Genomic DNA, 72,089 nt, shown 5'->3' on the forward strand with positions numbered 1-72,089 from the left:
ATGCTGTAGTGGTGGTTCAGTGGACAAACTGACGAAGAGGTAACTTTTTGAATGGCGTCGGGACCGCTCTACACCAATATTTGCCTTTTTTGGTACCTAAGGACGATGTGGTTACGAACTAAGATAAGTTATTGCAAAGCGTTATCTGGTCATTGCCAGTAAATGAGGTTCTTTGTATCACCCGCACTTTTTTGTCATGAGTTGACAGCCCATGACAATGTAACCGTCGACTGTCTGGTTTCTCGTCAGCTGTTAGCCGCGCCTAGATTCGGTCCCTGTTGAGGGCTCGTTTGGAGGTTTGCTGTCTGTTCTTCCGGCTATGCAACGACCTGCAACTGGGTATATCGCGGACAGTGGACACTGTCACACGCTCCTGCGGCCGTGGCTCAGATCAAATCAGCGAACACCGGCCGGACGGTCCGACCTGTATCGACTAACACGATTGAGGTATTTATTGTCCGGTAAGGGGCGGTGCCCGCCGATGCCGCCGCCGGTGGTGCGCGCTGGTGGCCCGGCTGTGGCGCGTGTCTTCCCTCCAGAGCGCCGCCCAGCGCAGGACACGCGGCGATCCGGATACATTCCTGCGCTGTGGCCACCAGTAGCACTGCTGTGTTGTTCAACTAATCATTTTATATTACCGCCTCGCGACCTTTTCGTGTAGGGTGCGTGAAATTCAAATATACTTTTTTAGATCGATATTGTTTACGAGTACATCGAAAAGTACATCTACCAACGCTGAATAAGGTTCCATCGCTGGGTATTGACTAAGCAACTCGTTGCCACGAATCGCATGCGATGTGCGTGCCTTTCAAGGAGCGGACGGCGACCGAAGATCATGGCTCACGCCATTGGCGGTCTCTGCCAGACGCTTCGGTCCGTCTGCCGTCAGCCCCGCCCCCTGTCTCCACTGCCACTGTCGGCCGATACAGACGTTCCTATTGAACCGGGATATAGTCCTCTATGATAAACTCCTATCGTATCCCGGCGGGCAACGCTCCGAGGTGGGGCCGACCGGATACCGGGGAGGGGGCTATCAGCTGATAGCTCTCGTCAGCTCTTAGGCTCTCACTGATAAAGCTATCATCAGTAGAGCCTGGGACGCGACAGTAGGGTTAGCAGGTGCAAATTGGGTGAATGTTGAGCGAACCCAGAATAGAATAGTTTTCCAATGCAGGAAGACAACTGTCTGACATAAATTGTAGCGTTGGGACAGAATGTTTAAATGAAAATTCAGTTTGTTCTGCATAGAATATCTTATCAAAAGACTTGTTTGTCAGCGCAAACATCGCTACTTGCTCCTTAAAAAGAATATTCATCTCTTCTAACCGTTCTGTTCATTGCTTACACATCGCACACGGCTCTGCCCTTCTCCCGGCGTTCGACAAAGCCTCGCCCGTCCCGTGCCGTCGCTGCGGCTCCGTTCCCAGTTTTTCTCCGCTCCGCAGTCCGAGTTTCACCGGGCCGGCGGATGTCGCGGCCCGCGTGCCGACCCGGCCTGACCCGCTGACTCAGCCGCCGCTCACCGGCCGCCGCTCACATGACCATATACGGCCATCGGGCGGCGCGGGCCTGTCGATGGCGTCAGCGCCGTGCACCCGAGCTGCATGTGTACGACAACAGTGTGCACCGAAACGGCAGCCATCCGCGCGGTGCTGTTGATTTATGCTAATGACGACCATCCTGTGTTACTGCTCTAGCTTGTGCATTCTTATAGATTCTTATAGTGCAGTGTGTCTTCGGCCTGGCCCTACCTAAGTTTTTTTTGCAAATATTTGTATTTCAATTTTTAGTTCAATTTATGGTCATATTTTCCTCATATTGTGTTAAAGGTAGTGTGCCACCTTTGAAAGATTTCCCATTTTATTTTTCCTAGGATAAGAAGCTTCTGTTTTTACCTAATATCGCAAAAGAAATCAAAAATGGGCCTGGAATAGTGCCTTTTTCGCCTAAAAGTTTATCGGTTTTTCAATATGTATAACAACTGTAGTGGGCTGACCTGCAAACAGGCGTCGGCAAAAATCGCGAATGCGGCGCACATGTGACAATAAGCAAAGGTCAATATAGAGTTACGACGTACAGGAATGAGTTATCAGCTGTCTAATCGTAGACAACACAATGTCGAGCCTTAAACTGTAAGCCTGTATTGGTATTGTTTCTTTTATTTGGCTGTCGAACATTATTTATGGTTTGAAATATGATTTTATGTAAAATAATTGATATGAAAAAGCCGTCTCTTAAGTTATGACCCCATTTCACCACACGCAAGTGGCAGAAATGACAATGGGGGCATTCCACGTCAACTCGAACAAAAATCGGCTGTTTTGCACCTTACCATCAGCGATTTCATTATAAATTTGTGAGCGAGTTCCTGTGTCGCTCCGAACATTACATTGATGTTTTCTGCACATTCTGACCACAGGTCTTCTAAATATAGGGCATCGAATTTTTACAAAATGTTGCATCTTTATATTTTTGAACGACCATAACTTTGGTTGTACTTGTTTGATTTGAATGAAATAAACCTTACTGTTTAGGTAATTTCTTAAGCATTTGTTTAGAATTGCACCTACTTAAATATATGACCTTGAAATTTGCTTAACTCTGTTCTTAAGCACAAAAATTGAAATAGCAAAAAACACGTCACCTTCGATTTGGCTAATTTTCATATATTTTATTGCCTACCATATTCTTAACACCCTGTGAAAAAATTGGAGTGGGCCATTCATAAGTTTTGAAGAAAATGCCACATATGCAAACGTATGTTAGCACGCGCAGTGGAGGGGGAAGAGTGAATTTCGCCCCACCCCTCCTGTTTTTCGCCAATATCTCATAGTATTAATGCGAAATTAATTAAAGCTACCTGTCCAAAATGGAATTGCACATCTCATCGTGCAAGCAAGAAGAAAATCGGTTCACAACTGGTCTAGTAATAGCGGTGTAAAGTGAACATCCTGTCGCCGCGGCGACGCGGCGACTCGGCAGCCGGCGTCGACCGCTAGCCGCCGCCTGAATTGTAGACTGTGCCGGAACGGCCGGGACGGAACGGAACGGTTCCGTCTTAACATCGCGCTCCTTACCGCTGATTACGTTCGATTCGCGTCAAATTTTGTGAGAAGACTAAGAAATGTACAGGCAATCTTATGGTGCAAGAATTTTGAAAATCGGTTGGTAAACAATTGAAATATGAACGTGTAAACACAAAATTGTGATTGTTGCGTTTCCCGCGTCGGCCGATCCCGCCTCAGCCTGCGACATGTTACTCTTAGCAGGTCTCTAACTGTCATATTTATTATTGGATTAACTAGAAATTCCCCATACATACTCAAAAATGTATATTCTTTCGTTTAGTGTAGATTAAAAGACGTGAAGATATCGTTGCGTAATAATGTTTTCGTTGAATTTTTGGCTTCATGATGCATTTCCACACGGCTCAAAATTCACCGCAAAATACCGTTTGCCTGAGACACTTTTACTATGGAACTTGAATGCTTGACTACGATGACTATGTATTTCCATTCTCGCAGAGTTTGGGATATCACTAATCAGCAATCATTCATTTCAGAAAGTGTACATAAGCAAGCATGTCTTGACTCTGTCTTTCAAGGTCACGCGCGGAATTGCGTGATGTTGATGCATGAAAACGGCGTTTGCCGCGAGAGTTATGAATGGCCCACTCCAATTTTTTCACAGATGGTTAGGAACATTGTGACGGACATAATATGTAAAAATTACCCGAATCGAAGGTGACGTGTTTTTTGCTATTTAAATTTTTCTGTTTTAATTCAAGGTCAAATGCATTTCAAGGTCACTTCAATTTAATTTTATAATTAAAAATCAAAGCCTTATCAATTGCCTACAAGACCCTGTTAATATCATTTTGATACCAGAAAAGGAACCAGAGTTATAGACATTTAAAAAATTGATGTGTGGCATTTTTGGCTATATTCGATGACCTATATCTCAGCGATACTTTATCAAATTTCGAAAATATTATACGTAACTCAGTTTTGAACCATGCCCAGTCTGCCTACAAATTTTCAGAAAAATCGAAGGGGATGACGGATTTTGGTGTTTGATTTGACGTGGAATGCCCCAATGATCAGCTGACGCATTTTTCTTGGCCGAAGTCAGAGCGCGCGGCCCGACGCACCACCACCGCACCACAAAGTATGAGCAGAAGCCGCGCCCAAAGCCAGGGCCCCGGTAACGTGAGGTAGCCGAGTCGGGGCAGCGTGCGCTGACCCAAGCCGGGGCCGCAACTTTGGGCGCGGTCTACCGCATCCCCGCGGGCAGCCCCGGGCTATCACATGACACCGGGAGGACGCGCGGCCCCGGCTTGGGTCAGCGCACGCTGCCCCGACTCGGCTACCTCACGTTACCGGGGCCCTGGCTTTGGGCGCGGTCTACCGCACCACCTAACAGGCGTGTTCGAAACCGCAGGAGATGATGATGAACGGGTTTATCGAAACTTGATTGGATGAGCATATCGGTAATAGCGATTTCAGTGTGTGCATTCATTGTTCATAGTAGTGTGAAATGTGGCTGGCGTACGACCGACAACCCGTCGGGGCGAATTTCGCACTGGGGTACTCAAAATTTGAAGAATTTAAGACGTTTCCATGAGTTTTGAAGGTATGGATAAGTTCTAAAAATCCGGTTCTCCTTATCTGGGCCATTAACTCCATACGGTCCAGGAAAGCTGGCACACTACCTTTAAAAGTTCAAACCTAAACCACTCAGGGCGTCATTATGAATAACATATTTGCATGATTATTGCTTACGCAGAATCACCCCAATAAGTTTGTAAGCGTCCAAAGTTGAAGACGTGGCAAAGTCACCCCTGTTTACGGTACCTTTTTTGCGGAAACCAACAAGTATCTCAAAAGCCAAATGACTGAGGTCAGAGGCGCGGGTGTCCACTGGCGCGGGTTTCTTTTCACTAGTAGGGGAGAGCAGGCGCGTAACCACGAGTCTGAAGTTACTGGGGACCACATGGAGGGCCGCGAAGACCAAATATGATATTTCAGGATCAGCCTTCGCCGGAGTGTGTGTATGGGGGGGGGGGGAGAGGGTGGGGTGGGGGGCGTTTTTGGCCACACCTGCCAGCTTTTTTTTGCGCGTGTAGGGAAAACTGCGGCGCGCACCGCCGTGAAACTTGGTATAGCTTATGATGCCTCAATTTCGCATCGTGTGTGAAAATTTTGACCCCAGGTTTTCTAAGGTCAGGTCACCAGGAAAAGTAAAGTAACCATGCCTCTAAAAACTTTGTGACTGTCATTCCTTAACCCGCGCCCCGTAGGTCCGCGGGATCCGCGGGCTGTCCTTTTCCGTCTATATCTCCTAAACGGCTGGAGATATCACCGCCAAACTTTCAGGACCCCTCCGGGCATCAATTTAACACATTGTGACTAAAAAAAAATCCAAAGGCTATGACAGGTTGGCCACAAATGACGTCAGAATGACGTCATGTTCTGACATTTTCGACCGAAAAAAGACCTTCGCGAGAAGAGCTGTCAGGCCTACAGCTTTGAAGATATAGAAAAATGATCGAGACATAAAAGGTGTAGAATTGACAGGGCTACAAACCTGCTATCTCAGAATTTTTTAATTTTTGAGTTTTGACCCCAAAAAATAAAAAAGCAATTTTTTGGATATATTAGCCAAAAAATCCCAATTTACTCGATTTCACAGCACATTTCTTGTAATGCCTGTGAATGGTGAAAATCCGACTTTTGACCTGACCTGTGACGTCATCGGTTTGACCTAGGTCAATGAAATTTTGTCACAAGGTAATTCCCTGGTGGGGCTATCGAACACCGTTTGAATTTTGAAAATCGGCCGGTAAATTTCCGAGATCTTAGGGGGGGCCGAAACGCCCCCCCCCCTACGGGTGGTAGGGTCCGCCGGTAGCCCTACGGGGCGCGGGTTAAGTTTAAATCCCAAAAGTTTGGAACTCGAGCTTTTACTTGAGGAAATCAGTATGAAAATTTCGTATACCTATCTCAAAGTTTCCACATCGGTGGCCTAATGTCAGGTCAATTTTACGACCTCCCCATTAAAGGTTATTGGGAGAAAATTGAAATGCTCTTCTTTTGGCCGAAAACACATTCAAACACCGTGACACAGGTAAACATGACACACTGAACCGGAAAATTGCACCTGTGACCCCTCTATGCCCCTCAGCTCATCTCAGGTCATGGAACATCTCCAACAGTTTTTTTTTACCACAACTTTAGGTAGAAACATGCTAGAGCGCTGAAAACACCATGAATGTGTTCAGCTCAACAACATCAATCAAATGACATGCAACATGACCTTTTCCGTGACCTGGACCAGGTGTAAAATTTTGAAGTTGACCTTTTCAGGTCAATTTATAGTTCATTCGACGCGTCTCGACGAGACAAACGCGATGCCGGTAAAATAAGCGTCATACAAGTTTTAAGTCCAAAGCTATGATGCAAAAACCTTTTCCGCAAAAACGCCAGCCTGCGAAGCTAAAATGTTGACCTTAGGTCAAATCTGAGAGCATTACCCAGAAAGGCCTTTGAAAGGGCTATCGAATGCGCTTTCCCGCAGCATTGCAGCTCTATTGGTTCCTGACTTATGCGCTGATTTGTGAAAAGTTGTCAAAATTGGGAACAAATTTTCGTGAAAATTTTACATTTGGTGACCTGCAGTGACCTCAGCGATGACCTGATCAAAAAATGATGTAGGTAATTTTGAAAGATGCTGTAGCGAGCTATCTGTTACTTTTACCTCGTCTTTTTAGCTTGCTTTCTTTCCAAGATAACCTGGTGTGGCCAAAAAAGCCCCCCCCCCCCCACCATGGCGAAGTTGACTGAGAGGCCCACCCGGGCGCATCCATAGTTTTTTCTTACGTTAACTACATATCACTATTCACGTCGATTTAGAGACAATATTCCGCTATTTAACCCGGCAGGCGGTGGGCCTACCAGCCACCTTCCGCGCGGTGGGGGGGGGGGGCATTTTTTGCCCCCCCCGTATCTCCGAAACTACTGGACGGATCCGGAAAATTCAAACGGCGTTCGATAGCCCTGTCAAATTTGTGGAGGGAAACCAAATTTCATTGACCTCGGGGTCACCGATGACGTCACAGGTCAGGTCAAAGATAAAATGTTTCACCGTTCACGGGGCTTCTAGGGAAAGCGCTATAACACCGAGTAAAACGCATTTTGTCGAAGATCAGCGATAAGGCGTCAGTTGTCTGGTACATATGTTGCTATTAGAGGTCACTGGTCATACCAGGTCAGGTCACAGGTCAGGTCACCAAAGGTCATCAAGGGTCACCACATGAGCCCAACTTTACTAAGGTTATGCGATGCATGTTTTATGGCCAGTTTTTCATTTCCAACTCAATGGTGTTGGTTATAAGACCATCAGGTACGGTTTAGGTCACTTTCTGGTGGAGGTCAGGTCAAGGTCAGGTCAAAAAAGGTCAAATTTTAAAGTTGATATTTTTGCATAAAATGGGTATCGATTCGATGCAGCTCGTCACGGGGAGTCCAATGGTGGTCTTTGTTTTGCGCTACGAGGTCTAGAATTGCTAAAAATTGAGATTGAAAATTTGACGTCATCAATTTTGAACAGTTTTTTCGCTATAACTTGGCCAAAAAAAAAAGAGGTATCGATCTCAAATTTGGTATGTAGATAGAAGGCGGTAGGGACTTTCACATATATTCCGGTTTTTTTTTTCGAAATTCAAAAAACTTAATGGATTTTTTGGCTATTATATTCAAAAAATCTATTTTTTGATTTTTGTGGGTCCAAATTCAAAAAATTCGAAAAACCGAAATAGCAGTTTTGTAGCCCTTTTGATTCCACACCTTTTATGTCTGAAACATTTTTCTGTATTTCTAAAGCTGTAGGCCTGACAGTTCTTCCCGCGAAACCTTTTTTTGGGTCGAAAATGGCAAAAATGACGTCACTCTGACGTCATTAGCGGCCAACCTATCATAGCCTTTGGAAAAAAAAATGGTCACCATGTGCGCTAGCTGCTCCCGGGAGGGTACTGAAAGTTTGGTGACGATCGGCGTAGCGGTTCTCGAGATATATTGAAAAAACTAAAGGGGGGGCAAAAAAATGCCCCCCCACCGCCTGGAAGGTTAAGCAAATTGAGGTCGTCAGTTTTACTGGGGACAGTCCCCAGTAACCCAAAAGTTACTGGGGACCGGTCCCCAGTGTCCCCAGTGGTGGTTACGCGCCTGGGGGAGAGTGGGGCTATCTGTTACAGGGGTAAGTTGTTACAAAGCAAATATACTCTTGATATGGCGCCAATATTTACTCTAGCAGAAAGTTTACGCACATTTTACATGTCACTGCAGGCTCAGACCTGGTGGAACGCCATGTCGCCCTGTAGGCGCACTGGGGTAAGTTGTGACAGCAAAAGTATTTTTTGCTGGTCAACACTTCGGGTCGATTTTTGTCAAGGTTATTTGTGTAAGAATGTTGAATGCATGTTCACAAAATTAAGCGATGATTTCTTTTGTAAGATTACCAAGTGAAAAGCACTAGCCTCTTCATGTAAACAAACAATTTAGTTCAGTCTTGTGAAAGTCGGCCGCCGTAGGGCCGGGGCATGTTTAAAGATGACTGCTTATGACGTGCTCCATTTCACCTGAGCGTAAATTTTGTGCGGAAAATCAAACTCCGGTCAGTATGGCAATGCATGGTGCCCTTGGCGTCGCGGTAAAGGCAAATAAGAGATTGAGCCATGTTTGATGAGCCTATTCATGCGTGTGGAGTACAGGAATGGTTTATGGTTTATTGTTCTTGCCTTTCAATAAGAAAGTAAAGCATGTTTAGTATTATCCATAAGGGAGGCTTACGATCGGTTCCGATAGGACGGCCAATGACAGTTATAATGATGAAGAAACTACAAAAAAAGAAGTGTAACATGCTACCCTATATGGTGTATCAAGTTGCCCCACAATTTTTCAACTTACCCCAAAAATCTTGCTTTGGTTTTCTGAACTTCACATAAAAGTGAATAGTCGTAAGGAAGTGAAAGTTGGCATGTGCTTTCCAAATTGATTCAGCTAGCATGTGACCAAATTTAGTACAATTTCATTGAATAGCTTGGCCACTAAGTGCAGAAGACCAAAAAGTGTAACGCATAGCCCCACTCTCCCCTAGGTGGGTGCGTAGGGGAGAGTGGGGCTATCTGTTACATGCGTAAGTTGTTACAAAGGAAATATCTTTAAAATACTCTTGATATGGCGCCAATATTTACGCTAGCAGAAAGGTTACGCACATTTTACATGTCACTGCGGGCTCAGACCTGGTGGAACGCCATGTCACCCTGTAGGCGCACTGGGGTAAGTTGTGACAGCAAAAGTATTTTTTGCTGGCCAACACTTCGGGTCGATTTTTGTCAAGGTTATTTGTGTAAGAATGTTGAATGTATGTTCACAAAATTAAGCGATGATTTATTTTTTAAGATCACCAAGTAAAAAGCACTAGCCTCTTCATGTAAACAAACATTTGAGTTCAGTCTTGTGAAAGCCGGCCGCCGCAGGGCCGGGGCATGTTTAAAGATGGCTACCCAAGACTGATTATAGCGAGCTCCATTTCACCTGGGCGTAAATTTCGTGCAGAAAATCAAACTCCGGTCAGTATGGCAATGCATGGTACCCTTGGCGTCGCAGTATAAAAGGCAAATAAGAGATTGAGCCATGTTTGATGAGCCTTTTCATGCGTATGGGGTACAGTAATGGTTTATGCTTTATTGTTCTTGCCTTTCAATAAGAAAGGGAACTGGGAAGCATGTTTAGTATTATCCATTAGGGAGGCTTACGATCGGTTCCGATAGGACGGCCAATGACAGTCCTATAATGATGAAGAAACTACGAAAAAAGAAGTGTAACATGTTACCCCATATCGTGTATCAAGCTGCCCCACAGTTTTTCAACTTACCCCAAAAATCTTGCTTTGGTTTTCTGAATTTCACATTAAAGTGAATAGTCGTAAAGAAGTGAAAGTTTGCATGTGCTTCCCAAATTGATTCAGCTAGCATGTGACCAAATTTGGTGCAATATCATTGATTAGCTTGGCCACTAAGTGCAGAAAACCAAAAAGTGTAACGCATAGCCCCACTCTCCCCTATAACTGCGTTGGTGCTTAGCGTTTCACAGTAAACAACATCACCAGTTTATTGACACATAATTGCTCATTCCACCCCGCACGTCCAATTCGTTCAATGAATCCCGATACAAAAAATCACCGCTATCAAATATCGACTCAATGCACCTATTATCACATCACAAATTTCTGGCCTTACTACATATACCTAACTACACATACAAAAGGCATGCATATTCCATAATGCATATTGAAAGTTCTTCGATAAACAACCAAGGCAGCCTCAATCTATCTACATCTCCAGCTCGTCGGTACTCGGTTGAACAATGTCAGAGCCTGCTTTGAAGGTTGCCGTTGGAGCGGGCTACCCCACGGGCCCGTGGGGGGGGGGGGGCGGGTGCATGTAACCCTTTGAGCGCGATATAGATGAATGCATGCACGCACAAGCTCGCGACCACCCATCGAGCTTAACACGACGCCGGGACGACCAGAAGAACCCGACCGCTCGGTCGCCGTTTTTAGATCTGTCTCGCTTTCAGCTCGCAGTCCAACCACCTCACATCCAAAACCCAGCCTAATTACAATGCATATGCCACCCTGTCTTATTATAACCTGCGCACAACATAACTGTCATCAAAAAGTGTTTGTCCGCTAGGATGACATGATATTGAAAATTATATAATGATCGCTGACTAACGGTGAAAACGACGCATGGCGACGTAATTATCGCAGCCTTATTGACAGCATTATTACAACACATTGCGTGACACCGATTCCCGTCTATGCCATGTCTGACATTTCTCTTTGCCTATATAGTAGCTACTAACTAGTTATATCATTGGCTGAGTTTCCGCACTCACAAATGAGGCCGCCTGGCCCCTACCTGCAGTTTTTTACGTGCGGCCGTTATCAATAATTATCACATCGTAGGCAGGAAAGGACGGATATACGAGCAGACGATATACGGTAGCACCTCGACTCTAATGCTGCGATAATGCAGCCGTAGTAGTGCTCACGGAGCCACTCAGTCCCCACTAGTGGTGGCAAAAGGTGAAAATTTTGGAACCAGACTCAAACCAGACCCGTCTGGACATTTCTAGAACCAGTCAGACCCGGTCTAAGTTGGAATCGGGACCAGTTGGGCCCGTTCTCCATAAGTCGATGAACACAAACTATTTGTAGGTATCATTAGTTGCATCAAGTAAAACAACCTTTTTTCCACTGAAAATTATTACGAGCTACAGTGTGCAAGGGAACGTAACATGATATTTTTTTTATTCATTTCATATTTTGCAACCAGGTTTAGTATGTAGGTAAGAAGCACCTAATGGCTTATGGTTGGGCCCGGTTGGACCCGTCAGGAAATTTCGGGGACCCGGTCTGGACCCATATGTGTCCAGACCGGTTCTATGGACCGCGTCCTCGGGTCCACATTTTGCCACCTCTAGTCCCTACGCTGCGACAGCACAGCTAAAACTTGGCTCCTGGAGGTACGCGGCCCCCTATGCTGCGGTACTGCAGGTAGAGTCGCTGCTCGGCGAACCTGTAGAGTTCGATATCAGCCCAAAGGCGACTCGCCAGCTCCTCTTCTACAGCCGCTGTGGCCGGTTCGTGCTGGTTCGTGTTCGATTTCACTGAAATAAAGTCCGGCATCAGGTTATTCTGCTTCGAAAACCTTTGAAGGACTAAATACATTTTGTTCGACAGTTCTCTTTCACAATAAATATTAGTCGTGAGTTTAATGATAAAAACATAATAGTATACACATTGCACACTGCACAGGTATACACTATGCGCGGTATATATGTAGAAGACTGCAATACCTATAATGTAGTGTCATAACCTGTAGAGGGCTATTCGAGAGGAAAGTCCAAGAAACTACTATGCTTACAGGGAGATTTGCCAAATAGTTTGACAGCATTTCGGAAGTACATAGGCACGAAGGCTTGAAAGACTTGCAGAGATCTGTCCAGTGTCTCTAAGATGCCCACGACCGCGTACTTCTTCTCCAGGTTCTCAAGTGCCCTCTGCAGGGCTACCCTGTTGTTGAACTCTCTGGAAACAAGGCGATTTGTTACTGGCAATGTGTTGAATCGGGCATTCTATAGAATGCCTAACAAATGCCATAGTGTAATAAATAACTATTTTATTTTACTGCACTATGGAAAACTGAGCTATACTGGAAATGCGCGCATCTTTCCATCTTAGGAGTGTATACGGTGTACTTGTATAGTGTATAAGATTAAAATACCCAAATCAAAGGAGGCACGGTGTCCCGGTGTCCCGGTGCCCACCCCCCCTCCCGTTCCGCCGCCTATGCGTATAATTTAGCTTTTTTGAAGAAATCGTGCTAAAACGGCCTAGAGTGTTCATCGATGTGTGTTGAATCACATATATTCCAGCTTTTTTTTGAAAAGTCAAAAACCTATATGAAAATATTGCAAACATACATTTTTTTATTTGTAAAATTAATTGTTTTCAATATTTTAAACATTTTGAAAATCCGAGATAATAGTTCGATAGCACTTTGTATTCTGAGTCCTCTAATGCAAATAAATAGAATTTAGCCCAAAAGCTAAGCTCTTGAGAGCCATTGTCGTAGTTTAATGTTTTGCATTGAAATCGGTCGAACATGACGTCACTTTGACGTCATTTCCGGCCGATCTGTGGTAAAAAATTTGTGTTTTAACACAAGATGTCGAAGTGATGCAGCTGAAGGTATGTGCTGAGAGTTTTGTGTTGATAAGTCCAGTGGTTTAGAAAATATCACAGAAAATGACGGGGGGGGGGCTGAAAATAGCCCCCACCCAGTGGGGCGTGGTTTAAGGAAAACTTTTAAACTTCCTTATGCGCTAGTTTTTTTTTCCTGATACTTCAATCGTTTTCTGCCTGCATTCATACTGATGTCAAATTATGTCGTCAATAATAGAATATAAGTCCTCAGCTAACGATAATTGATTTCAACATATTTCATCCGCATAATATGCATATACCCGAAGAGTCATCAAACCAATACCTTATTCGCACCGCCAGTAACCAATATACCTAGTTAGGTCGCAAAAAAGGAACAACCTCCCTAGTTGCGTTTTTGCAAGAGGTTGCAAGATCTCAAATTTTGACGTTATGGTGAAGGGTACGTACAAACTGAGAATGATAATGTGTAGAAAAATGTTAAGAATAATATAAGACTTTCGCAGTGTAAATCAACCGACAGGCTGTGATGCAGCGGGGTTCAAGCATAGGGGGGTCGTTACTCGTTAATCGGAGCATTTACGCTAAATGCCAACAGTTACCTATCTACCTACACTGACCGTTCACCTACAGGGCATAATTTCGTCGTCAATGTTCATTGCTCGCCTGCATACATACAGGGCATAATTATTTGCTCATCTCCCCTCCTGCACACCCACAGAACATAAATATGTGCTCATTTTGTCATCCGCATACAAACAGGACATTATTATTTGCGCATTGCTCTTACCTGCATACCGGCTCGTGGCCGCAAAAGAAGGACGTCATGGGGTGAAACACCTCATTACCCTTGGGGCCCTTATGAAGGTATGTGTCTGTCATTGCGCATTCAGGGTCGCCGCTTATAACGCACTCATTCAAGCTCTTGTTGAACCTGAAAACAGAAAATCTGTTATTGAATTGATGTGGTCGATTGTTCAAGACGGGACGTTAGCATGATATTAACATGTATTTGTGTTTGTTCTTTCTGTGTAGGATTACAACTATTAAGTTTTACCCTCGCCCCGCTGGGGGTCCTGGATTTCCAGTGCTGGGGGGGGGGGGTGTTTGAACAGCTCCTCTCTCTACTACTCGGCTCCTGGGCCACGTAGCGATACGCGGAAGGCGGTGTTTGAAAGAGCGTCGTAAAAAATAACGACGAAATTACTCCAGTCATGTTTTGGTCAGGTCAAAGGTGAGGTCACCAGAGGTCATTGAAGGCAAAAGCTCGACGAATTTCAGGTCAAAGATCGACAATTGTGAAGAAGCCATCGCATAACTCGGAAACCAATAGAGCATACAGCGCCACGCAAATGGGCATTATTATAATTTTCTTCACAGGTATCGTGAATAACTTTGATAGCGGTGTGGACAGTTAACCTAACAAATATGGCACTTGTTTAGTGTAACGAGAGTCGAACGTTCTTTCCGCATGGTCGGGCGGGCGGGCCGAGAGTGCCGGGTCTGCGAGCCGTTAAGGGTCATTACACGGCCGGACACGCTTCTGAGTGTGTCTGACTTTGGTCCATCGGAAGACTGAGCTGTGTGATTGCGCCTTTTCGTCGGTTGTGGGAGACGCATATTAATATTTGAGATTTTTTTTCGCTACATTCTGTTCTTTTGCGTTCAGCGACACGAAAAACATGCCTATCATTTCCAGAATACCTACCCGCTACAACCCGTTGAATAAAATATATTATAGGTAGCGTTTTTACAAAAACGCAAGTTTTGAAAAAGGCCATCGAACGATTTTTTTCCTGAAAAAAATACATTTTTGGAATCAGCTCACCGTCAGCTTCCGAATGGTACCTATATTTAGTTTCGTTTGAGCATGAAATACCTTCCGACGAACCGTGCTGTAGGTATACCGTGGCCGATAGCGAGCAGCGTCCGGCTATAGTGCTGCCTCGGGTGGCAGGTGAGGTAACCACTACTATTGAGCTGATCCCGCCAGGTGGCAGTTGTAGCGGGAACGCGTGCATTCGGGTTTGGTAGAATGTGCTATTTTCACTACTCAGTTCACAGTCGCAATAGTTCAGCCAGCTGAGGGCGTACCAAAACTGCTTGTGATTTCAAAACACGTCGAAAAGCTTTGAGTGAACATCCCACCTTAACCCTTGCCGGTGGAGGGGGGGGGGGGGGGGGGGGGGGTTCGCGATAGCTCCGAACACGCCGGCGATAGAGAGCTGAAACTTTGTATAGGTACCTGAGTCCTGACCCTTGATTCAAGCCGGATCTTTTGACACCAACCGCATTTGCGGGTCAGGTCACTGACCTATGACGTCATAAGTGAACCTCTGCATGGTCTTCAGATGTCGCAACTTCGCAATGCCCTCACTAGTCACTGCCAGAGGAGCTCTCGCAGGGAAATGAAACTTGCAGGACCTAGTATCCATTAGTAGTCTCACAACTTGTTTATCTCGGATTTTTCCTAAAGGTCATATGAGGCTAGGCTATTTTCATGGCCTCACATACGTATGCCTAGGTCAATGGGGAAAATGGAAACTGCTGTTCTGGCGTCGGGAACGATCTCCAACTATCTCAGGCACACAGAATGGTGATTTCATGCACTCCTTGCAAGGTTCAATGCATCACTTTTGCAATGTTGACCTTGTGTGACGTCATTGATGACGTCATTAGGGTCATATTAATTGTTCGTCAATAACTTCCGATCAAATTGAGTTAGCGAGTCGGGACTCCTCCTTCGACCAGCTTCGTGACCTAGGGGCGTTGACCTGACCGTGATCCGAGGTCAACACCCTAAGTTGACCTCACCCGAACAAAAAGTATATCATTCGACGCGCCTGAGGGAGACAAACAACACGATGCTGCCAAAATTGCGGCTCTGCGGCCGCTTTTTGCGAAGTTATTCACCAAAAACGGAACCGTACTTTGGGGCACTTGACCTGACCTCAGAGGTCACTGGTTGACCTACGACCTTAAAATCGGGTATCAATCTCTGCGTCTCGTAACGGCGCACACGTTCGTTGTTTCCGCGACGAGCTAGCTCCACCAGGGGCGAAACAGCGAGGGGGGATCGTACCCGCCCCCCCCCCCCTCGGCCGGCGCATATGTAGAAAACCAATAGGTTCGGCGAGGGTTAACCCTCGCCCGTATTGATGTTTTGCCAGCCGCGAGCGTACCTACCTATAGCGCTGGGATGGAGGTGGGGGTTCCGTTGGAAACTTCCTTGCCATTCGGTCTCTGATCGAGCTAGGGTTCCGCGAAAAAATGAGGTGATGTCTCCATGCATTTAGGCCAGGTCAGGTTAGGTCAGTTCATGTTAACCCGCGCATGACGGGGGGGGGGGGGCTCTACAGAGCCACCCCTCCCGTTTTTCGGCAATATCTTCTAAACTGCTCCTTGGATCTACACCAAACTTGCAGTACCCTCAGAAGCATCAATTGGACACCTTGTGTTAAAATGTCAACTTTCTAGCTACCATAGTTTGGCCGGAAATGACGTCAGAGTGACGTCATGTTGGCCGATTTTGATGCAAAATATTGAATTACGGCAAACACTCTCAAGAGCTTAGTTTTAAAGCTAGATCCAATTTCTTTGCATCAATGGATTACATATACACGTAGCTATCAAACAGCTATCTCGAATCTTCAAAATTTTGAAAATTTTGAAAAATACGTTTTTACAATTACAAAAAAAAATATTTTTTAATTTTTTTTTCAAAAAGTTTTTGATTTTTCGCAAAAACTGGAATATATGTGATAGAAAACAAACTGATGAACTACTCTAGCAAGTTTTAGCTCAATATCTTCAAAAATAGCCAAGTTATTTGCATTATTGTCAATAATTTTTAATTAGATATTTTTCAAAACCATTTTTCAGTACGTCTTTGATATCGTACAGTAATATAAATGGCACTATCGTGTTCCTGAGCTCAAACTGCATCTGATAGGCATCTTGTTTGTTGAAAAATTTTATTTTCCAAGTTTGACCTTTTCTGACCTGAAATTGACCTAAACTTTGGTAAATTCAGCTGAAATTGACCTCAAATGACACAGACATTATTTTTTAAATCTACGTGTAACATGGACCATAAATATGCGTCACGTGACCGATACATGATAAACAATTTTCGTGACCTAGGATGACCTGGCCTTGACCTGAAAAATTTGAAGTTTAAGTTCGGTACCCTCAGGGTATCTAGGGCATATATCAAGGAGTGCGTACACCACAAATGAGCCTGCTCAGACTTGTCAGCCGGCGGCCAGAGCCTAAATTGTAAACAAGGAAAAATGCCGATAATTTTTACTTTGCCCTGACCTGTGACGTCATCGGTGACGTCGAGGTCAATGACAATAGGTTTCGCTCGACAGATTTTCCAGGGCTATCAGAAGCCGTTTGAATTTTGACGATCGGCCCAGTAGTTTCGGAGATAGGGGGGGGGGCTCTGGAGAGCCCCCTCAGTCACTCGCGTTATGAAAAATACCCCAGTCATGCGCGGGTTAACTGTCAACCAGTATGCATCCTGTCTGGTATTCATAGTAGGTGTCAAACACAACTGACAACCTCGTTACATGTTACGAAGCCACCAAAACTACTTCGTAAATGTTCAAATGGGTGCTTAACCCGGCACCGCCTGGGCTATTTCCGTACCCACGACAGCCTGGGGGGGGGGGGGTCGGATCCGACCCCCCCTGTTATCTCGAGAACCAATTGTCGCATCGAGCCCCGCGAGGCGGCGTTCGAAAGGTCTCTACGAGACCTTCCCAAAGCACTATTAAGATTTTAAGATTGAGGTCAACTTTCGGGTCAAGGTCAGGTCAAAGGTCAAATTCTGGGGTTTTGCATGATTAGGCTTACGGACAGCGGAATCGATAGCTGCTGCTCGAAACTCACCAAAAATGACCTCAAAGGCCTAGTGAAGGTACCATGTGCGTATAGGGGTCATACTAAGTACGGGTCAAGGTCAGGTCAGGTCACGAAAGGTCACGGTTTTCACTTTCTGCTACATGGGCGTGCGACACATGTTTTATGGCTTATTTTTCACGCCGAATCCGATGGTAATGGTTATATGTGACCCCAAGTCACTGTGCTGGTGATAAGTGTGAATTGAAAGCATAAAAAATCGTTTATACCATACATAACTAAACGAGGGCTGAGAAAAAAGGTCAATTTTCAACTTTTTATTTTTGACATAAAAATGCAATTTTCTAGACGAGCTTTGTCCCAGGAATCTAGTGGTGCCATTTGTTTTTACATGCGATGTTCAGAAGTGCCTCTAGTTCACGAAAATGCTTATGACGTCACCATGCCCTATGCATGTTGGAGCTATTTTTTACAATTTGGGGGTCAAAAATCAAGATAGAAAGTTGAAATTAGGGACATGTAATGTTCTAATAGAGCTCTATAACATATATTGAGGTTTTTTGGAAATTCTCAAAATTTCGGATTTTATTAGCTGTTTTCCAAAAAATGTAGTTTTTTTAATTTTTAGGGGTGAAAACGCATTTAATGGAAAATCCGAGATAGCCATTTTGAAGAACTCTTTGAACTGCGTCTATTCATGTCCTTAATTTGCAATTTGCTTTAAACCCTGATTTTTGGCGATTTTTTAAACATTTACCACTTTTTGACTAAAAACGCCATGTAGTTACATCACTAAAATCGATATATCTAAAAAAATTTGAAATTTTTTTCTTTAAAATTACACAGAAGACGTCAAATTGATGGGAGGAAAGGTATGCCAAGTTTCAAGTTGATAGCGTAAGCGGTTTTTGAGTTATTCAAGAAAAACGGAGGGGGGGTTGGATCCGACCCTCCCCCCCCCCCCCAGGCGGTCGCGGGTTAATTCGAAATCGACTCCAAAATCTACCCCAGAAACATGTAACACTCGAAAAGCGAACCAATGCCATCAAAGGTCAATGACCTTGACCTGACCTTCATGCGACCTTGATGCCCACCATAATGCATGGGACCATCAGCATTTCACATGTTTGAGCGTTTATTACCACAAAAGACTGCACGCGCGGATAATGTTAGCCGACATACGCCGAATCGCGATTCCGGCCAAACATGGTCTCGAAAAATAGGCCACAGGTCAAAGGTCATTTTGGTTAGGGTCATGAAATTTTCAGGTGAAGTATATAATTGATTGACTCGATAGTCGATGGTACTGAATCTTTCATAGCGATTGACAGCTTTTTGCGCAAGTCAATCGCGAAAAATCGAGGGGGTCCGAGAGAGAGAGAGAGAGAGAGAGAGAGAGAGAGAGAGAGAGAGAGAGAGAGAGAGAGAGAGAGAGAGAGAGAGAGAAAGAAAGAGAGAGAGAGAGAAAGAGAGAGAGAGAAAGAGAGAGAGCGAGAGCGAGAGCGAGAGCGAGAGCGAGAGAGAGAGAGAGAGAGAGAGAGAGAGAGAGAGAGAGAGAGAGAGAGAGAGAGAGAGAGAGAGAGAGAGAGAGTTCAAATGCGTTTTTTCAACTTTTAGCCATTAATTTGATCAGTTGACCTGACCACCATTAACCACGCGAACAAACGCACACAAAAATTACACACAAAATTACAACATAATATGACACCACATAGCTTAACAACTTTACTAACAGACCCTTTTAGTAAAAAAAAGTTCAAATGCGTTAACCCTCGCCCTGGCAGGGCATTTTTCATAACACGGCCTGGCAGGGGGGGTCGCATCGACCCCCCTCGTGATTGGCTCCTATGGCACCTAGAAACACCAAATTTGGTAGGTAGGTGGGCTTCTTGGAGTTCTCGCCCCTGTGCAAATTTGGTTGCTCTAGGTCAATATTTAGGGGGGTTTTGGGTTGTGTAAATGTAAAAATTTCGCTAAAAACAGGTCAAAAGTTTTCCGCTTATAACTTTTGGTCTAATTAAGATAGAGCAAAAATAAAAGCACCAGTGAACTCAGCACGTCAAGGCGCGTCGAATGATCTACTTTTTAGCTTGCTTAAGTGTACTTAAAGTTTTTCTTAATTTTTAAGTAAACTTTAATTAATTAATTAAGTTCAAGTTAACCAAATTGCATCATATCGCATATCATTCGATTCGGCTGATCACCAGCAACACAATGACACCATTTTTAAGCTCTAGTAGCGTCATTATGTGCCAAGTTATTGGCAAAAACGTCATTTGACCTCAGTTGACCGCATTTGACCTGACCCATGGATAAGTACACCAAACAAAGAAGCACCAAGTGACCTGCTGTTAAGTTCTGTGGTTTCAAAGCACAGAAGTGATAGAACGAAGCGGATATCTCCAGTATTTTCCGAATTTAGTATTTTCCCATAGGCTTAACATTACGACGTAATGACCTCTAACTCACCTCGGGTCAGTGACCTCAAAAAACCCGAACTATATGTTATACAACTCGGTGAACTTAGCACATCCTGAAAGTTTGAAGGAAATCAGTCCAAAACTGTGAGTTGGACAGGTGCAAAAAGAAAATTGAAATTTAACCATGATCTTGTACCGGTTTTTTCTGACCTGATGACCTGACCCAAGGTCACCCGGACCTGAAATTTTTAGGTCATATGTAAAAAGGTTGCCCCATAGGCTGTGCCAAATTTGGCGGCGCTGCGCGCCGCCGTTTTTACGCTATTTTCGAAAAACCTTAGGGGGGTCGCATCGACCCCACCCCTGCCAGGGCGAGGGTTAAGTCACGTTGCATGCTAGTAGTACGAGTATACCTGTGACTCAGTAGTCCGTGATTTGACGCTAAACACCGGAGGCCAGCACATGCAGGACTGCCAGACGTCTTACCATTGACGTTTGGGTCTCTGGGTCGCCTTCTTGTAGCGTTTATCCAGCCTCAGGTAGTGGAAGAACGAGATGAACCGCTGGACAGGGTGTCGGATGAGATTTATGTAAATAGGCTCACTTCGGTTGAACCTGCAATCAAAGAATGGACTGTGAGGTCGATTTGGGCTAGAATGAAAAATCGAGATCGCAAATGTAAAATTATAGATTCACCCCAAGACTGTACCAGAAAACAACCATATGTGGATGCAGTCACAGTTCACACCTGTGCCTGAACTTAGCAGCTCGTTAGGCGGCACGGGCGGACATCGATAGCAGCGCCTCTATCGGTCACTAGGGAAAGCTGGACTGTAGGCGACGAAATACCGGCTGGGTTGTCACACGTTGAATAGGTTTAGAGACATCCGTCTTGTGAAAAAGTTGAACTTTTGCCTTCAATATTTCTACAGGCAATTTTAGAAGTGTCTTCAGATAGATTACAAAACCGTTTAGATTATTGTATTCACTTCAAGCCTTCCATATTGTTCTTGACGATGATGCGGGAACTGTTTCTAATTAGTGTTTCTAGCTTAGTAAGAGAATATATCGTGCAAACGATGAAAAAAAAAAAACAAATGGAAGATTTTAAATGCAATTTTCTCTGGCAATTAATGGTTAATTCTCTACAGATCAAGGAAAAGGTGCATGCTAACTGATAATTTTAAGTTCTTGGGGCCAGTTGTTTTCTTCTTTTCTTACGTCGCCCCGATGGCCGCGAATACACTCGTGATAACGCCTATCGTGTAGAGAAGAGATAGGATGGGGACGCAGCTGTATTCGGCTAGCGCAAACACACGTCAGTAGGAAAGTACAGCTCGCTCGCAACTGCCATCCAAGCGACCTGGCACCTGTCTGGCTATGCCACCGCCCGAGTCCAGTTTGCTCAGAGTCGTATAAGACCCCGACCATACCGATGATTTTTGCGTCTAGCGCCAATGCAAAAATTTCCTTCCAGACTACACAGCTGGCGAAAATTGTGTAAAGTTCGATGAGGATACAAATGAAAAATGGATTGGATTACAGAAATACCATTTCTGAGTCTCGAGTCAAAGTCTTAACCCTCGCCCGTATTGGTGTTTTGCCAGCCGCGAACGTATAGGAAGGGGGGGGGGGGGGGTCCGTCGGACCCCATTGCCGTTCGGCTCCTAATCCAGCTATAGCTTTACGATGAAAACGAGCGTGTTGCCCGTGACGAGAGGAAGCCGATGATACCCCATCTTAAGGTCCTGGGTTATTGGTTGACCTTCCATGGATCAGGTCAATGACCCAAAATTCGGGAAAATCAGGACCTGTCAGAATTTCGTAAAGTGAGTTTGATAGGGGTTTTTGGGGCGCTGGTCACACATTTCTATTTTTTATCACAGTTGATGTCTTCATGCATTTAGGCGAGGTCGGGTCAGGTCAGGTCAAGTCGATCAGTATGGCGTCCTGTCGGGTGTTCATAGTAGGTGTCAACGACCACTGACAGCTTCGAAACATGTTACGAAAGCACCAAAACTATTTCGTAAATGTTCAAATGGTTGCTAAATTCGAAATCAGCTCCAACAACTAGCCTAAGTACATCTAGAACTCAATACATACAGTACTTATATATGTTACAGACCGTATGAAAACCCAGCCCGTTTGCAAACGGCCTGGCCCAGTCAGGCCGTTTGAAAACGGCCTGAAAAAGCCGGCCGTTTGCAAACCGCCTGAAATATCAGGCCGTATGAAAACGGCCTAGGCCGTTTGAAACGGCCTAGACAGTTTGAAAACGGTCTAGTCAGTTTTCAAACGGTCTGGCGAAGTACAACAGCCTCTGAAGTTGACTTAACCCTCGCCCACACATGGGGGGGGGGGGGGTGTTGCCACCCCCCAGGTAGTCTTTCTGCTCTGCACTCAACATTTTTAGAGCTAGAAGGCTGATTTTTCGTATAGCTGCTCCTCTGTCCTTTCTTGATGTCCACTGAAAATTTCAAGTTTCTGTGGTTTTTGGTTTCGGAGATATGACCTTGTTTTCAGGTCATGTCATGACCCAAATGGCCAATTCTCAACATCTTGCGTTGGCTATGGGCCTTGTGAGCTTTTGTCACCTTGATTTCGGCCTTTTTTTGCCAGTCTTACCTCCCACCTATCATGGAACATGTTGTTCGACGATGTACAGATGTCAAGGTCAAGGTCAAGGTCAACCTAGGTCATCCAAGATAATTGCGTTTTAGGCAAGCGGAATTTACTTTTTGTGAAGTTTTTTTTTTACTGCATTTTTGGTAAAAGCTTCTCAGATCATGATTTCATGTAATATGGACACATAAACAATCGGTGCACACATCAGTATACACACAGACACACACAGACATACAAACACATATAATTGACCTTGACCTAACTTGACCTGAAATGACCTCAGCAGCAAAAATCTGGTCGGGTAGTGTGACAAAGAGGTTCTAGCTGGCTTGGCACCAGAAAACGGCATCGTCATCGGTATATGATAAGCAGCGCACTTGATATCCAACGGTGACCCAAAACAGCAACATTTTTTAGTTTGACCTGACCTGGAAGGTCAATGACTGACCTGAGAAGGTAAAACTGGGTATCATTGGATTTGTCTCTTCCTAAAGAATCTTTTTGGTCCTTACCGCTAAGCTCTATCTCCAACAGGAACGAAATGGCGCGGGGGGTGGCAACCCCCCCCCCCCCCATGTGCGTTCCAGGATGGGAAAATGGCATGTGCGGGCGAGGGTTAATGCATCCAGGTTGGTCGATGATCAGGTTGTATCCATGAATGCTGGCGCATTCTGCCCAATGACTCGTCTACGTCCAACATTTTCTTACTGTGCAGATGCTCGGCCCGGCCGTTTTCCCGACAATATTACTATAATACAATTTCTCGGTTCGCCTGTTTATCGGCCATCCAGTTGATGGAGCCTGGTGATGCCACCACAGGCAGTACGTAGGGCGACGTAAGCAAATTGTGTTGCTGATGCACTTCTGCTTTTTGTTTGAGGATGCCGTTTCGTATTTATTGGTGTGTGGGGAAGGGGAGGTGGAGGGAAAACTGCAGGCCCGTTTGGAGAGGGAAAAGGGCAGAACCCTGAATATAAACGATAGAGTGGTTTAGTCGGGGTAGAACCAAGACAAATGAAAGTAGGGGTTATGGTAGTGTTGTATGAAAACTGCATCATATTCCGGTCCTCACCGCGCCCGGTCGACCGCCGGCGGCTGGCCGGTGGCGTACGCCGGCAATACTTGACCATTGCGGTGGAAGGCGAAACTTTGAAGTCCGGGGGAAGCCCGGATCGACCGGGCGCTCTACGGGCCGGACCTCAGTTCTGCTAATCTCTTCCTGACCATGATTTCATGGTGCCATGTAATGTCATGAAATGGTCGTGCTTCAACAAACTCAACATTGTCCAGCTATCTTCATGCAGACCAGATTGTTTTCAAAGTGTCTCGACCGTTTGCAAACGGCCTGGTGTCTCGAAAGTTGTCATACGGCCTAGACGGTTTCCAAACAGCCTGAAATTTCAGGCGGTTTGCATACAGCCTGGAATTTCAGCCCGTATTCAAACGGCCTGACTTTTCAGTCCGTTTGCATACTGACTGGGCTGTCCAGGCCGTTTGCAAACGGCCTGAATCGGACCAGGCCGTTTGCAAACGGACTGAGTTTTCATACGGCCTGTAACATATACATATACTGAGTTTTATAATTAAAAATGTAAAATTAGAAAAAGTTAACTAAGGTCATCAAAGATCCAAAGCGTGACCTGACTTTCGACGTTCACGTGACCTTGACACCGAGCATAATGAATGACACCAACATCATTCCACATATGTTGCCGAAGCGTCATTATTCTTTTCCTCCGGTTAATAAATCTCTAAAAAGTTAATTGTTTTCAAAACGGGCTTCGCTGAGGAAAACTAAATATTATAACCAAATATTTCGGCTTTATTGATCAGCCTTGTTCACTGGTTTAAAATACATGTTTCTCAAAAACATGACCTAAAAATTCAAATATTCATATCGTGCCGTCAGTGATGACGATCTTCTACAGGGTTGGGCAGATAAATTGGGACAAATTTCAACTTCCTCTAAAACGACTTTTTTTGAGTGATAAAAATAATTTTTGAACATAAATATAGGCTAATGAATACGTTTCCATGTTATGCAGGTTGTGTTGTAATTTTGAGTCGGCTGGTCACAGAACGTGGGCTTAAGCAAGCCACTATCAACTTAGTCCGCGCGCACATGCGTGCCAATACTCCAATTATGCTCCATCAAATGGCTGAAAGTAGTGTGTATCGAACAGACGTAAACGTTGGAGGAAGAGATGATATTGACTCATCCTTACATACCTATTGCATTGACACCAGCCGCTCCCCCGGTTTTCCAGGGGGGCTAAAAGGCAAAATTCAGTTAAATCAGAGGATCCTCGCGAAAACAGTGGCGCGAGCTTACAACGAAGGTAGCCGCGCCATGAGAAAGCGATATACCAGCACCTCAAACATGCACTCTTATGCATTGATGCATATCAACCTGTCAACATAGATGTTGAAGCAGCTGTGACGTTAAAAAGATTGTTTCCTCTTGAAGGGCTTGGAGAAGCGAGCAAGCACGTGCAGGTCTTTTTCGACGATCGTATCCCCATAACCGAACATATGAACAACCGCAAACACCATGTAACATCGCAACCAGCCCAGAAGACGTGATCTTAGTTCCAAAAAGCATGCAGCAGACATCGGTGATGGCATTTCACTCGGTGACTTCTGACGGTCACGTGGGGCCCCCTTATTTTACGGAATCGGGAGGGGGTTCGCCATTACAGGGTACCTAACCATTATTCCGGCAGTTCGAATCAACAAGATGAAAGAAGGCAACATCCTGCATGGAGTGATGCTCTTCGAGGAGTCAGCTCCCCGGCATACAGTTAATTAAATACAAAATCTCCTGAAACGGAGGATCCCGCAAACTGTACCCAAGGGAAAATGCCCCCTTCCTCAGTAAACCTCAGCCCACACAAGTTCTGGTTGCTGGGGCGTTTTTGCGGGTGAGTCTAACGAACGTCCCCATGTGACTGTGGTGAGCAGTGGCGTAGCCAGAAATCAGCGAAAGGGGGGGGCCATGGTGCTCGAGGGGGCGACTTTTCCCTTGAGAGGGGCGCCATTGTGAGCTAGTGACAGGGGGTCAGTCTAAAATGTAACGTCATATATTCATGCATGATTTACTAGGTGTTGCAAAATACGAGTATAAGAACCAGGTTTCGCTGATTTTTCATAAAATCCAATTATTGCAATTTGCAGCCCGGTGTTTTTTTATCAAAAGCCTTGATCTTTATGCATATTTAGGACGATATAGGAAACGAGCTCAGGCTACGGACATGCTATCTCAAAACACACACCCATGCGAATTCGAAACGGTAAAATATACGTTGATCGATAGGCACAATCTTTATTCTTTGCAAAAAAAAAAAAAAACATACAAGTTCACTCACTGATCCAAAGTGACCTGTGGACTGCAGCCTCTGGTCGACCGGGATGGCCGTGCTTTCTCAGACACTCATGACTGCATGAGTGCCAGATGGGTGAGGCGTGAGACTGTCCCATATAGTGGCACGAAAGTTAAGAATGTCTTCGGCCGGCGTAGTATAGAAGACGACTTTTGATGATGTGAGTGTGCATGGTCGACTTTAAAGGGACCCTCCCACCTTAAAAAAAGTTAATGAATTGGCATAAAAGTGATGTACCGTGAATCAGAAAGAGCGAAAATGAACATCTACCAAATTTCACCGAAAAATATTCACCCGTTTTTGAAATATAAGACTTTTATTTTATAACGCGCGGTCAATGGGCTTGATGACGTCATCAGAGTCCGTTAGTGTTAAGAGATAGGGACTACGCTGGTCCCACCCTGCAAGTAAAGGGAAGAAATTTCTTGAACACTATAAAGCTGCGGGGGTTGCGACCAGGACAAATGGTGGTTTCTGAGCCTGGCCGCAAACTTGGCTATCTCAACTCAAAACTAATGTTAAGGTGGGAGGGTCCCTTTAATAAGCGCCATAGAAACCTGCTGATCCCACCGAACATTCGCCTTGCGTAATCCTCAGACCAAATATCTACATTGAGATGGCCAGGTCAATTTTGCGACCTCTCTATTATCTATTAGTTAACCCGCGCCGTGCTGGTGGCCTGTGCTTTCCGTGTCGTGCTGGGGGGGGGGGGGCGTTTTCAAGTCCCCCCTCTAACCCGGCTCCTGGGCCACGTAGCGACACGCAGTAAGGGGAAATCGAAAGAGCGTCAAAAATAATGACGGAAAGACTTCGTTTCAATTTTTAGGTCAGGTCAAAGGTCAGGTCACCAGAGGTCATCAAAGGTAAAATTTAGTCCATTTCAACAATTTTGGAAACTGCCAACGGCTAACTCGGGAACCAATAGAGCTACAGCGCCGCGGAACGTGTTCCTCTCGTCGAGACGCGTCGAATGAACTATACGTTGACCTTGAAAGGTCATTTTGAAAATTTGACCGCACGTCAAGGTCATGACCTGACCGGAATGGGCCATGCTGCATATCAGTCGATCCGTTTCGTCGAGCTGACCACATCTGACGTGTTTTCACCGCTCTAGCACGTCTCTATCAAAAGTTATAGCCAAAAAACTGCTGGTGACCGTTTATGACCTGAGATGACCTCAAGGGCACACAAAAGGTTAACAGGTGCATTTTTACGATTCAGTGTGTTATGTTTACCTATGAACCGATGTTTGGAGGGTTTTAAACGACATTCGTCCAAAAGAGGCGCATTTCACTTTTCTCCCACTGACTTGAGGTCCCAAAATTAACCTGACCTTAGGTCACAGAAATAAAAAGTCCGAGATGAGCATTTTATACATATTGTTAGTCTTATCAATCTCTGAAAGTTTCAAAAGTGATCGTTCAGTCGTTGTAGCTATAGCGGTCCTTTAAACTTTTTTTGAGGTAAGGCTACTTGACGTGCCCTGGTGACCTGACCTTGAACGACCCTGATCTGAAACTTTCACAAGCTGTGTAGAAAAGATGTATGAACAGGTGTACCAAAAACAGCGGCGCTGCGCGACGCCGTTTTTGAGATATTCGCGAAAAAAAACCTAAGGGGGCGGAACCCCCCCCCCCCCCCCTTCCAGCACGGCGCAGATTAATGGGAGACAATTGAAATGCTCTTCTTCTGAACGAAAACAACCTCAAACATCGGGATTCAGGTAAATATGACACAAGTTTAATCGGTAAATGTCACTCGTGATGTGACCACTTTTATGTTACTGAGGTCATCTCAGGTCATGAAAGGTCTCCAGTAGATTTTGGACAATAACTTTTGATAGAGATATGATAGACCAATGAAACACCCTATATAATTATTTTCCTTTTCGAAAATATGGATCGACTAATATGCAGTATGACCTTTCCCGGTTAGGTGATGACCTTTACCTTAGGTCAAATTCTCAAATGCCCTTTTAATGTCAAATTCTAGTTCATTTGACTCGTCTGTCTCGAAAAACGGAACACGATGCTGGATAAACTAATCTCGTGCAGGTCTGAGACAAGAGGTATTGCAGATAAACGTCCTCCGCGAAAAGTATATTTTGAGGCTAAAACGTTTACCTTAGGTCAAATCTTAGATAATCAATAAGAGAGAGCATAAAAAGAGCTATCGAATATGCGCTTTGCTGCGGCGCTGTAGCTCAATCTCTTTCTGAATCCTGACATGCGCCGCTTTGTCGAAAAATGTCAACATCGGCGAAATTTGATTTTCGGTTGTCACTGGTGACCTGACCTTCGACCAGTTCGACCTAACCTTAAAAATGATCGAAGTAACCTTAAAAATGATCTAAGCCTGGCTGCTGCATCTTGAAAAGGGCCCTTGGTGTCGATGAGAAAGCCCCATTGTCCAATAATTGCCTAGCGTCAGTGGTTTCGGGGGGGGGGGGGCCTATCAATCTTGAATGGGGCGGGGCGACCGAAGTCTCCATTCAGTTTCGCGTCAGTGACTACTGCAAGGGCGTCAACGACCTCGGATAGGGCGAATGTGATCTTCAGAAGGGCACCGGGTGCTCTAGAGGGGTGCAATGCTTGGATGGGGTCACTGCTGCCTTCAGTAGGGCGTCGGATGCTCTGGAGGGGCGCCATTGATCTCGGATGGTCCGACTGGGATTTTCAGAGGAGCATCAGTGGTTTCAGAGGGGCGCCATTGATCAAGGATGGGCCGACTGAAGTCCCGGTTCAGGTAGGCGCCAGTGGCTCTTGAGGGGCGCCAGCGACCTCGGATTGATGGGGCGACTGTGATCTTTAGAACGGCGCTGAGGAGCGCCATTGGGCATGGATGGGGCCACTGTTGCCTTCAGCAGGGCGCTGGAGAGAGGCCCTGGAGGGGCTTGAGCTTGGGTGGGCCGACTGTAGTCTCCAGGGGCGTTGTCTCGGATGGGGCGAATGTGATTTTCAGAGGGGTGCCGGGTAGTCTAGAAGGGCGCCATTGGTTTCAGAGGGTTGCCATCGATCTTAAGATGGGGCAGCTGTAACCTTCGTTTAGATGGGCGCGATCTTCAGAAGCGCGCCGGACGCTCTGGAGAGGCGTCATTGGGCTTGAATGGGGCGACTTAAGTCTCAAGCGGGACGACTTCAGTCTCAAGAGGGGTGGGGCGCTAGGGGCTCTTGAGGGCGCTATTGATCTCGGATAGGGCGACTGTGATCTTGAGAAGAATGCGGGTGCTTTAGAGGGGCGCCAGTAGTTTCAGGGCGCGCCATCGATCTTGGATGGGTCGATTGGGGCAGCTGTGAACTTCAGAGGGGCGCCGGGTACTCTAGAGGGGCGCCATCAAGCTTTAATGGGGCGACTGTTCCGTTCAGGTGGATGCCAGCGACTCTTCAGGGACGCCATCGACCCCAGGGGTTCGGAATATTCTGGTATCCGGAGGGGCGCCCTTCAACATTTGGGGGCTCAGGTCGTATTTGGGGGTGCCCTGGAGAACATTTAGGTGTCCAGGCACCCCCAAAGAGATATTGAGTTCGATCCCTGCCTGCACATCACTTTTTGATTCATGTTCTCTCTGTAAAACGGCATCAGCCTAGTCGGCGCTAATTGGGGCGCCATTTGGGCGGCTGGGCGGAAAGGGGGGACCATGGCCCCCATGGCCCCCCCCCCCTGTATACGCCACTGGTGGTGAGCCTCAGCAGTGCCAGTTGGCTACAATTACGAGCCATTTCAGACGGAAGATCTCGCCGCGCGTGCGGCCAGTCCAGGCACCGATAAGGACTGATGCAGGTGGACCACGGTGACCATATTTGGTGAAAATGTGTAAAATTGGTGTGACAATATGTGCTCCAAATTTGAAATGCCTATGTTTACAAATTTCTAAGCTACGGCGTTCTAAATGCAAATATGTATTTTGTCCCAATTTATCTGCCCAGCCCTGTAGCTTACGAAAAACCGAACAAATGAATCGTGGTGAAACACATTTCAAGGCACACTGTAACAGGCAAACGCACACATGTTCCTATCTCAACGCAATGTCCCAAATAGGGCTGATGGTGACCTTTCCGACCCCCCTGTTCATTGACGAATTGTGCACCTTAATCCCAGTGCCTCACGGATTGTCCTACGCTTCCAGTTTCTTTCAACTGCCAATGTTTTCGCGTCTCTTGGATTTAATGATTTGTTGCATGAGTAGGCATGCTGAGCTGTTGCTGACGTGTCTGTGCGACCATGTTTTAAATCAGCCATGTGCTCCTTCATTCTGGTTGATTTTGGACGTCCTCGTCCACTATGTATGTAGGACACTATGTAGGACTCACCGCACTCACATCTGATCTGATAGACGGTGCCTTTTCTCATCTCAGGTGGCACTTTGTCCTTCACCTGCATTAAATGGTCTCGAAGTGTTCTTGACTTGTGTCCCGTTTTGATGTGGTGCTGCTTCAAAAGTCTTGCTATGGGCTCACTTAACCCCTTTACGTATGGAAGCGAAATGTATGTTGTGCGGGTGACCTCATTTTGATTGACTGTATCCTGGCCTGTTACAGTGTGCCTTGAAATGTGTTTCGCCACGATTCATTTGTTCGGTTTTTCGTAAGCTAGAAGATCGTCATCACTGACGGCACGATATGAATATTTGAATTTTTTGGTCATGTTTTTGAGAAAAATGTATTTTAAACCAGTGAACAAGGCTGATCAATAAAGCCGAAATATTTGGTTATAACATTTAGTTTTCCTCAGCGAAGCCCGTTTTGAAAACAATTAACTTTTTAGAGATCATTCCACATGTTTGAACGTTTAAAACCACAAAAGGATTACAAACGCGCGAATGTGAGCCGACATACGCCGAATCGCGATTCTGGCCAAGTATGGTCTCGACTCGAGAGATAGGTCACAGGTCAAAGTTCATCTAGGTCAGGGTCATGGAATTTTTAGGGTCTATGTAAAATTGATTAACTCGAGGGTAATGAAAGTTGGGTCGTGATCGGCTGCTTTTTGCGCGGGCTCGCAGAGACCACGGTTACGCGATACTGATTACAAGCACTTGGTGCAGAACTTTGCGAAAATTTTTAAAAGATGCAATATTAATTCAAATAAAAAGGAGGCGAACAAGCGACTTAAAAGTGTGGGGCTGTAGTGTGATGACTGTTTGTTTGATGTAATATTTTTTATTTATTTTTTTGTTGACGCACTTCCATCTCTTTCCATCTTTCCACGCTAAGTCATTTGACCCTGACAATGTCATGGTCAAATGACCTATCCATGTTATGGCATGACTGAGATAAAACTATCTACCTCACCACTTCTGCTATCTCATATCTATCTCTCCTATATCATCCATGACCATGACGCATTGTGCGCATTGTGACGCACCTTCCTAATTGTGTGATTCTGCAGACTAGGCTAATGAAGCAATGCCATACTCACTCGGCAAAGTCAATGTAATAGACATGCCGATCAAATATCAGAGGTTTCTTCTTGGACTGCTTGATGAGTTTCTTGATGACCGCTAGTTGATCGGTATCATTTAGATATCGTCGAAAATATACCTCTGAACTTGACGTAGTGAACTTCCGGTTCCTCATAACAAGTCTGAAAAAATGCAAATCTTAATCAATGGGGTGACGTATAAGAGCACGTTTTAAGTCGAATATGGAACAAATGCCGGAGGACATTTAGCACCAGAACCATTATCCTCCATCAGTGACAATTAACACGCGCTTACACACCTCCCTCAGTCATATCCGAAGCTGCAGACCGTATATACCTAGCTAGACGCGTAAGGCTGCGCTGGAACTTGGAAAGGTCTCGACGAGACGCATCTGAAATTTTTTAATTGAGATATTCAGATCACTTAAGAGGCTAAGGTCACGTGAATGAATATATGCCTATAGTCCAATTTTGGACGAGTACTGGAAAGAGCTGCTGTTCCTCAAATGTAGAACTCATGTTGTTCGCACAAGTCAAATTTCGCTAAAATGGGCGTATGAGCTACCTTCCATCTTTCAGTGCAGGCAGAGCAGTGTTGCATACCTACCTTTTGATAAGCGTTGTGAGCGAGGAACTGCCACATTTATCTACTCGGTTGTAGAAGACAATACGAGAATTCACTGTGCGATTTTTTCCTCTTGTTTGAATAAACCGTTTCCATGATTCATCTGAAACAAAGTAAAAACAGGAACTAAGTAACATTCCAAGCACATAAAATGAATACATCAGTTCCTCGAATAGACATTCATTCAGAGCTGGCTGGTAAAAAGTACCGACTCGCTGGTAATACCAGAGCCGGGCTAAAGGCTGCCAAGTGCCGAAAATCAAGCGCCATGTGGTCTTTACTGGTATAAATGTAAGAAAGCTTGGATGTGCAATACTTTCATATCCTTTTCTAACTTCTTCTGTATGCTAGGAAACACCGTGCACTTAGGTTTCTGGATAGTAGATAACAGATGGGAATGAGCGTTACTATGTAGAAAGAATTGAAGATCGTCGAACGCGCCACCTTGCGCGCATGGACTGCTAAGCTGGTCTTGCGAGCAGTCAGTCACCAGCCACCGCCTCTACATAGTGTCAGGAGCCGAAACTACTATGAGTCACTGATAGGCATCAGCCATATGGGTGGACCTTGCGCCGGGCGGGGGCACAGTGGGGGATATCTCCGATCTAGCACGTCTTTATTCGTATAGAGCGCAAACCATTGGTAGTAGTGCAGCCAAATTTTGTACATATTTGGTCTGGTGTGTTCTGGCGACGATGCCAACCCTAAAGGCCGCCCCACACTGGACCTCGCATGCGGGTTGCGAGTTTGCGGGTTTTGAGTTTATGGGCATAATTCATAGTGATTAGACCGTTCCCTCATGGTAACTTCATGATTGCAGTGAAGCCGGGACACCTTCAGAAAATTACATATAGTCCCAATACCAGCGTAGCGAACCAAAATTCGACTCCAGCGAAAAACCCGGAAATCTCGCAGAACTCGCAGACCTCGCTGCGAGGAACATCGAAAGTTGACTCAAAATCAACTTTTGGAATGCGATGCAAAGTGGCACGCAAGCTAAGAACATGCAGACTCGCTTGTTAGATGGTTGTGTGGGTCACTCAGCATAGATTGTATTTATTAAATTCTGAAGAAACCCGGAAACCCAAAACCCGCAACCCGCATGCGAGGTTCAGTGTGGAGCGGCCTTTAACCCGCGCATGACTGGGGGGGGGGGGCTCTGCAGAGCCCCCTCCCGTTTTTCGGCAATATCTTCTAAACCATTTCACGGATGAACACGAAAATTGCAGTACCCTCAGCGGCATCCATTTGACACCTTGTGTTAGGGTTTCAACTTTCTAGCTACCATAGTGTGGCCGGAAATGACGTCAGAGTGACGCCATATAGGCCGATTTTGATGCAAAATATTGAATCGCTGCAAACGCTCTCAAGAGCTTAGTTTTAAAGCTAGAGCCGATTTCTTTGCATCAGTGCATTACCAATACATGTAGCTATCAAACTGCTATTTCGAATTTTCGACATTTTGAAAATTTCGAACAATATGTTTTTACAATTACAAAAAGAAAATATTTTTTGATTTTTTTTCAAAAACTTTTAGATGTTTCGCAAAAACCGGAATATATGTGATAGTACACACACTGATAAAATACTCTAGCAAGTGTTAGCCCAATATCCTCAAAAATAGCCAAGTTATTTGCATTATTGTCAAAATTTTACAATTTTATATTTTCCCAAACTATTTTTCAGTACGTTTTTGACATCGTACAGCAATATAAATGGCATCATCGTGTTCCTGAGCTCAAACTGCATCTGATAAATACCTTTTTCGTTGAAAAATTTCATGTTCAAAATTTGACCTTTTCTGACCTGACATTGACCTGACCTCCGGTAAATTCAGCTGAAAATGACCTCAAATGACACAGTTGACATTGTTTTCGAAATATACGTATAAAAAGGACCATAAAACATGCGTGACGTAACCGATACATGATATACAATTTTCGTGACCTAGGATGACCTGGCCTTGACCTGAAAAAAATCGAAGTAAAAGTTCGGTACCCTCAGGGTATCTAAGGCATATATCAAGCAGTGCGTAAACTACAAATGAGCCTGATCGGACTTGTCAGTCGGTGGCCAGAGCCTAAATTGTAAACAAGCAAAAGTGACGATAATTATTGCTTTGACCTGACCTGTGACGTCATCGGTGACCTCGAGGTCAATGAAAATAGATTTCGCTCGACAATTTTTCCAGGGCTATCAGACGCCGTTTGAATTTTGACGATCAGCCGAGTAGTTTTGGAGATAGGTGCGTTATGGAAAATACCCCAGTCATGCGCGGGTTAACCCTCGCCCGCACATGCCATTTTCCCATCCTAGAACGCACATGGGGGGGGGGGGGGGTGGTTGCCACCCCCCGCGCCATTTCGTTCCTGTTTGAGATAGAGCTTAGCGGTAAAGACCAAAAAGATTCTTTGGGAAGAGACGAATCCAATGATTTCCAGTTTTACCTTCTCAGGTCAGTCATTGACCTTCCAGGTCAGGTCAAACTAAAAAATGTTGCTGTTTTGGGTCACCGTTGGATATCAAGTGCGCTGCTTATCATATACCGATGACGATGCTGTTTTCTGGTGCCAAGCCAGCTAGAACCTCTTTGTCACACTACCCGACCAGATTTTTGCTGCTGAGGTCATTTCAGGTCAAGTTAGGTCAAGGTCAATTATATGTGTTTGTATGTCTGTGTGTGTCTGTGTGTATACTGATGTGTGCACCGATTGTTTTTGTGTCCATATTACATGAAATCATGATCTGAGAAGCTTTTACCAAAAATGCAGTCAAAAAACTCCACAAAAAGTAAATTTCGCTTGCCGAGAACGCAATTATCTTAGATGACCTAGGTTGACCTTGACCTTGACCTTGACATCTGTACATCGTCGAACAACATGTTCCATGATAGGTTGGAGGTTAGACTGGCAAAAAAGGCCGAAATCAAGGTGTCAAAAGCTCACAAGGCCCATATGCCAACGCCAGATGTTGAGAATTGGCCATTTGGGTCATGACATGACCTGAAAAACAAGGTCATATCTCCAAAACCAAAAACCACAGAAACTTGAAGTTTTTAGTGGACATCGAGAAAGGATAGAGGAGCAGCTATACCAAAAATCAGCCTCCTAGCTTTAAAAATGTTGAGTGCAGAGCAGAAAGACTACCTGGGGGGTGGCAACCACCCCCCCCCCATGTGCGGGTGAGGGTTAACCCTATTAGTGGCAGGGGGGGTTGTTTTCATCCACCCCTCAGGTTTTTCGGGAATATCTCCGAAACCGCTAAAGCTACGATGCTGAAATTTTCTGAGTTTTCCTAAAACTAAATTGGGCATATTCCCTGAAAATTTCAAGTTCATAACTTTACCAGGGGCGGCTACAGAGCACTGGGAATTGGGGGGTCCTATTCGTGAAGCGAGTCATTTGGGCGAAGATCACGATGCTGATGTATTATAACTGTATGCACCAGTTTTACGAACAGTGAATGAATGGTTTCATGTGATAACATATACAAAGTTATTGTGCATCCTCTTTTGACACGTTTTTGCTATAATAGGCGGATCCAAGCGTCCAAAAAGGGGGGTTATGTTTTACCTCCCAACATAGGTGCCCTGACACCGCCTATACATGACCAATACAATTGTAGTCGTTCTCTCATAAGAAAATTGTAACATAACAAGACTATTACCACCCTTTTTAGAAACAGTACCAACAAAAACCTTATTTACAATACGTTTTGTGTACCCCCAATCTCAATGATCTGTATCCGCCTATGGTTTTTGAAAATGCATATTTTTAGGATCCATGTGAATTCCTGGCTCATTTTCTATCGATCGGCAAAAGTTGCGTTAAGATTGGTGCAGAAACCTGGCCGTGATAAACAGTCTAAAATATATCTGCAAGTTGCCCGTTTTTACCCCCCTCTACCCCCCTATTGACATTTTTCTAATTTTTATTTTTTTTTAGAAATGTAGATCACCTTGAGCGAAATCGAATTCCGTTTAAATTTTGAAAATCGGCCCGTTAGATCTCGAGATATCAGGGGGGTCGTAAACAACCCCCCCCCCCTGCCACTAATAGGGGTAGCCAGGAGCCTGCCACTAATAGGGTTAATGTACAGGGTGTCCAGAAAAAGCTACTACGGAAATTAAGTCGCATTCATTAACGCACGTGCCGATTTTTTTCCAACTTAATGTGCTTATAGTGCAAAATTTGGCAAAACTCATAGGCACTGTAATGCGTCGTTGGAAAGTTGTCTGCCTGCCCTACGAATTACGAGATGGTCAACATGACCCGATCAGTCACCTGCAGACTGTGCTACCCTAGCGAAAAAGTCCTATAGGACTGGTGAACTGTCCTATAGGACCAATAGGATTCCTATAGGATTTTGTCCTATAGGACACTCTTCTACAGGACTCCTATAGGATTATCTATAGGATATTGTCCTATAGGACAATTTCCTGTAGGACTTAATAGGAAACCTGTAGGACACTTTCCTATAGGACACTCCTATAAGAGTGCTATAGGAATCCTATATGGTAGTTTCCTATTGGAGACTCTCCTATAGGAGTGCTGTAGGACTCTTATATGACATTTACCTTTAGGATACTGCCCTATAGATAGGAGTGTTGTAAGACTCATATATGATATTTTCCTATAAACACCCATCTGACAATGTCCCAAAGGATTCTAAAGGTAATCCTATAGGATATGCCTATTGGACACTGTCCTATAGGAGTCCTACAGGACACTGACTATCATATATGATTCCTATAGGACTCCTTTCGCAAGCGTAACTTGTAGCATAGGGGTGGGTCTTCGCGCCAGATATACATGTGTGTGAAGCATGGGATGTTTTGGAAATAAAAACGACGGATGATCACTGAAATTTTTGTTTGTGTGCGTATGTTGTAGTTTGCATGTGCGTGCCCGCTATATACACTATTCTGTATTCTGTATTTGGTACAACCGTCAACAGAACATGACCAATTAATGACGCGGAGTCATATACGTAAATAGGTACCATCAGGTCAACTCATGCATACTTGCTAAATGTAGCTAAAGCAGCTTAAAAAATTAGGAGGGTACATAGGTACCCAGGACAAGGTTTGCGCCCACTCCACGACTCTATCACTGCGTGCACCAAATGTCATTTGAGTCGAGAACATCTAGATCCCGCGTCTCTTAGACGCGCTCTAATAGGTAGGTACTAAATGGTTGATGTAATATTTTCAGGCTATTGACAGGTTGGACCATTTATGTAGTCACTGTCGTTAAGAGCATGTTATCGTTCCTGTACCCTAACATTAAAACCACCAGTTCTGGTGGCGCAGTTAGTTAGGGCGTTGGTCTGCTATGCGGAGGGTCCTGAGTTCGATTCCCATGTATGACCGGATCGCTGTTATTTACGTTTCCTATAGGATTCCTATAGGACTCCTATATAAAATTCCTATAGGCCACCGAAAAATACTATAGGACAGCCACAACGTCCTATAGGATGCCTAAAGGACTATGTAAAGGTCCTATAGGATTCCTATCACAAGTCCTATCGAACAACACGTCCTATAGGAATCCTATAGGTATCCTATAGGTATCCTATAGGTATCCTATAGGTATCCTATAGGTATCCTATAGGTATCCTATAGGTATCCTATAGGCATCCTATAGGATTCCTATAGGACTTTCCCTGAGGGGTCCTACACAATTTCTGTATAGGACTGTCCTATAGGACTCGATAGGACTTTTTTGCTAGGGTAGTGCTGGAGCTGACCCGCCGGAAGGCCGCTCACATTGAGGATCTGCTTTGAGGAGCTGCCGCGACTGACCAAAGGGTTTACATTACATGTCATGTGGCACCTGCTGTCTGTTTTGCCATATTTTTGCGAATGCAAGCATGTGCCATTTTAAAGGGACTATCCCACCTTCTAAAATGTTGTTAAAACCAGTTAAATTGTGCCCGACTTTATAGATTGGATGACCAGGAACACGGTTCTGGCATTTATTTTTCATTAAACATCTTAGGCTTCCCATATTTCAAACACAAACTTTCAAATATGTGACGTCACAGCCCAAAATTACCTCCTTCCCCACGCCACATTACTGTCATAAAGCTGATTCTTTTTACTCTGTAGGCACCACAACAAAGTTCAGACCAAGTTTTAAGCGATTTTTCAACGAACAAACCCATTTAAATCAGAATGACTAAACGAGGTGACGTCACACTAACGGTCGCTCCATGTTGAAGATAGGGCCTTGTACAAGGCCCATTTTCAAATGAAGGGAACGAATTTCTTCAACACCAAGAGGCCGCGGGGGTTGCAACCTAGATAGATAGTGGTTTCTGAACCTCGCCGCAAACTTGGCTATCTCAACTCAAACCCCATGTTAAAGGTGGGATAGTCCCTTTAACCCGCGCCGGGCCGGGGGGGGGGGGGTTGAACCCCCTGCGGTTTTTCGCTAATGTCTCAAAAGCGCCGCCGTTTTTGGCACACCTGTTTGTGCATCTTTTCCGCACATGTTGTGCAAATTTCAGACCCAGGTCGCTCAAGGTCAGGTCACCAGGTAGCGCCAAGTGACCTCACCTCAGAAAAAAATAGAATGCTCGTCATAGCTACACCCACTGAACGATTGCCTTGAAGCTTTCAGCGATTGATAAGAGTAACAGTATCTATAAAACTTATGTCTCGGAATTTCGATATCAGTGACCTAAGGTCAGGTAAATTTTGCGGCCTCTCCATTATACCTAAGTCAATGGGAGAAAATCGAACAGCGTCTCTTTTGCACGAACGCCGTTCTAGACACTCTCAAACATCGTGATGCAGTTAAAATTGACACACTGAACCGGAACATGGAACAGTGACCCCTCGCTATGTCCCCGGGGTCATCTCAGGTCACGAATAGTATCTAACAGTTTTTCGCTAATAACTTCTGATAGAGGCATGCTAGAGCGATGAAAACGCCTTAGATGTGTTCAGCTCGACGATGCGGATCGCCTGAATTGCAGCATGACCGGTCAGGTCATGACCTTGACCTGAGGTTAAATTTTCAAGTTGACCTTTCAAGGCCAAAATATAGTTCATTCAAAGCGTCTCGACAAGATGAACACGATGTTGGCAAAAGTAATGTCGTGGCTCTTTTGAGTCAAAAGTAATTGCTGAAAAACGCTTTTCGTAAAAACGGCTATTTTTGAAGTTTTTCCCCTCTGGAGACTAAACCGTTGACCTGAGGTCAAATCTGAGGACATGTTGGCGAAAGAGCGCTAAAAGAGCTATCGAATGCGCTTTTCCGCGGCGCTGTAGCTCTATCGGATCCCGAGTTAGTTGTTGGCAGTTTCCAAAATGTTGAAATAGCCAACATTTTACCTTTGGTGACCTCTGGTGACCTGACCTAAAAAAAGGACCTTTGACCTGACCTAAAAAAAGGACTGAAGTGTTTTCGTCCTTATTTTAAACGTTTTTTCGATTGCCGCTTACCGCGTGCCGCTACGTGGCCCAGGAGCCGAGTTAGAAGGGGGTGTTCAGACACCCCCCCGGCCGGGCGCGGAAGTCTCGGAGCACCGGCCCGGCGCGGGTTAAAATGTGTGGTGTTTATTTTCGGAATCACAGCAAAAAAATAAAAGTATCCGTTTTTTCTAGACACCCCGTACAATGTACATAGTTAACATAGTTAACCCGCGCACCGACGGGGGGGCGGATATCCGCCCCCCTGAGGTTTTTCGCGGATAGCGGGAAAACCGCGGCGCGTAGCGCCGCGAAATTTGGTATGACTATTCTTTCATCAATTTTACACATGGTGTGCAAGTTTGAACCTCCTACCTTTTAAGGTCAGGTCACCAGGTCACTTTGAATGACCCAACCTCAAGTCACTTTTTGGCAACTTTGTCACCGTGCCAGAGCTACAGTAGATGTCGAAGGCCTTTGAAAGTCGCAGGATGTTATAAGGTCATTAGTAGCTACAATTTGTATATCTCGGAATTTTGATATCGGTGACCTAAGGTCAGGTCAATTTCGCGACCTCCCCATTATAAGTCAATGGGGGAAAAATCAACTCCCTATTTTTACCACTAAAACGGGTCGGAATGGCCCCATATACCATACATGACTTTATATACGGTCAACCTTCACTACCTTGAGGTCTGTTTTGCTGTTGAGCAGCTGTGAGGTCATGTGACGTCATCAAAGGTCACCAAAGGTTTTTGGCCAATAACTCCGTACAGGAACAAGATACAGCCGCGTGGATGGTCTCATTGTGTTCAGCTCGTCAAGACGCATCGAATGATATACATGATGACCTCGAGGTCACGTGACCTGAGGTCAACCTTTGACCTTGACCTTTCGAGGTCAACATATATCATTCGATGCGGATTGACGAGAGGATCACGATGATGCCCTTAGTTTGCTCCTATCTTGACTAATTCGAAAGTTATTCGAGAAAAACTCTCTCCATATCTAGCGCCGCCATTTTGCATTTTTCGACCCCTGTGACGTCATCTTTGACCTGACCTGAAAATGACCTCAGTAAAAATTGTAGATCTTGACCGTGCGTATCCGATGCCGTTTACCGCTTGTCGCTATCTTGCTTCGTTCTCGAGATCTCAAGGGGGGGGGGCGGTCATCCGCCCCCCCCCCCGTCGGTGCGAAGTTGGCGCAGACCCCCGTCGGTGCGCGGGTTAATGTTGAATATGATGGTTCATAATTGGATGACATTACATAGGCACATATTCTCCGCAACATTAGTTCCTCCTTTATCCAGTAACTTTGACACATTTTTCGGTAATTGAAAAAAAGTCATTTAACCCTAGCCCGGTTGGCGGGGCAATATGCCCCCCCCCCCCTGTGGTTTTCCTGCGCGCTGCCAAATTTTCAGTACCTTCCCGGGCATCAATTTGACACCTTTACACACAATTTCAAGTCTTAGGTCACCTTAGGTCAGGAGTTATTGAGGTCAACTTGAGGTCATGTTAGAGCAAAAATGACCATAAAACATGAAATCTTGAAACGCTCACAAACGCTACAGTTAACCCGCGCATGACTGGGGTATTTTCCATAACGCGAGTGACTGGGGGGGGGGGGGGCTCTCCAGAGCCCCCCCTCTTATCTCCGAAACTACTGGGCCGATCGTCAAAATTCAAACGGCGTCTGATAGCCCTGGAAGAACTGTCGAGCGAACCCTATTTTCATTTATCTCGAGGTCACTGATGACGTCACAGGTCAGGTCAAAGTAAAAATTATCGACATTTTTGTTAGTTCACAATTTAGGCTCTGACCGCCGGACCGCCGGTCCGACCAGGCTCATTTTTGGTTTACGCACTCCTTGACGGATGCCTTAGATACCCTGAGGGTACCGAACTTTTACTTCGAATTTTTAAGGTCAAGGCCAGGTCATCCTAGGTCACGAAAATTGTATATCATGTATCGGTCACGTCACGCATGTTTTATGGTCCATTTTACTCGTAGATTTCGAAAATAGTGTCGTCTGTGTCATTTGAGGTCATTGTCAGCTGAATTTACCGGAGGTCAGGTCACTTTCAGGTCAGAAAAGGTCAAATTTTGAAAATTAAATTTTTCAACAAAAAGGTGCCTATCAGATGCAGTTTGAGCTCAGGAATACGATGGTGCCATTTATATTGCTGTACGACGTCAAAAACGTACTGAAAAATGGATTTGAAAAACATCATTGTAAAATTTTGACAATAATGCAAATAACTTGGCTATTTTTGAAGATATTGGGCTAAAACTTGCAAATGTAGTTCATCAGTGTGTGTTCTATCACATATATTCCGGTTTTTGCGAAAAGTCAAAAAATTTTAAAATCAAAACATATATTTTTTGTAATTGTAAATAAATATTTTTCAAAATTTTCAAAAGTTTGAAAATTCGAGATAGCAGTTCGATAGCCACGTGTATTTGTAGTCCACTCATGCAAAGAAAATGGATCTAGCTTTAAAACTGAGCTCTTGAGAGCGTTTGCCGTAGTTCAGTATTTTGCATGAAAATCGTCCGACATGACGTCACTCTGACGTCATTTCCGGCTAAACTGTGGTAGCTAGAAAGTTGACATTTTAACACAAGGTGTCACATTGATGCCTCTGAGGGTACCGCAAGTTTTGTGTTGATCCGTCAAACTGTTTAGAAGATATTGCTGAAAAACATGAGGGGGGCTCTGTAGAGCCCCCCCCCCCAGTCATGCGCGGGTTAACAAGCAATTTCAAAGTTATTTATTTGGTTGTGTAAAGAAAAGACGAGGCTACAACACTGATATCTCGGATTTTCACATTTTTGGGATGTTGATCCCCAAAAAATTAAAAACTGATTTTTTTCGAACAAACGCAAAAAAATTCCAAAAGTTTTTCAAATTTCGAAAAAACGGAATCTATATGATAGTCCGTGCGCTCTTCTATCTCCATGTCAAATTTTATATCGATAACTTTCGATAACTCCTTTTTTGGCCAAGCTATAGCGAAAAAAACTGTTCAAAATTGATGGCGTCAATTTTTTTTTTACTCAATTGTTAGCAATTCTAGAACACGTAACGAAAAACAAAGATCTCCATTAGACTCCCCGTGACGAGTTGCATCGAATCGATACCCATTTTATGCAAAAATATCAACTTTGATATTTGACCTAATTTGACATGGACCTTGACCTGACCTTCACCAGAACATACCTCGAACTGGCCCCAAAGGCTGCCTGACCCACATAATCGCATTTGACATGTAAAATGGACCATAAAACATGCATCACATGATATTATCATATCAGTCGATGACGGGGTAAGTACAAACTGCCCTCGTGGGACCCGCGTGTGTCTCGTGCTGACACAGTCGCTGCACTGAACGAACGGATCGCGCACTTCAGTGGGCACTCTCTCATCTGGCAGGGCTTTAAGCACTTTGATGGCGTCCCGGCGGGCTACCGTGTTCTCAATCGTAGGCCACCCAAGTGACTGAAGTGAAGGCGTAACATGTTCATATTTCTTACGGCTGTGATAACGCGGGCGGCAAAATTTATCACCTGAATTATTTGAATGAGGCCTCTGTTTGCCCTACCCCAGACGCACAAACAGTAAGTCAGGTGAGAAAACACGTAAGCCTGAATGATGGTTTTCAGGGCTGCCTGCGTGAAATAGTGATGGAGTCTGTACAGTGAGATGAGTATGCCATAACACTTCTTAATCGCCGTTGATACGTGAGCGCTCCATGACAGACCTGGATCGACAGACCAGGGTGAAGACCGGTCTCAGGAATTACGACCACGTGTCTCATGCGCGGGAGTACCTAGGACTGCACTGTCCTCGACAGATGTGCGAGATGTCTACGATGGCTGTGGACCATAAGGCGATTACTTACGATGAGCCGGACATCGCATTTCTCTTTGTGACTTTCGGTGACTCGCGCCAACAGCGATGCGACCGTAGCACTCGACAGGACCGGCATTTTAGGTCTCCTTTTACTCGTACAGCAGCCGGACAGCGGTCCTTCTTATATCGCGCAACATCTCTTTTAAACAAACTTTCAACAAATGTCATCGAACTGGACCCGGCGCGTTTCCAACGTAGTATTAAGTCAATGTGCAATAGGGACACCGAGGGCGGCGGGAGTAGCGCTTAGAATGTGCGTATGTTATAAATGTTGCGAGTGAATGTCTCTTTTTATTTCCATTGCCTACAATACCACTGTTTTATATCTTGACTTATAGGCGCGGAAAAGCCACAAGTGTTTGTGGAGTGCCGGTGATGGTCAATACATGCAACCACCCCTGTCAGTCGTAAAGTTGAAAGCTCACTCATATCATAATCTGATTATCGCTTAAAGTACATACAATGCTCTTTGCAAATATCTGCAAGTCAACAGTGTCGATGAAAATAGCAAAGGGTTCTTAAACGAACTACAACTGATAAATACAAGTATGGGTGGCGATGCGAATTCGTCGTTGAGAATTGAACAATGTGTTACAAGTCTTAGCGCCATAGATGGAGCATTGTGAAAATGCCAGGGTGCTTTTCAGCGGTATCCGAACGGCGCAGTAATATTCCTGCATAGTCGAGCACTTATATGCTCTTCACAGCAGCTCTGCTGTTTACACGAATGTGTGTCACTTATAACAGAAGGTAGGGGAGAGTGGGGTGGGTTGTATCAGTTTTTACTCCGAGATCCATAACCTCGTAACTATCCGTGATAAACTCATTATTTCCATACTATCTCCTTCCTTGATTCTTCTGCTTTTTTGTGCAAAGTAACTTTTCCGCTACCTCTACCTGTTTTTCTTCTACGGTCTGCCGAATAGAACAATGTTTTTGATACAACTTGCCCCATGGCTTGGGTGAGTTGTATCACATGGTGGGGTAATTTGTATCACTATTTCACGTTTCAGGGAGTGTGCTTGCTACTGGTTTTGAACATAACAACAACATTAAATGGGGTTAATACAATGTATATGCTCAAAGGCATATACATTGTTGTTCGGGTTGATACATAAGTATCAACCCGAATTATGTGTATGCACATTTACCACGAGACTGTGAAATTGCATCGTTGTATGCCAAATACTTTCCGAGATATTCACCAAAAACCTCATTTTCTGCCGTTTGGGGTATTCTGGTCGCAATCTTCCTGGGATCGCCTATGACATTAGTAGAGCCATCTAACGAGAGGAGCGCGGAAACACAGAATCATGAATGAATCGAGCGCGTAGTAAACGGTGTATGAAAGGGAGACTCGGCAGAGGCTATCTGGGTGGCCGGCGCGCGGCGCGCCCTTAGGCATCGGCCGACCCTTCGGACCGCGTGGGTTCAGAGGTCGCGCTCGGGAAGTCTCGGCTCTGGGTTTTAGCGCTGTGCAGTCAGGAAGGGAGGATAGGATAGCGCTAGCCCGACTGACTACTGTGACTAGTATCTCGGCTGATTCGTGTGGGGTGGAAGGGAGCACAGAACGGGATGGTGGCTAGTGGTGGATGATGGGATATGGTGGTTAAGTTAGTGCGTACTGCGTAGAATGTAGCTGAACATGCATTGTTTTTTTCATGGCAAACAACATGCAGCATAATGTGCGGGATTATGCCAGAACTCATACAAAAAGGAAATAATATTTCGGCCGAGGGAGTGGATGAGTGCCGTGACAAAGCATGACGATGTTGCAAAAATCGGGATGTTTTTTTGCCCCCATTTTTTTACCCCTAACATGCAGCGCTTGATCCGAACTTAGAGGTCCCCGACTGACCTTAGACCTTAAAATCGCATCCGTCCGCTGCGCCACCTTTTCTTCAGGGGCGCTCTTCTTGGTTGTATCTGTTCTTACCAATAACTAAAGCAAATCGAATGTATAATAAAAAAGGCATACCTCAAACACAGTTTTATTCACACCCGCTCGTGTGCATACTTGTTTTGACCTATACCTTCTCGCATCATAATATATCACTTCAGTGCTTAACCCTCAACGGAATTTTGGGTTTTCTGCATATACCCCGGCCGATGGGGGGGGGGGACGATTACGACCCCTCTCCGTCTTTTTGCCCCTAATTGAGCTAGCGCCTTGCGGATAAAACTGAGCGCGTGCGTCGTATGAGATACAGCAACTGGTACCCGAGTTGAATGTCTCAGGTCAACCGATAAACGCTGAGGTCAGTACAAGTGCTCCAAGTCGCGGGATCGTTTTTTGGTAAACAACTTCACCATAAGTGGTTACAGAGCCAAGATAATAGCACCATCGAGTTTTGCATGCTCAAGCGTGTCGAATAGTATACGCTTTGTTTTTGTTGAGGTCAATTTAAGGTGTTCACATCAGGTCTTGGTCAGGGCAGAGCCACTCAGGCCACGAAGCTGGCCCAAGGAGGTCATATCGCTTCTTCGATTCGGTAGGTCCTCACAAGTCCACTGGTGGCTTCCCGACTCGCTAGCTCAATTTGATCGGAACTTTTTGGTGAAAACTCCTGTGACCTTAGTGACGTCATGAATAAAGTCGCCTAACTTTAAGAATGGAAAAGTGAATGCTGGGGCTTGCAAAGATTGTATAAAATCGCGAATTAATGCGCTTAAGACAGCTTGAAAAAATACCTTGTTTGTGATCACCAGAAGCGAATTTTGCCGTGGGGAAACTGGTTAAAAACAGCTGAAAAGTGATAGCACGGATTAACTTCAGTTAACTTTCCGGAGTCGGAGTCGAGGCAGCTGGACCGACTCCGACTCCGACTCTGACTTCTGGCTGCTTGCCACGACTCCGGGCGACTCCGACTCCGACTCCGAAACCCTGCCTCCTACCCTCAGTTTTTTTTCGCAAATAACTCGCGCAAAAAGCGGCTGATTGCGACGAAACTTTCAGTACCCTCGAGTTAATAAATATTACGCCTACCCTATAATTTGTATGACCCTGACTCAAAAGACCTTTGACTTGTGACCTGTTTTCCAAGACCATGTTTGGCCGAAATCGCGTTTTGGCGTATTTCGAGTAGAGCGCGTTTTATTGTCTTTTTGTGGCTTTAACCCGGCAGGCGGTGGGCCTCCCAGCCACCTTCCGCGCGTTGGGGGGGGGGGGCATTTTTTTGCCCCCCCCCCCGTATCTCCAAAACTACTGGACGGATCCGGAAAATTCAAACGGCTTTCGATAGCCCTGTCAAATTTGTCGAAGGAAACAAAATTTCATTGACCTCGGGGTCACCGATGACGTCACAGGTCAGGTCAAAGATAAAATGTTTCACCGTTCACGGGGCTTCTAGGGAAAGCGCTATAACACCGAGTAAAACGCATTTTGTCGAAAATCAGCGATAGGGCGTCAGTTGTCTAGTACATATGTTGCTATTAGAGGTCACTGGTCATACCAGGTCAGGTCACAGGTCAGGTCACCAGAGGTCACCAAGGGTCACCACATGAACCCAACTTTACTAAGGTTGTGCGATGCATGTTTTATGGCCAGTTTTTCATTTCCAACTCAATGGTGTTGATTATAAGACCATCAGGTACGGTTTAGGTCACTTTCTGGTGGAGGTCAGGTCAAGGTCAGGTCAAAAAAGGTCAAATTTCAAAGTTGATATTTTTGCATAAAATGGGTATTGATTCGATGCAGCTTGTCACGGGGAGTCTAATGGTGGTCTTTGTTTTGCGCTACGAGGTCTAGAATTGCTAAAAATTGAGTTTAAAAATTTGACGTCATCAATTTTGAACAGTTTTTTTCGCTATAACTTGGCCGAAAAAAGAGATATCGATCTCAAATTTGGTACGTAGATAGAAGGCGGTAGGGACTATCACATATATTCCGTTTTTTTCGAAATTCAAAAAAAAATTATTGGATTTTTCGGCTATTAAATTCACAAAATATATTTTTTGATTTTTAGGGGTCAAAATCCAAAAAATTCAAAAATCCGAGATAGCAGTTTTGTAGTCCTCTAAATTCTACACCTTTTATGTCTGGAACATTTTTCTGTATCTCTAAAGCTGTAGGCGTGACAGCTCTTCTCGCGAAACCTTTTTTTGGGTCAAAAATGGCAGAAATGACGTCACACTGACGTCATTAGCGGCCAACCTATCATAGCCTTTGGAAAATTTTGGTCACCATGCACGGTTCGTCGGAAGGTCATCTCAGGCTCAAAAGAAACGATATATACCATTCGAAAGCTGACGGTGGGCTGAATCCAAAAATGTAATTTTTATCAAAATCGATCGATGGCCTTTTTTAAAAATTGCGTTTTTGTAAAAACTTTATAATTTTTTATTCAACGGGCTGTCCCGGACACTCTTGAAAACATAAACATGTATTTTTGAGTTCCAGTGAAAGCTGAACGCCAAAAGAACAATATTTAGCGAAGCAATATTTCCAAACATTAATATGCGTCTCCCACAGCCGACAATAAGGCGCAATCACACAGCTCAGTGTCACGATGGACCAAAGTCGGCCACACAGAAGCGTGAAATGACACTTATCGACTCGCAGACCCGGCGCTCTCGGCCCGCCTGACCGGCCACGGCAAGGAGGTTCGGCTGTCGTTCTACTAAACGGGCGTCATATTTGTTAGTTTAACGATTCAAGTCAGTACTTGAGTTATTCAGGATACATGAGCAGAAGATTCATTGCTCTGTCATCTTCACATCATGCATTAATTTGCATTTGTTCATGTCTACTCTGCCCAATTGAGCTTGGTATCATGCCCATATAAGGAAAATTGGCCGCGCTGAAATGTCAGAGGTTGTACCGGCCTCAGCTCGGGTGGAGTGGGGGTAGCGCCCGGTGGGGCAGGGTAACCTTTGACCGGTCGCATGGCCGAGCAGCTGTCACCAGTACAGCCTCTGACAGTGAAACCCCGCTCACTTCCCCTGCGCGGGCACTGAACGCAGCTGGATGGAACAAACATGTATAAGAAAAATGTAAATTAAAGCATGTTGTTAATCAAGCAGAACAATGAATTTTCTTCACAGGTATACTGGATAACTTTAATAGCGATGTAGACAGTTAAACTGACAAATATGACATTTGTTTAGTAGAACGAGAGCCGAACGTTCTTTCCGTGGCCGGTCAGGCGGGCCGAGAGCGCCGGGTCTGCGAGTCGATAAGGGTCATTTCACGCTTCTATGTGGCTGACTTTGGTCCATCGTGACACTTAGCTGTGTGATTGCGCCTTATTGTCGGCTGTGGGAGACGTATATTAATGTTAGAAAATATTGCTTCGCTAAATATTGTTCTTTTGGCGATCAGCTTTCACTGGAACTCGAAAAAAAACAGGTTTATTTTTTCAAGAATGCCTGGGACATGCCGTTGATTAAAAAATTATACAGTTTTTACAAAAACGCAATTTTCAAAAAAGGCCATCGATCGATTTTGATAAAAAATACATTTTTGGATTCAGCTCACCGTCAGCTTTCGAATGGTATATACCGTTTCTTTTGAGCCTGAGATGACCTTCCGACGAACCGTGCATGTGCGCTAGCCAATCCCGGGAGGGTACTGAAAGTTTGGTGACGATCGGCGCAGCGGTTCTCGAGATATATCGAAAAAACTAAAGGGGGGGGGGCAAAAAAATGCCCCCCCCCCACCGCCTGGAAGGTTAAGCGATCAAACATGTGAAAGGATGTTGATCCCATGGATTCTAGTGGGTATCAAGGTCACGTGAAGGTCAGTCAGGTCACTGACCTTTGATGACCTTTGTTCACTCTTTCGAGTTCTACATGTTTCTAAGGTAGATTTTGGAGTTGATTTCGCATTTAGAAACCGTTTGAACATTTAAGAAGTAGTTTTGGTTCCCACGTAACATGTGACCTGACCTGACCTGACCCGACCTGGCCTAAATGCACGAAAACATCATCTGTGATAAAAAGTAACTTGAAATTCGTGATCAGCACCCCGCAAAACCCTATAACAGCTTCACTTTACGAAGCTCTAACAGGTCCCGATTCTCCCGACTTTTGAGTTATATTGACCTGTCAACCAATGACCTAGGACCTTAAAATTGGGTATCATCGGCCTCTCTCGTCACGGGCGACACGCTCTTTTTCCGCGAAGCTCTGGCTCCATCAGGGGCTGAACGGCAAAGGGGTCAAACGGACCCTCCTCCCCCCCTTTACGATAGACGCTGGCAAAACACCAATATGGGCGAGGGAAAAATACAGCTGCTGTCATAAAAATTCAGCTTGAATCAAAGGTCACGCTTGCCAAATTTCAGCTCTCGCAGCTATCAACACAAATAAACATGTGGAGGCGGCACCCGCCTCCCCGTCCCCCCCCCCCTCCTCACCCTCTCCTCTCGGCCACTGCCAGCGAGGTTTTAAGCGTATCATACACGTTACAAAGCATCATATCAAGATGACACACCCCAGCAGCCATATGCACTGAACGAAAACTTATTACCCACGCTAGTCTATCGGCACCATAGCATATTGTCGAGACTGTCGTCAGCCATGCCGGACGCGCACTCGACCAACCCTCCGAGCCCGTTGACTGCGGGTGACCTTGACATGTCAAGCCTGATCGGCGGCCGGCCGCTGTCGTGCGGTCGTTACACGCGGAGGGGAGGGAGACACAAAGCTCTACGTTATAGCTGACCTCTGACCTTTCCCTGCGCCCTGGTCACTGACCCCGCTCCATGTCGCTGGGCGGTGGCATGGCGGTGGAAACCGGTTCTAGCCTCTACACATGCCACCATTCTAACCCTCCCCTCCCCACGCTACTAGGCGGCGTGGAGTACGCTCGTGCGTAACTGGGCGGAGCAAGGGGTCACGCGATACAGGGGCGGAACTGGTTGCCCTCCCGCTCGCCGAGCGACCAACGACTAATACCCTGGAGAACCGTACATACATACATATGTATATCTGCGCTCACCTTCGCTGCGGTCCGGGTCGAGCTGCTGCTGCTCGACTACCTCGGTAAGCGGCGGCCAGTTAGCTGGCTGCCACGGCCCGCTACCGTAGACCAGCAGCACCAGAAAGAACCCGCTGGCCATAAACAGAACAGTTATGCACCTGAAATGAACACGTACAATTGTAATCAGCGAACAATTTCGGTATTCCGGTGGACGCGTGCCATAAGTAAGTAAAAAAGTCCGTTGACAAACTTGTGGAACTTCTCAGGACTCGTATGTGATTTGTATGTTGGTTTGCCAAGTTATTTCCTTATGACCCATTTACTTCATTCCGTGAATGGATATAATTCAGATAAAACGCCTTTTATAATCGTTTGCTTACTTATGTATCCACGAGCTATCTGAGTCGGTTTTCTCTGTCAGATTTTGCAGGTTGGTGGCCATCGTTGCGTCACGAACAGGCCACTCTGCACTGGTCAGTGGTCACTGTCCCGCTACTGCCTCTATAGACTGACACCGCGACTGGCAATCAGCACCAGGCAGGCACCGCGACTGATAGATACCGAGCAGCGCCAGGGAACCATATGGCGGTCGATAACAGAATTCGCACGGACCCGCTGCGCTACCTGCTCATGCGAGCATTTCCGTGGGCCAGGAATTCATCATTTAATCAGCGATTTTGCTGGTATGCATATTGTATGTGACACCCTTTAACAATTATTTCTGAGGAACGCCACCACTCCTGACCACTGGTTATGCCAGTGGTCGTGTTACAAATGAGCTATGTATGTAATTTGTCGTCTGTGTAACGCGCGCCGGCTGCAGGGACTTTGGACACCCCCATTTGTGATTTTCTGCAAGTGTCTCAAAAATGGCGCCGCTGCCACACATTGTCATTCACCTTTTTTGTACATGGTGAGAAAATTTTACACCCAGGCCGCTCAAGGTTGGTCACCAGATCACGGCAAGTTGGTAACCTAACATAATTCATCAAAGCTGACGTGCGTTTTAAGAGCTTGAGGACGCTTGGTGCACACTGCAAGTTATAACTGTGTGATATAATAAGAAAAGGCCAGGTAAATCATTCCTTATGGTTGTGTCGGTTGAAAGTGTAATTTGTGTGACTTAAAATACGCGTTGCTATTCTACAGCAGTAGAGTTCACGTAGCGTGCTTTAACGCGCGTAATTGCACGTTTTCGGCATTACCCCAGCCAGCCATACTATCATTTGCAGGCCCATAACTTTTCAACGTGCTGTATAAATTTCAAATAGGCAGCACACTTATGCAAAGACGTGCTGAAGATTACTTGACCGAATTGGCCAGACAAACGGTAGCATGATGAGTCAGAAATGCAGCTTCAAAGGCGCATGTAGTACAAAGGAAACGTAGGTACTTACTTACCTTGAAAACGCTCTTGGCGCCCTCACAGCCGAGGCATTCCGAATGACGACTCGTAACAAACATGCGATAATTGGTAGTCACTTAACCCGCGCCCTGGTGGGGGGGGGCTATTTTTTGCCCCCCTCCAGACTTTTCGATATATCTCCAGAACCGCTGCGCCGATCGTCACCAAACTTTCAGTACCCTCCCGGACATCAATTTTACACATTGTGACCAAAAATTTTTCCAAAGGCTATGATAGGTTGGCCGGAAATGACGTCAGAGTGACGTCATGTTCTGCCGTTTTCGACCCAAAAAAGGGTTTCGCGGGAAGAGCTGTCAGGCCTACAGCTTTGTAAATACAGAAAAACGATAAGACATAAAAGCTGTAGAATTGACAGGGCTACAAAACTGCTATCTCGGATTTTTGAATTTTTTGGATTTTGACCCCCAAAGATAAAAAAATAGATTTTTTAAATATAATAGCCGAAAAATCCAAAAAGTTTTTTGAATTTCGCAAAAACCGGAATATATGTGATAGTCCTCACCACCTTCTATCCACATAACAAATTTGAGATTGATACCTGTTTTTTTGGCGAAGTTATAGCGAAAAAACGGTTCAAAATTGATGACGTCAAATTTTCAAACTCAATTTTTAGCAATTCTAGACCCCGTAGCGCAAAACAAAGACTACCATTAGACTCCCCGTGACAAGTTGCATCGAATCAATACCCATTTTATGCAAAACTATCAACTTTAAAATTTGACCTTTTTTGACCTGACCTTGACCTGACCTTCACCAGAAAGTGACCTAAGCCGTACCTGATAGTCTTATAACCAACACCATTGAGTTGGAAATGAAAAATTGGCCATAAAACATGCATCGCACAACCTTAGTACCTACCTAAAGTTAGGTTCAAGTGGCCTGACCTGTGACCCTTGGTGACCTGACCTGTGACCTGACCTGGTAATGTCAGTGACCTCTTATAGCAACATATGTACTAGGCAACTGACGCCCTATCGCTGATTCTCGACAAAATGCGTTTTCTTCGGTGTTATAGCGCATTCCCTAGATGACCCGTGAACGGTGAACCATTTCATCTTTGACCTGACCTGTGACGTCATCGGTGACCCCTAGGTCAATGAAATTTGGTTTCCCTCGACAAATTTGACAGGCCTTTCGAACGCCGTTTGAATTTCGCGGATCCGTCTAGTAGTTTCGGAGATACGAGGGGGGGGGGCAAAAAATAGCCCCCCCCCCCTCCACCAGGTCGCGTTATAAACAGACCCCACCAGGGCGCGGGTTAAGCTTCAGAGCATCACTGACAGGTGGCATCCATGTCGTACGGTTTTCGAAATATCTCGAATTTCGGCTTTGCCCCAACTCCGGCATTGCCCCAACTTCCCCTAACATTTTGCACATACTGTTACTCAAATCAATCGCTGAATTTTTCAAGGTGATCCTTCAGTCGGTGTAGATATGACAAAGGTTCAAACTTTTTCTGAGGTGAGGTCACTTGACGTGACCTGGTGACCTGACCTTGAGAGCTCTGGGTCTGAAATTTTCACAACATAGGTGGAAAAGATGCATGAACAGGAGGGAGCGCCGCCAATTTTAAGATACCTACCTGCGAAAAATTGCCGGGGGTGTTCAAACCCCCTGCCCGGCGCTGGTTAAAAACGCAAGCCCTGGATTTTGATATCGACGACCTTAGTTCAATTAGGTCAGTCGTTTTCACGACGGGTTATCTGGCAAATTCACCGAAGTTCGCCAAATCTAAACAATTCTCTTATGCAGCGAAAATATTGATATCGTCATTTTTTTACGTTTCAATGTAGAATAATGTCAGATAATTTAAAAGTAACTGAACAAAATCAGGCAATAGAACGTTCATGGATATCAGTAGAATCAACAGCGCTTAAGCAGTCCAGCGGTAGCCAAAATAAGCCGATCCCTGACAATTTCTAAAACGCTGGTACTCCATCTAACACAGGTAAGATAACCAAATAACGCCCTGCTTACCTGCACATCCTATGGCTTCCCGAGCTGGCCGGCTTTGTTGGGAGGTCCATTGTTTCACCTGCTGGCTCGACCGTCACACAGCGCACACTGGGGTATACGAGCTCACTCATGGCGGCAGCCAGTTGCGAACAGCGGTGACGTCACGGCGATTGCTGCAGAGGTTCGACCCCACGCCTGAGCTGGGCCGCAACTGATTGTCAGTAATCCCGAGCACATGACTGCAATAATCCGACATTAAGACTCGCTCAGCCAAAGGGGTTGATGCACCCCACTAAGGTTTTTCGCATATAGCGTAAAAATTACGATAAGTAGCGCCACCAAATCTGACATACCCTATGGAGAATGGGGCATTCTTTGGCACCTCCCTGATAATTTCAAGTCCCAGTCATCTCAGGTCAGGCAACGGTCACAAAACCGGTACAAGGTCAGGATAAAATTGAAATAATTTAGCTAAATAACGCAAGCGCCGTGGCACGTAAAATCACGATACTGAACACGCGCACCGACGGGGGGGGGGCGGATATCTGCCCCCCCCCCCCCCTGAGGTTTTTCGCGAATAGCGGGAAGAAATTTGGTACGACTATTCTCTCATCAATTTTACACATGGTGTGCAAGTTTGAACCTCCTAACTTTTAAGGTCAGGTCACCAGGTCACTTTGAATGACCCAACCTCAAGTCACTTTTTTGCAACTTTGTCATCGTGCCAGAGCTACAGTAAATGTCGGAGGCCTTTGAAAGTCGCAGGATGTCATTAGTAGCTACAATTTGTATATCTCGGAATTTGATATCGGTGACCTAAGGTCAGGTCAATTTCGCGACATCCCCATTGTAAGTCAATGGGGGAAAAATCAGCTCCCTATTTTTACCACTAAAACGGGTCGGAATGGCCCCATATACCATACATGACTTCATATACGATTAACCTTCACTACATTATGACCACCCTTGTGGCGCAGTTGGCAAGTGCGTTCACGTTTGGTGTGGGAGGTCCTTGGATCAAAGCTGACCTCTGGCAGCATTTTCCTCGGCCGGCTCCTACCCAGGAGATGGCAGTAACTGGGGAGTGTTCGCTCGGTCGTGGGGATTAACGCTGTGCCAGCCAGCGCCCCCGGCCGCAGGTACACGGGCCTGATCCGCCTTTAAAAAACAGATCCTTCGGTCCGGTGACATGTCCCGAGGGCACGGCCTCGCTTCATGTCCCGGAGCAGCCCTCTGACCTGCCGGGCCCGAGAAATCGGGATAGCCTCAGCGTGCGCACCAGTGCGGTGCCACCTGGGGCGCGTGACAGGAAGCGTGCGGTCAAGGCTGTCCCGCGTAGCGGGTGCCGAAAACTATTCGTACCACTGCCGTGTATATAGTGTACTAACCCAGTATAAATGTGAGCTACTAACAACAAAACAAAAAAAAAAAAAAAAAAAAAAAAACCTTCACTACATTATGTACTTTTGACTCAAAAGAGCCAGGACATTACTTTTGCCAGCATCGTGTTCCTCCCGTCGAGACGCGTCGAATGGACTATAATTTGACCTTGAAAGGTCAACTTGAAAATTTGACCTCAGGTCAAGGTTAACACGCGCCCCAGTGGCGGTCTCAGTCAACTTCGCCCTAGTGGGGGGGGGGGGGCATATGTTACCACCCACCTCTAACTCAAAAACTAAGAGGGCTAGAAAGACGCGGTAAAAAGCAGTCGATAGCTCTCAATGCGTACGTTTGAAAGTATTTCGGTCATTTTTCACCTTAGAGCAATATTGGGGTCACCAGAGGTCATCAAAGGTCAAAATTTGCCAATTGTCATTATATTTTTCAGAAAACATGCCGCTATCTCAGGACCTATGGTAGCTAGAAAAACGCATGGAAGAGCAATCGATAGCTTTTGAACTCTTCTTTTGAAAATGTTATATAAATATTGACCTCAGGTAAACGGTTTAGCCTCCAGCGGGCAAAAACTCCAAAATAGCTGTTTTTACGAAAAAAAGTTTTTCGAGAATAACTTTCTACTACAAAAAGCCACGACATTTCTATTGCCAGAATCGTGTTCCCCTCGCCGAGACGCGTCGAATGAACAATAATTTGACCTTGAAATGTCAACTTGAAAATTTGACCTCAGGTCAAGGTCATGAACTGACCGGAAAAGGTCATGTTGCATATCAGACGATGCGTCTCAACAAGACAAACACAATGAGACCATACCCAGTGTTCTATCTCTTTCCAATCGCGAGTTATTGGCAAAAAACTGTTTGTAGCCTCAAATGACCTCGGATGACCTTTCTAGAGGCTATCAGCAAAAATGACACCTTGGTCATCACGAGTGGACTAAATCACAGTGATTCTGAAGTATTTGGACTGTTCCTATGCGTACACACGAATCTAGAGGCATTTTCATTTTTCTCCATTGACTTGTAATGGAAAGGTCACGCCATTGACCTGACCTTAGGTCACGGATATAAAAATCCGAGATATACAAGTTGTAGGCGCCCATAACAACATGCAATCCACCAAGTTTAAAACCTTTCTGACAAACACTGCAGGCTGGACATGATTGCAAACTTTTTTAGGCTTGGTCAGTTAACTTGACCTGGTGACCTGACCTGACATGACCTGGGGTCAAAAATTTCACACATTGTCCAAAATTGATGTACCAAAAGCTACCCCAGGCGGCGCGGCGCTACGCGCCGCGGTTTTTTATTCACAAGCAAAAAACGCGACAGGGTGGTAACAAATGCCCCCCCCCACTGCACAGTGGGGATTTTTCCGATCTAGCGCTGCTTAATTCCAAAAATCTTTTTTGGATTTTTGTTTATTTTTTTGTGTCAGTGAGGCTAAGTAATGTCTGAATTTTTCATATATGTCTGTATGTCCACAGCAAGACTAGGAAAAATGCGCCCAAAGTTCACACTCATGCGTGATTACTCAATGGGCTCAGTAAGCCCCGAAAGTATAGCTCAATTTCATTGTCCTGTCCTGTTGGTTTTATTCTTGCGAGGTCTTAAAGTTGCATATCTTCTGAAAGGCACCTTTATTAGGAATGGAATGGCAAACAGAAAGTATGCCATAACCCTACTAAGGTCACAAAAATGTCATTTAAAAAAAAACCCTTACAGACACCATTGTGGTAGATTGTCACACAGCCTCTTGGCTGGCGTGCCTGGGTACGCCACTGGCCGCCCTATCCGTCGTCCCTGAGAGCGGGCTTGCGCTCGCTTGACCTATAGCCGGGGGCGCCCAGCTGTGCGGTGTGGGTTGAGTCGGGTCAGCTGATCGAGTGGGAATACAGTTCTGACCGGTGATCGGAGGAGTGTGGTGCTGTGGTGCCGAGCTTAGTTCACGCTATAACAACCATATTGAAGGAATGGTATTCTAAATAAATGTAGGAAATCAACAATGTTTTCCACACTTTACCACTCCGAAATATATCCTATCGAATTCGCCACTTTCTCCTGCACAAGACAACGCCTAGTTTGGCTGCCGAAACTTGCCTGAACACTGAATATTCACATTAGAGTATCTTAATACCCCACTCTAGGAGCGCTAGGGCAAACAGCACGATATAGGTATGTTCCGGACATAGGCGAATAATTTTACTTCATGATTTATATGATGCATATTTTCTGAGACACATTAATCATGAATAGGATGACAAGCGTAAATTATACATACCGTAACCCTATTAACCCTCGCACTTGTGGGGAGGGGGAGGGGGAAGGGGTCGGATAAAACCCCATGTGGTTTTCCACAAATTACTCGCGCAAAAAGCGGCCGATCACGACGAAACTTTCGGTGCCCTCGAGATCATCAATTTTACATCTAACCTAAAATTTCATGACTCTGACCCAACTGACCTTTGACCTGTGGCATATTTCTCGAGACCATGTTTGGCCGGAATCGCGATTCGGCGTATGCCAGCTCACATTATCCGCGGTTTCCAGTCTTTTTGTGGTTTCAAACGTTCAAATATGTGAAATGATGTTGGTGCCATGCATTATGGTGGGTGTCAAGGTCACGTGAAGGTCAAGTCAAGGTCATTGACCTTTGATGACCTTGGTTCACTTTTTCGAGTTTTACTTGTTTCTAGGGTAGTTTTTGGTGCTGATTTCGAATTTAGCAACCATTTGAATATTTATGAAGTAGTTCTGGTGCCTTCGTACCATGTTACGAAGCTGTCAGTAGTAGGTGATGTAGCGGGGCGAGGCTGCAAGATATTTTATTTGTTTGAGATTTGCGAGGCTGGTCAGTCACTGGCGGACACATAGACTGCTACACTGATGGAGTGGGCAATGGGGTTAAGTTGGAATGCAAAAAAAGGATTTCTGACAAGGTTACCCTGATAAATCTCTCTCCCCGATCAAAGGATTAAAATAACAAAAGTTCATTAACGCTGCAAACTTCCATTAACTGCACAGAGGGGCGCCTCCCACTGGATATAACCATTCATGCTCCCATTCACACCATCATGCACACTTTCCTTTCATACAAATTAAAACACCAGGTCGCTAAACTGGCCCCTCCCTGTTTACCTAACCTCCCCCAGTGGTGTACAGTAGCCGTTCGTAAGCATGCGTCAAAACCTTTGTCCTTTACCATTATACATGATCTCTGGAAATTTCCTTCTTAAAATTTACGTCCGTTGCTTGATAAAGGTATTATTCTCCATTCGAATGCTATAGTTCTCCCTTCACTTAAAGCTCGTCCCTAAAAGAAATACAACCCTTCCCAAAATACTCGTTAACTCCAACCGGCTTTACTCACCTTGCGATTTCCGTTTACAATTAACCAATATGGCTCAATCATCATAGATAATACCGATTGAGTGACAATAGCTTACACGTCATACCTTGTCGGATCTTGGCCCTCCCCTCTTTCTGATATCTACGGCAGCGGAGGCCTAAAATCCTAACAGTAAACGCTCCAGTCACATAATCGACGCAAGACGGGCTAAGGGTGCGTGGCGGCACGATGTGAACGAGTGCTGCCGCCGTCTTAGTGCCGACATGTGATGGGCCTAACCCGCACGTCGCCGGTGGCGCGGCCGTGCCCTACCTATCCCCCGGGTTATAAAACTGTCAGTTAGGTTCCGCAGGTAACTATACACCGTAGGTTCTATGAGGGACATAACCTATCCTTTTGCCGGAGTGAGATTTTAAAGCAGGCCGGATTTCCCTGCTTTGAGAGAGGGGACTTCCTCCGATCCTCCTTTTGAATCACTTCGGGTGGCCGAAACTCCGACGATTCACCTACCTCGTCCCCGTGGCTTCCACCAACGACAAACCACGGCTGTGGGGTATACCTCCTCCCACGCCCCCCGGGTCCCTTCACCACCCGTGGCCTAGGAACAGCCGACTTTTCTGCCACTGCCCCGCATCTGGCCTGAGGGAGTGTACTGCGCACCATTCTGGAGCGACTCCCCCTTCCAGGCTCTTGAGACAAATATGAATACACCTTTCTGATGTTCTAGTCTCCCCCCCCCTCGGGACGCCACCCGAGTCTCTACACGGCCTTCGAGTTACCGCCCTTCTCTGGACCCCGATATCCCGGCCGTTCCCTCCCTAAACTGCCGTCGCAGACCCTACTCGAAATGACCAACGCGCGCCCATGGCTACGTGGCTGCCCGCGACATGGCCAGTGTCGGCTCGCAGCACTCACATGGTTCGCACGCGTGGTATATATTGTTACCTGGTCGGCCCCGGAACTCAAGCCGGTTTCCCGCGCCACTCCGGCGCAATACCCTTCCTATATCTCCCTGAATACCATCCCGCGCTATACCTGCGCAATAATTAGCAGCGTGACCAGGTCCTACCCAATTCCGTTCTCGTGACCTGCTGGTGAGCGGTTTCCTGCGGTGGACTCCGTTCGGCAGGACACGCCGGATATATCCTAACTTTTTATCACCGGAGTGGGGAGTTATAGGCGGGCGGGATGCTTCCTGCCAGAGGGGTATACCGATCCATGCCGATCGACCCTCGCTTTAGAGCCACTCCGGCGGCCGAAATGTTGACGAACGGGTGAACAATCCCGTACGGTGGCCCTCTCCGCGACAATCCACGTTCGTGAGACGCTGTGCCCTCACGCAATACCGGGGAAAACTCACACCCTGAATCGAACATTCATGCATGAGAACCTCCCGTAATCGAGCAACACTTTCTGTGTCCCTCTGAACTGGTCATTGGGGAGATATAAGATCTGAAAGGCACCGTTCTGGCACCTCCCCAAAGCCAGGTGGTGCGACGGCCTGTACACTCATCGTGAATGCTCTGTCGCACCCCACCGGTTTCCCGCCTGAGTCATCAGGACTTAAAAGTTCCTTGAATCTTAGCCGAGACCAAGACACGGCTATTTATTTTGCCCGACTTACGCCGTAGAAACATCCAGAGGGGCATTTGAGCCAGATCATTCAAACGTAGGAGCATGTTGTTTGAGTCACTTGGGTCGTCGTCACTGTCTACTGAATGATGTTGAACCTTTGCCCGAAATACGTTTGTCTCGAAATGACTCAGAGTAAAACGCGCACAAAATAATCAAGTAACGAAATTATCTATATCTAACTACCTTAGGACGGAGAACCTACGAAACAAGTCCACAGAGCCGACCTCCTGAGTGTCCAGCACACAATAACCAAATTTACTACTTCCTCGTCTCATACACCTGAATTGTAACCGTAACTCCCCGACCTCCTCTTGGCCCAGAAACCTAACGTCCTGACCTCCCGGTGGCCTTACTCGTACCTGATCTGTACCCCCCATTAGTCCGGCCTTCCTACCCTTTTACTACCTTGGCTCTCTATAACCTTCCCTGTGAACTGTAATCTCGTTCTGATTCGATACCAACTTAAACGAGCACTGACATACATTTACCATAGTTTAGACATTCAATAGCTTAATTTAAACTCTCCTCCCCACTCCCAACTCTCATCAGTGAAGTAGTCGCGTCGGTGGGCTTATCACACACAGGGGTGTCACATGCATAGATAGCCTCGCAGCCCCTAAACATTACGCCAACCAATGTATCCCATATCTGTATCCTTTATCCTATACTTAGCTCGTAATCCCTCCTAGAGTATACCATCCTTAAAAAAACAAAAAAAAACAAAAAAACTACGACCATGTTCGCCCTTAACATACTGAAATTACCACTGCTGCTGACACAGAATCTAAGAAAGCAGGGCCCTACGCACATCGGTCGCCGAACCGGGTTTCGAACTATAGTCAATGACGTCATCAAAGGGTCGGAATGAGACTTTTACTGTTCTCAGAAGCGCGCGCGTATGAATGGTGCACCCTGCCCCGGCATGTCGAGAGTCCTGTGTCAATGACGTCACTCATCGATGGTCACGGCAAGAGTAGTTCCGATGACGTCATCAAATGTTCCGAACGAGTCCTTTTCCTACTCTCCAAGGTAAATGAATATGAATGGCATGACCAGCCCGACGTACCGAGGGCTCCGGGCCTATGACGTCACTCATCTGAGGGCGCTGTTGGCATTAGGCCCATGACGTCACGAGGATGATCACCATGTGTTTCTCAGTCACCCTGAATAGTGGGTGCGGTCCGGGAGAGCACACGTGGGCCGGGGCTATAGCACCCGTCAAGTGCACAATTGGAGCGGCCTGCATGGCCCCCGGAGGGCACCGATCGACAACATCTCCTCTCACATTGCCTGAGGACAGATGTCACGCCCCTGACAGCGACCGGCCAGTTCTGCGGTGAGCTTTGCAGCCCTTTACTGGGATAGAACCAGTAGCTGCTCATAACGCACCACCGCCGTCCCTCTGGGACGGGCCCTACTCCCCGCTGGCAGTTAATCCCCTTTAATGACCGCTCGCTGGGGTCGGACGGCTGCCTTCTGCTTGAGAATGGTGCGAGACGCCATGCCAGCCTGTGTAGGATGGCCCTCTGGACCGTCTCCAGGAAGGGGTGATGCTCTATTACGCCACGGGGTGGCGCGCAGAGCATATTTGGCGATGATCGGTGCCGCGCATCACCCAGGCCATAGTGACGTCATTCAGGGGTGACCGTCGCACTGGACCACCCGTCAACTCGGTCGGCCAGCTCGGCAGCGAGCTCGGCAGCGGGCTAACTGGACTGGAGGCACTAGCCGTCCATACGGCACGGCCGTCCGCTGTTCCCCCCTTGGGGTCTCCCCGACCAGACGGCGGCGTGCCCTGACCCGGCGCCGGCCGGCTGGTATGCGCTAATGACCTGTCGCCGCCGCGACCCGAGCGGACAATGAGGATTATCGGGGTGCGGGCTCGGCGGCGGAGACCGCTTCCGTCTACCCCGGCGACACGCTATTATGAATGCGGCGGGCTGGACACCTATCGTAATGATCGTTTTCAATAGTGATTCCTCCCGCTGTTATGTAAACAATCGACACTACCCGCAATGGAGGGACATTCCACGGCCATAATGAGTGGGAGGGCAAAGGATAAAGGAGAGAGAGAGAGAGAGAGAGAGAGAGAGAGAGAGAGAGAGAGAGAGAGAGAGAGAGAGCGATGAGAGAAAGAGAGGGAGAGAGGGGGAGAAAGAGAGAGAGAAAGAGAGAGCGATGAGAGAGAGAGCGAGAGAGAGAGGGAGAGAAAGAGAGAGAGAGAGAGAGAGAGAGAGAGAGAGAGAGGAGAGAGAGAGAGAGAGAGAGAGAGAGAGAGAGAGAGAGAGAAACGAGGGAAGTGGGGGAAGTGAGTGTTTTTTTTAGGGAGGGCTGACTGCAGGGAAGGGGAACCAGACAGCCAGACATTCCTGAACGGTCGCTGTCCACACAGACCGACATTCTGACATATCGATGGACCGACAGGCCTACAGATCAACAAAATGACAGACCAATGACAGGCTACAAACCGGCGGACCAACAGACCGATAGAACGCTACCAGGCAGACCACAGACCGTCAGGCTGACAAACCACAGACCAGCAGACCGACCACAGACCGGCAGACTGACAAGACTGACAGGCCGATAAGCCGACGAGATGACGGTTTAGACAGGCCAACGCTCCACCCACTGGATGACGTGCAGTCTGACGTATAAACAGACGAACGGGCTGACAGACCGACCTATCTGACCGACCAACAGGCTTAACAACCAGCAGAATGACCGACCCTCGGACTGGCAAACAGCGACACAGACATACGGACAGCCAAAAGACAGGAGGACGCACAGACAAACGGCCAGACAGACGGACAGCAAGCCGACAACTGATTGACAGACTTGGGACGAGGACAACAGGTGGGAAAGGCGGCGGTGTCGATCATTTACATACTTGAATGCACTGTGAAAAATGGGCCAACTTTAGTCTCTGTGAAATGCAAAATGACTTGAATGATTCTCGGGTTTAATCAGATTATCCAGGCGTTGAGCAAACAATGAACCAGTTATCAAGGAACAGGTAAATTTGGAACCGTCGTTTCGTTCTCAACTAATGTGATGCCCTAATTCAACAACTAACCGCATTGATCTCCTCCTTTACAAACAAAAGTCCATATTTAATCGTTCCTTGACAGCATAATTGTTTGTCACTGACCTGGCACGGCCCCGGCACGCTCCCGACTTGCGCCCGGCCGTCCGTCCCGCTCCGACTCGCTAATCCGCTGCTGCTCAGACCGGGCCGTCTGATCCTTCCCCGTGCGGCAGACCGCCCCCCCCCCCCCTCATTATTCCCGAGAGCCCAGCTGGCCGGTGCCGCTCGGCCGCGGGGTGAGTGATTAATGGCACGCGATTGTTCCTATCCTTTCCTTGGATAGTATAACTTAATCACCAGGACAGCTAATGATCTAAATGTGTAGCGTACTACTGTATTTTGCCGTGTCGTAAGGAATCTGAGCGCAGAGCAATTCTGTGAGTCGATTGAGGTGATATCGAACGATTTGTGAATTATAAGCATAAGTTGGACTGCTTCCCATCAAACGTTCTACTTTACTTTGGAGACCGAACTATAATTACAGTTTAAAGTTAACCATAAGCCCGTCTATTTCACTTACATTACTCCATACGACGAACGAAATGACACGGCAAAATACAAAGTACAGCGTGATGGCACGTAGAATATTTCAAACTACTTGAAAATAGGGACCTAACAGATGCTGCATAAAAATTATTAGCCGATCAGATAAATCTGAGGTGTGAGCTACTGATTCTAAACCGAAATTAACCTGAGGTATCCAAAATGAGGGCCGGTAAATGACGATAATGGACTGACGATATTTCGCAACGAGGTATAGAATTAACTGGAACCGAACAAAATAAACAGAACAAGAGACATTTAAATGCTGGGAAACTTAGCTACGGAACCACCATCACTGAACTATACGTCACCAGTGATCAGCCGACCGGCCGGCCGGTTCAGCCGTATCGCTAGCACAGACGTTGATGTGAGACAAATCATTTGCGCCGCCGGAATCCTCGTGATTAGTGGACCCATCATGTGTCCTGTTGATACCCACACCATATTCCCCAGTCTTGTCACCAGCAAGGCCCACTGAAGTGCCCCGGCCCCACCATAAACGTGTTTAAACTCCCCGATCGCTCCCCATTTGTGATCTCATTTCCCAATTAACTCTGAAAGAATCGTTCCACTATCCCCGGTTTTATTCACAAAGGCGAAGAGACAAATTAGCCAAAGACTTTACAATGACCAATTCTAAAGAGAAATTGATATCAAATTTAAGATAACAGCGCTAATAACCTATTTCCCTAAGAGCTGGTGGTACGAATGGCAAACCAAAGTAACGAACTGCAATCAAACCCGGAGGCCGGACGATAGGCCAGTCAGATAATTAACACGCGCAGGCAGAGAGCATTCTTCCCCCCCCCCCCCTCAGAGATTAACCCGGGGAGCACCTCTGATGAGCGGAGCAGAGCCCGACCACGACGCCACGCCACAGTGCCAGGTGTCAGGGCACGCCTCCCCTGTGACCCTGCTAATGACCCCATCGATTATCCCCACACACCACACTCACATACACTCACACCTATTCTACTGTCCCCTCTAATCAGATCCATCAGTAACCAATAAGGCCGGATTAATCACATCAGGGAGAGAGAGAGACCAGGGCGGCAAACAGGGCACATGATAAGGAAAAGATGGGCTGAGCAGACTTGTGCCACCAGTGCTAACCTTTTGGTGCTGGGTGCCAAATTTGATACAATGGCTGGCTGGGTGGCGCTGAGCTGACCGTTGAATGACGAGAGATTGAGACGAGCAGACGAGGCGTGGTACAGGCGCAGACTGCGAATGTGACCGGCGAGCAGGTCTTGGCTCCCGTGCAGGGACTTACTTGCTTACTCGCGTCAGCCCTCTGGGTCGTCGAGCCGGCGGCGGGAAGCTGGCCATGACCGGAGAGATAGAGATGAGGGCAGGCGCCAGACGGCGCCGACCCGTCCACCTCTTGCGTCACCACCGACTGGACTGTGCTCCACTGTCTCTGTCTGTCCTTGTTGTCCTCCCTTCCTCTCTCTTTTCTGCCCTTTTTGTATCCCTCTCGCCGCCTCCTCGGGCCATCTTCTGAATCCTCAACTTTGCTCCGCCCCTTTTCTTCCGATATCGGTTGCGTGTTCCGTCAAAATGGTCCATTTTCCCATAAGTTTGATCCCAGTTTTGAACCTTGACTTGTCCGGCTTCCGCAGCGTACCCTCCGGCAGGCCGTAGTCATGGTGATACTCCATCTTTGAGGATGCTCCTCCCATTTCGAATTACCTTTCCTCTGATAGGTGTGATCTCATAAGCTACCACCCCTTCCCACGAAAATGTAGCCTCAGGGCCAGCTGTCACGGCATCGTTGGCCCCGCCCACATTTCTCTCCTCCATTCGAGTAGAGTCCTTCTGGCTGCGTGGATTGCTCTGTTGGTCCGCCCAATGTGCCTTACAGACTGGTAGGGATTGCTTCTTGGATATATTCGGTGATCCTGTGAATTTGAATGAGAACGGCGCAGATGTACCGAGCCGAGCGCCCTTTACCGTGACACCGGACTCACGGCGTCGGTGACTCCGATCGGCTGCTCTACATTTCACCGGAGTTTTGGCTGAGCAAAGCGATCTGTATCCTTTTCTTTCTTGTTACCCTTGTAATCAAAACTGGTGGTAGCGCGCGTCCTCGGATTGTTGTCTTTCTTTCAACCGTTTGAGTAGTGATGTGTTCCTGTCGATCAGACGCCGCCCCCGAGAGGTTATGTTTTTTTTTTTCATCCGGTTTCTGCGTCGGTTGCACGCTCCCCAGACCCTCCTGGAATTTGATGACCTTTTTGCCGGGCTGGCGGTACTTCAGAACATCTTCTTTGGCCCTCAAACAGGATTTTTCTTTTCTCTCTCTGCATTTCCTCTCTTTGACCTTAGCCGCATTCCTGACGCCGGTCGCTGGGGAAGGGGAGGGCGGCGCGGCGGTTCCGTGTTTTCCGATGGCGCTCGTATCCGGGTTATCTGGGAACGACGCTGGCCACCTGGTGGGGTTTGGGGGAGGGGATCGAAAGGTGGCTTCTTTCCCAGGGAGAGTTTCGCCAAAGCAGGTGCGGCTCGGTATTATGTTCCTGCCGCTGCGTGTTTTTCCAGGCGGTTCCGTGTTTCTGATGGGTGCAGGTCCGGGTCAGTGGCATGTCATTTCGTCTGTTCAGCTTCGAAAATTGATGTGTTTGCTTCAAAACTGCCCTTGTGTTCCGTGTCTGAGGCGCAGCTGCAGCGATTTGAATCTGTCGCCGGGTCGTATTCTCCCGGGAATAGGGTAATAGGGACAGCTGGGCGGCGGGTTCTTCTTTGGTAGCACGTATGTCCGGGTCGGTCCCCACTCCCCTCCTTCGGTGATGGTCCGGCTGGATAAATGTCACCCATCGGGGTGCCGAACTTGGGACTAAGTCCTGTTTTCCAAGGTTCAATTTGATTAATGACTCGCCACTTGATACTTGGTGCGCCCCGGTATGCCATTTGCCGACTTCAGATCCGGGTTCCCACGAAGTGGGGGTGGTCGCCACAGTGGACCCTCGTTGTCGAAGCCGGCGGCCCCCCCCCCCCCGTGCCCTGTCGGCGGTCGGCTGTTATGACCGCTTTTGGCCGCTGACGCCGCGCAGCTGTCGTGGCGGGTGTCTGTTTGAAGCAGTTTGCTTTTGTGCCGAAACGTTTGAAATGTTAGAACCGAGAAATACAATGCTTGTAAGAGTTGTCGTTCAGCAGACGGGCGCCGATCCCGGATCTCGAATAACGGTACTACGCCCGTTATGCCGCTCCGACACCCTTTTGACGATGTGGCCGGGCTAAAAATGGATGTTTTCGATATCTCGGCGCGGTGGGGACTGGTGGCCAGATGGGACGCTGATCGGCCGTAGCGCCGTAGCCCGTGTTTGCAGCCAGGAACAGAACTAAATTGAAGTTAGAAAAAGGTCTTCGTTGCAGCCAATGATGTTATTTGCAAACAATGATAGAAAATGTAACCGCACAAACGTTACATTTTCTATCCTCTTCTTTGAGTTGCGCCGCGGGGTTGAGTTGTAGTCTTATGTTGAGGTCCGAAAAATTGGCAAAATGTAACCGCCAGCGTTACATTTTCTATCCTCTTCTTTGAGTCGTGCCCCCACGACTCGGAGTAGCTGTCTGCGGTAGAAAGAGGAATTGTGCGAAAGGATTGCTGGCAATAAGGATGGGGAGGACAAGGATTGCACCCTGCTGCTTGGCCTCTCCGAACCGTCGGTGTAACTACCATCGACCCTGCAAACATAGAATTCATGTCCCATAAAAGCTCGTACATAGAACCCCTTATACATACATAGAAACTAATTAACCTTGCGCGCAGTCAAAGTTTCTATTATGAAAGCTTATGATCTCGCCAGATCTAGCATGATTTAATAGGACTACCGGCATAATCGCACGACACAAGCACCACAAATTCACACACGGACACACACATTACACTGCAGGATATTTACATTAAACGAAAAGTCTCTCGGGTAAGTCGCGTAGCCGTTCGCTTTCTGCCATCCTTGCGGACTGGCTAGGGTACTAGGCCTGACGCTTTGTCCGGATTCCGATGATCTGGCCGGCACGAGCTGTTAAGACTCGAGCGCTTTGCGGTAGGCGGCCCCCGCCTCCTGTAGCCGGGAGGGCCAGATGAGGCAAGTGGATGCTGCCCCGGCAGCCGCCACGGCCCGCTCCACTGCCGGTCCGCCGCCTGCTGCGTCGGTGTGGGCGGCAGCGCCGGCGGGCACGGCCCCCCACGAGACGAGGGAGAGCCTCGGCAGCCATCCTCGCCAGCTCTACCTCCAGCCCGTCACCTGCCGTTGTCGGTGTAGGCGGCAGCGCCGGCGGGCGCGGCCGCTAGCGAGACGAGCAAACGCCTCGGCAACCAACCTCGCCAGCACCGCCTCCATCCTTCTGGAAACCAGCTCCTCCTGTAAATGAAAGAGCGGGGAGGGCAGGCAGAAGACCTTTCGGCGATGATGGTGAGGCCGAGGGATGGCCCTCCGTCACGCCCTCCTTTCTCAGACAGCTTTGCCTCGGCCGTGATCTGCTCTCAGTTGTCGTCCTCTTCTCGGGATCTTCCTCTCACCAGCTCGTAGTCCGCTCCAGTCTTTCCCGTTCCATTTTCCTCCACTTCTGGTAACTCCGCCTCTTGTGATTCCTCTCCTCCGCCAGCTGCTCCACCGCTCCAGTTTTCTGGTTTTGTTCCCTCCGCTCCAAACCGCCATTTGTTCTAATACCGCTGCCAAACGCCTGCCTTTGTGACTCAGGCCACCCTTCAACATCTTCATGGTTATTGTTTTCAGTACTACAACATCTTCATATATGCCCCCAGCCAGCAACTGTCACAATCATACCTTCGCATCCAGTAACATAAAGCCGCCATCAACCCTTAAACTGCCAAAACGTCTTCCTTTGTAATTTAGGTCAGCTTTCAACATCTTAATAGATAAACGAATGCTCAAACCTTCAACATCTTCATATCCCCAGCCAGGCAGTGAAGGAATACAGTTATTGTCCAAATCGAACATTTGACATTAACATTTAATTTTAGCCGCCCCTGTGTTCATACAGCTGCAAAGCCTCTTTTCTGGTTCGGGTTAACTTTCAACATCTTCCTTGATAAACTAATGCTCAGACCTTCAACATCTTCAGACCTCCAGGAGCCTCTGGCCAACCGTACGCCGCAGGAAACACCGGGAACACCTGTCACCTGAAAAGTCTCCTGGAAAGTCCGTTCTTGCGATTTTCGGTGAAACAACTTTTTCGGTTCGGCTATGCATGTCAGCCCACCGACTTCATACCACCAGGACGTGACCATGCCCCACGTTGGGCGCCAAATTTCTTGTAGCGGGGCTCAGCTGCAAGATAATTATTTGTTTGTTTGATTTGCGAGGCTGGTCAGTCACTGGCGGGCACATAGACTGCTACACTGATGGAGTGGGCAATGGGGTTAAGTTGGAATGCAAAAAAAGGATTTCTGACAAGGTTACCCTGATAAATCTCTCTCCCCGATCAAAGGATTAAAATAACAAAAGTTCATTAACGCTGCAAACTTCCATTAACTGCACAGAGGGGCGCCTCCCACTGGATATAACCATTCATGCTCCCATTCACACCATCATGCACACTTTCCTTTCATACAAATTAAAACACCAGGTCGCTAAACTGGCCCCTCCCTGTTTACCTAACCTCCCCCAGTGGTGTACAGTAGCCGTTCGTAAGCATGCGTCAAAACCTTTGTCCTTTACCATTATACATGATCTCTGGAAATTTCCTTCTTAAAATTTACGTCCGTTGCTTGATAAAGGTATTATTCTCCATTCGAATGCTATAGTTCTCCCTTCACTTAAAGCTCGTCCCTAAAAGAAATACAACCCTTCCCAAAATACTCGTTAACTCCAACCGGCTTTACTCACCTTGCGATTTCCGTTTACAATTAACCAATATGGCTCAATCATCATAGATAATACCGATTGAGTGACAATAGCTTACACGTCATACCTTGTCGGATCTTGGCCCTCCCCTCTTTCTGATATCTACGGCAGCGGAGGCCTAAAATCCTAACAGTAAACGCTCCAGTCACATAATCGACGCAAGACGGGCTAAGGGTGCGTGGCGGCACGATGTGAACGAGTGCTGCCGCCGTCTTAGTGCCGACATGTGATGGGCCTAACCCGCACGTCGCCGGTGGCGCGGCCGTGCCCTACCTATCCCCCGGGTTATAAAACTGTCAGTTAGGTTCCGCAGGTAACTATACACCGTAGGTTCTATGAGGGACATAACCTATCCTTTTGCCGGAGTGAGATTTTAAAGCAGGCCGGATTTCCCTGCTTTGAGAGAGGGGACTTCCTCCGATCCTCCTTTTGAATCACTTCGGGTGGCCGAAACTCCGACGATTCACCTACCTCGTCCCCGTGGCTTCCACCAACGACAAACCACGGCTGTGGGGTATACCTCCTCCCACGCCCCCCGGGTCCCTTCACCACCCGTGGCCTAGGAACAGCCGACTTTTCTGCCACTGCCCCGCATCTGGCCTGAGGGAGTGTACTGCGCACCATTCTGGAGCGACTCCCCCTTCCAGGCTCTTGAGACAAATATGAATACACCTTTCTGATGTTCTAGTCTCCCCCCCCCTCGGGACGCCACCCGAGTCTCTACACGGCCTTCGAGTTACCGCCCTTCTCTGGACCCCGATATCCCGGCCGTTCCCTCCCTAAACTGCCGTCGCAGACCCTACTCGAAATGACCAACGCGCGCCCATGGCTACGTGGCTGCCCGCGACATGGCCAGTGTCGGCTCGCAGCACTCACATGGTTCGCACGCGTGGTATATATTGTTACCTGGTCGGCCCCGGAACTCAAGCCGGTTTCCCGCGCCACTCCGGCGCAATACCCTTCCTATATCTCCCTGAATACCATCCCGCGCTATACCTGCGCAATAATTAGCAGCGTGACCAGGTCCTACCCAATTCCGTTCTCGTGACCTGCTGGTGAGCGGTTTCCTGCGGTGGACTCCGTTCGGCAGGACACGCCGGATATATCCTAACTTTTTATCACCGGAGTGGGGAGTTATAGGCGGGCGGGATGCTTCCTGCCAGAGGGGTATACCGATCCATGCCGATCGACCCTCGCTTTAGAGCCACTCCGGCGGCCGAAATGTTGACGAACGGGTGAACAATCCCGTACGGTGGCCCTCTCCGCGACAATCCACGTTCGTGAGACGCTGTGCCCTCACGCAATACCGGGGAAAACTCACACCCTGAATCGAACATTCATGCATGAGAACCTCCCGTAATCGAGCAACACTTTCTGTGTCCCTCTGAACTGGTCATTGGGGAGATATAAGATCTGAAAGGCACCGTTCTGGCACCTCCCCAAAGCCAGGTGGTGCGACGGCCTGTACACTCATCGTGAATGCTCTGTCGCACCCCACCGGTTTCCCGCCTGAGTCATCAGGACTTAAAAGTTCCTTGAATCTTAGCCGAGACCAAGACACGGCTATTTATTTTGCCCGACTTACGCCGTAGAAACATCCAGAGGGGCATTTGAGCCAGATCATTCAAACGTAGGAGCATGTTGTTTGAGTCACTTGGGTCGTCGTCACTGTCTACTGAATGATGTTGAACCTTTGCCCGAAATACGTTTGTCTCGAAATGACTCAGAGTAAAACGCGCACAAAATAATCAAGTAACGAAATTATCTATATCTAACTACCTTAGGACGGAGAACCTACGAAACAAGTCCACAGAGCCGACCTCCTGAGTGTCCAGCACACAATAACCAAATTTACTACTTCCTCGTCTCATACACCTGAATTGTAACCGTAACTCCCCGACCTCCTCTTGGCCCAGAAACCTAACGTCCTGACCTCCCGGTGGCCTTACTCGTACCTGATCTGTACCCCCCATTAGTCCGGCCTTCCTACCCTTTTACTACCTTGGCTCTCTATAACCTTCCCTGTGAACTGTAATCTCGTTCTGATTCGATACCAACTTAAACGAGCACTGACATACATTTACCATAGTTTAGACATTCAATAGCTTAATTTAAACTCTCCTCCCCACTCCCAACTCTCATCAGTGAAGTAGTCGCGTCGGTGGGCTTATCACACACAGGGGTGTCACATGCATAGATAGCCTCGCAGCCCCTAAACATTACGCCAACCAATGTATCCCATATCTGTATCCTTTATCCTATACTTAGCTCGTAATCCCTCCTAGAGTATACCATCCTTAAAAAAACAAAAAAAAACAAAAAAACTACGACCATGTTCGCCCTTAACATACTGAAATTACCACTGCTGCTGACACAGAATCTAAGAAAGCAGGGCCCTACGCACATCGGTCGCCGAACCGGGTTTCGAACTATAGTCAATG

At 46.6% G+C, this 72,089-nt stretch overlaps 2 protein-coding genes across 3 annotated transcripts in view; one reads left to right on the forward strand and one right to left on the reverse strand.

The window, feature by feature from the left end:
* The window catches only part of LOC122380445 (myosin-2 essential light chain-like), a 4,959-nt gene extending 4,265 nt beyond the window's left edge, over positions 1 to 694 (forward strand). The window contains exon 5 of the mRNA XM_043363606.1: positions 1 to 694. This exon is cut by the window's left edge and continues 209 nt beyond it. The gene's annotated coding sequence lies outside the window, so the exon portion shown is untranslated.
* Positions 695 to 10,155: 9,461 nt separating this feature from the next.
* LOC122380455 (heparan sulfate 2-O-sulfotransferase pipe-like) lies at positions 10,156 to 53,870 on the reverse strand. Of its 2 annotated transcripts, none has more exons than XM_043363622.1 (8): positions 53,788 to 53,870; positions 50,403 to 50,542; positions 32,109 to 32,229; positions 31,499 to 31,663; positions 20,562 to 20,690; positions 13,580 to 13,723; positions 11,990 to 12,153; positions 10,156 to 11,732 (listed from the first exon to the last, which is right to left on the reverse strand). In XM_043363622.1, exons 1-8 carry the CDS (start codon positions 53,835 to 53,837, stop codon positions 11,569 to 11,571), a joined length of 1,077 nt encoding a protein of 358 aa, XP_043219557.1. In that variant the 5' UTR covers positions 53,838 to 53,870; the 3' UTR covers positions 10,156 to 11,568. The 2 variants fall into 2 exon arrangements, with proteins under 2 accessions (XP_043219557.1, XP_043219550.1); XM_043363615.1 differs by lacking the exon at positions 53,788 to 53,870 and adding an exon at positions 50,765 to 50,939.
* Positions 53,871 to 72,089: the final 18,219 nt, after the last annotated feature.

The sequence above is a fragment of the Amphibalanus amphitrite genome, unplaced genomic scaffold (assembly GCF_019059575.1).
Source record: "Amphibalanus amphitrite isolate SeventyFive unplaced genomic scaffold, NRLGWU_Aamphi_draft 000009F_arrow, whole genome shotgun sequence".
NCBI lineage: Eukaryota > Metazoa > Arthropoda > Thecostraca > Balanomorpha > Balanidae > Amphibalanus > Amphibalanus amphitrite.

Coding starts and splice junctions, on each gene's coding strand:
- LOC122380455 (XM_043363615.1), bottom strand. CDS start 50,826: ATGGCCACCAACCTGCAAAATCTGACAGAGAAAACCGACTCAGATAGC. Junction 31,664..32,108: donor CTCACAACGCTTATCAAAAG/GTAGGTATGCAA, acceptor GCATTTTTTCAG/ACTTGTTATGAGGAACCGGA. Junction 20,691..31,498: donor TATTACATTGACTTTGCCGA/GTGAGTATGGCA, acceptor CTTTGATTGCAG/GTTCAACCGAAGTGAGCCTA.